At 37.1% G+C, this 60,571-nt stretch overlaps 1 protein-coding gene across 2 annotated transcripts; it reads left to right on the plus strand.

Moving 5' to 3' along the window:
• The first annotated feature begins 16,860 nt into the window (after positions 1-16,860).
• Positions 16,861-33,460, plus strand: Gabra6 (gamma-aminobutyric acid type A receptor alpha6 subunit). Of its 2 annotated transcripts, none has more exons than XM_004629409.2 (9): positions 16,861-16,924; positions 17,117-17,235; positions 17,712-17,779; positions 19,495-19,715; positions 19,799-19,881; positions 20,165-20,308; positions 20,642-20,794; positions 22,085-22,344; positions 32,874-33,460. In XM_004629409.2, exons 1-9 carry the CDS (start codon positions 16,887-16,889, stop codon positions 33,147-33,149), a joined length of 1,362 nt encoding a protein of 453 aa, XP_004629466.1. In that variant the 5' UTR covers positions 16,861-16,886; the 3' UTR covers positions 33,150-33,460. The 2 variants fall into 2 exon arrangements, with proteins under 2 accessions (XP_004629466.1, XP_004629467.1); XM_004629410.2 differs by having other exon boundaries at positions 19,525-19,715; positions 32,874-33,149.
• Positions 33,461-60,571: the final 27,111 nt, after the last annotated feature.

Genomic DNA, 60,571 nt, shown 5'->3' on the forward strand with positions numbered 1-60,571 from the left:
TTTCATTCTCTTTCTCTTCTCCTTCTGGGACTTTAAATATACATATCTTAGATTTTTTTTTATTGTGACACATGTGTGTATGTGTGTCCAGATGCTGCCCAAAGCTTCCTGTTATCATAGATGGGGCTTTTTCAGAGCAATTGCTTAATCTAGAGTATATGATGTTAGGATTAAGGGTGTGTGGTGAAGAAAGCAGTTTGACACTGCCTTATCCTGATAGCCTAAATGGAGCATAAAAGGAACATAAACAAACTGTCAAAATCTCTTGCTTGTTTTGGTACCTTCTGCCCACCATGAAGTTTCTCCTTTGAGATGCATATCTGACATTCCATCCTTCCTTAAAGCCAGCTGACTATGAACTGAAACCTCTACAAACTATGAGCCAAATAAATCACTTTCCTCGTTAACTTTGGACATTGAGTATTTTTGTCTCAGAAAAGAGAAAAGGAACTATGCCACAATTTGGTACCAGGAGTATGATTGTTGCTGCGATTGTACTTGACCGTGTGGAAATGGCTTTTGGTAAGGTGAAGAGTTAGGAAGACTTGGGATTGCCATCTAGAAAGTAGAATGGAATGCCCTAGGCTATACTTGCTGAGATATTCGGGTCAGAACTCAGAGTACCAGAAAGAAAGAAATAGAAAGACAGAAATCCTGCTGGCAAATACCAAGCTTGGGAGGTTCTTCCTGGGAAGGATTGTGTTGACTGTTGGACTCCAGACAAGTATGTTATACATTAGCACAAAGGCTTTATTTTTCTTAAGTCTAGACACATTTTCTGAGACTAAGATCAAGGGCAATACAGTAATTTATCTTGCAGAAGAAAATTCAAAGCAGTGGCATGTTGAGGCAGTAGCATGGCAACTTTTGGAGGCTTTTAGCTAGATCAACGTTGAGACTCAAAAGTAAGTAGCCCAGCATAATGATTCAAAATACTGAGTTTGCCTGAAAGAAAGCTCCAGTAAAGTTGTAGCTTCAAAACTGGAATAGAATTGCTGGTCATTGAAAAGAGTAGCAAGAAAAAGTAAAGCATTTCAAAAGGATACAACAGAAAAGACGCCTTGAGAAAATTACAAGAACCAGCAAGACTCAAGTCAAAATACTTTGCTTTGAGAAGAGTACCCTAGAACACTGTGTTCCAGAATGGTGGTAGCCTAGAGATTTTTTTCTTTGGTGTTGGATTCACAGTGCTCAGGAGTACAGCCACAACCACTCTCCCACTGCAGCCAAGATTGAAGAAAGCCTGGCTACTGCTCCAGCTGAGAGCAGACTTTGGCATCATCTACATGTAGCTGGCATTAAGTCCATACAGAATGTAAGACTTGTGGCTTACATTCAGTAAGGCTTCCACCCAGATTTCAGAATGGGGCTTGGGAGGCTGTGCAGTGTGCCCCTGGAGGGTAGTGTGTGAATCTGTGAATGTGCATTGGAAACTCCAGAATTCAGGAGAAGACAAGAACATGCATATTCTAAGGAAAACTGCAAGGAAGGGGCAGAGTCAGAACAAGAGAGAAGTTATAGGAGCTACAACCACCAGAAGTACTGTAAGCATGGAGACATCCAAACACTTTGGAGTTTGCACCCTCCACAGATTGCCTTGGGTGCTATATGTGGAACTACAGGACTTAATGTTTGCCCTGCTGTATTTTGGACTCGCAGTTGGTCCCATTTCTTTGTATCTCACTGTGTGTACCTTTTGAAATGATAGTTTATCTTCTGGCATTGTACACTGGAAGTGTTTCACTTTTCATCTATACAGGGGCTCACAGCTAAGAGTTTGTCTCAAATCTCAGAGAAGACATGGGACTAGGACTTTTCAGTAATGCCAAAACTGTTAGGACTTTGGCAATTCTTAGAGATGCCTTTCATGAAAGAATTATGCAAGAGTCTTTGAGGGGGCAGGGAGGAATATTTTCACACATCTCCCCAAAGCCTCAAGTGGTCATAGGTGGGGCTTTTCAGAGAGGTAACTGAATGTAGAGTGTGATGTTGGAATTAAGGCTGTGAGATTTCTAAATAAGTCCACTAACTGGCTTGCCCCCTCCATAATCCTAATAGGCTTGATAGAGTATAGAAGGACCAAAAGAAGCTTGCTTGCTTTGTTGCCTTCTGTCCTCTATGAACTGTTTTTCCTCTACAAATCTTTTCTATTTCACTGTGCTTTGGAGCCAGACTACCATCTACCATGGACTATAAAATGTGAGCCAAATACACTTTTCTTGTCTTAATTTTGGGCTTCATGTATTTTATCTCAGGAATAAGGGAAAAAAAAATATATATCCATCCATCCTCTTTTATATGCAGTAAATTCCTTTCAAATATATTTAGGTGATTCCTACAAATCTACTTCCTAGTTCACTTATTGTCTTTTAGCACATCAAATCTATTACTAAATCTATGTTTTGAATTCTGGATTTCAATTGAAATTTTTAGTTTGGGGACACCTACTTCAATTCTGCTGCAAATTTCCAAGTTTTCCTATATTTTATGAGAGTTTTATTCATAATATAATAATAATAGTTATCATAATTCCCTCTAAAGACTGAGGTATCTAACCCCAAATGAGTCTCCTTTCATTAGATGCATTTCTCATGAATTTTGTTCATCCATTTTGCTTCCTATCCATATGGAAATATGAGGAACTCAGAATTGGTAAAACAATTATTTAAGGAGGCATGAAGGTCTTTATTTGGCAGAAATTTACAGGTAAACACACATAAAGAATTAAAGTTTGAGCCTTCAAAAATGAAATACATGCTTGTCTCCAGTTTGGAGCTGGGGATGTTTATGGTTTACTGTGGAAAATTGTGGAATTTGTGAATGTACAAATCCTGATGTTTTAGTCACTTTTCTATCATTGCTGCAACAAAACATTCAATACCAACATGATAAGAAAGAGAAGGCTTATTTGGCTCATAGTTTGTGAAAGTTATAGTCCATAGTCAGCTTGCTGCAAAGCACAGTTGTACGGCAGAGGGACATTGCAAAGGAGAAACAGCCCATGTCTGGCAGAAGACAGTAAGTAGCAAGGGAAAAACCACTAGTGAGTGGCAGCAAGACGTTTCTATGCCTTATGTTGTCTCCAGACTACCCATATTTAGGGGAACTAGCCTTCATGCCTTGATCCTGGCACCCTTGATCCTAGCACTTCATCTGAACCAATCACACAGTCAATCCAGCCACTTCTGAATAATCCCTAGCTGTGAACAAATGAGGCTTTGAGAGGACACGTAAACACCAAACATAACACCTAACTCGGGCTTAGTGTACAGCAAAGGATGGCACACCCACAGACAGGCCCACTTTGCAGGTGAAAGACTTGAGCCCCACCCATTATTTTAGGTAGGTTTTCTAAGACGTTTGTAGAAAAGGATTCTTTGAATACGCAATGTGTTCCTTCATTTTAAAATCAGGTTTCTGTCCTTTATTTAATCAAAGAAGTTAGTTTATGGCTTAAAATAGCTTGCAGTAATTTTTTGGTAGGATGGGCCAAGAGGGAAAGAAGCAAACCAAGGGAACACTGACATGAATAACTTTGTAGGGGGGGGGACAAAGACAGTGAGAGAGCAAGAGCAAGAGCGAGAGCAAGAGAGAGACAAAGTGAGAGAGAGAAAACTGAAAATTCAAATAAAATGAGTAATGAAAAAGCAGGCCAGATATGACTGCACATGCTTATGATCTCAGCATTTTGGAGGCTGAGGCAGGAGGATCCCAGTGAGTTCAAAGCCAGCCTGTGCTGCAGAGTAAAACTCTGTCTCTAAGCAAAGAAAGAATAAAAATGTACAAAGTACAATTAATTATACTGAAACACAATGTGGAGTATCACCTGAGCAGCTCTCTTTAAAAGAGGAGTGATCATCTCCATTTTGGCTGAGCCTGACCCTATTTCCTTGTATTGATATGTACAGAGCTGGCTAGGATTTTTCCTTTTCCCTTCAATTGGCTTTAAGCAATACATAGTGGTCTAGCCGAGGTGCAGGTGTTAGTCTTTGAGGATGACATGTATGTTTCCCTGATAACCCACACCTGCTGCTCTTTAATATGAGCCATGTTGACACAGGATGAAGAGCCAATGTTCCATGCTGTCAGATGGGATTGAGCCTCCAGACAGAAGCTATGACTTCCTAGTGCTTGAAAGATTACACATCATAGCTGAAGCACTGGACCCCAAACACATTAGATACTATCTCAATAGTATAATGCAAATTACTTTTTCTGCATATCCTTCTCTCTGGCATATGACAGAGGCAAATGCAGGCCTCCTACCTAGCTCAGCTCACAGTGCTCACCTACTTCCCATAATTCCTAGTCATTCATCCTCTTGCCACTCCTCCTTCATGACTGAATACAACCTGGATGTGGCCCTGGCTTGGCCTCTTTGTTCCAGAAAGACTTCTTCGTGGCTGGACTTAGGGCCCCTTGGCTCCCCATAATTGTATATATGCTTTAGTGTCTTTATTTTTCTGTGGGTTGCACTGGGAATGGTAGATTGGAATTAACTTGGTGGGATTCCAAAAATGTATTTTGGGGATTACAAATATAGACTTCTTGGACCAAGATGAGGAGCAGGAGAGTGTTCTACAACACAAATGTGAATGCTTCTAAAACAATACGCTAACATTTTTCAAAATTTCTAAGAAGTCAACACATTTCTGGATATATATGACTACCAAAATTTTACTTAGAGAATATGAAAAGCCTGAGCAGATTAATAACATGTGAGGAAATTGGATCATTTATTAAAAAGTCTTCTAAGAAGGAAGAGACCAAGACTGGATGGTTAAAATGCTGAAGTTTGGGCCAACAAGATAGATCAGCAGACTTAAGTGCCTACTTCAGCAAGCTCAGGGACAGAAATTTGATCCCCAGACCTGCATGCTGGCAACCAAGGCTGGGCGTGGTGGCGCACGCCTGTAATCTCAGTGCTGGGAAGACTGAAAAGAGGAGGATCATCACAACTCCACACTGCATAGTGAGACCCTGTACCAAATACATAAATGGAAATAAATAAATAAGTGAATGCTGAATTTTACCAAAGTATTAAACAAATTGATGTCAATATTTTGTCAAACTATTCTATAGAATACAAAACATTTGATAACATCAATATAATAAATGTCCTTCAGTATACAATAGGAACCAATTTGATATTGAAGAATCACACTTCAACATAATAAAGGGTACATATGGCCAACTCACAGCCAGTTCCATAATGAACTGTGAAAAAATATATAAGCATTTCCTCTAGCTGGGTGTATTTACATGCCTGTAACAGCAGCACTCTGGGAAGCTGACACAGGAGGTTTCCAAGTTGGATTTCAAGTCAGTGATTTTACAACATAGTGAAACCCTGTTTCACAATAGAAGAACAGTCAAAGGCGGGTAGGAATATAGCTTAGTGAGAAGGCATTGGGCTTAAACCACTGTTTGAAAAAAAAAAAGACAAAGGATTTTCTTTAAGATTGAGAACAAAACAATGTGACAATTCTCATTGTTCTTTTCATTATAATAGTAGTAATCTTGCCAGAATAATCAGGCAAAAGAAAGAAACCAAAAACCATATAAATAAGAAGTCCAAATATCCTCTTTTGATTATAAATATGAAAAATCTAAAGATTTTATTAAACTATTATTAAAAGTGATAAATCTTTAGAATAACAGGGCACAACTTTATGATACATAAATAAGTAGTTTTCTGTTCACCAATAAAATATTATTTTGAAAAAATCAAGAAAGTTATCACATTCACATTAGCCACACTAAAAATGCTTTAATAAATTTAACCAAGATAACAAAAGATTTCTATAGCTGAAGTTTTCTTTTAAAAATCAATGAACAGAAACAAAGTTGAACAAAACAGAAAATATTATGTAATGGAAGGACCTCCCATGTTTATGGATTGACAGTGTTACTACTTCTAAAATGTGTGATTACCCAAATGCGTTGTACAGATTCAATGCAATCTCTATCAAGAAAACAATGACACTTTTGGCAACATGAAAGACCCCCAAATAGTGAAAACAAACCTAATGGTTAAATTTCAATGAAATATTTAATAATTATGAATAGATATTCTAGTGGAGTCAAAAGTTGTGCATCATGTTTTGAAGCGAGTTAAGACCAAGTTGCGGGCCAGTAAGATAGCTCAGCGGTTCGATCTCCAGCATCATATGCCTGTAATACCAGCACTGGGGAGGCTGAAAGCAGGAGGATCACCACAAGTCTGAGCTGTGTGGTGAGACCCTGCAACAACCAAATACATAAAAAGCAAAATAAAATTTTTAAAAAAGACCAAGTCACTTGAAAGTAGTGGGCTGATATTTGAACATAGTTATTCTGCTTACAATATCAGACACATGAAAAGGTGTTTTACGAGTGCTCTTTTTATTTGTCAACCTGTCTGGAGCATAATGTGGCAAGTTATTTGGTTTCCAATGTTGCTGGGGTGTGTATGGGATAGTGTTTTCAGACATGATTAGCATGGGAATGTATACTCGAATTACAGTAGACTGCCTTCCACACCCTGGGGTATTATCCATGCACATCCTTAATAAAATAAAATGGTGGCGTAAAGAAAAATTCATGGTTTGCCTATCATCGTTCACATGGGACGTCAGTGTTCTCCTGCCTGATGGATGGAATTTATGTCACTGCTTCCTCCTGTCCTCAGGCGTTTGGACTTGGACTGCAACTGCACCTCTGCTTCTCTTTGGACTGCACTGTCTGTGATTTCTCAGCGTCCATAGCCATGAAAGCCAATTCCTTATAATTGTGTCCCCCTCCTCCTTTTCCCCACTCTTGCCCCTTCCCCCCTCTTTCTCTCTCCCTAGTTTCATTTCTTTGTATAACTCTGACTAATACATTAAGGTAACAATTTGTGCAAGACTTTTTGTACTTTTACTCCTCTTATATCTATTGTCATGGATTTTCCAATGCTGTCATCATATTTTCTATTGAGTTTCTGATGTATCTATTAGTGGATGTGTTGCTTCATATGTCTAATTCATTTACAAGTTTACTAAATAATAAGAATTTGCCCTAAACAAAATAAGCAAACATTTCTGACCATATATTTTTACATTGGTTGAGAAAATATAAGTGTCCTCAAGTGGAGAACACTACAAATAGGCATACATTCGTGTTAGTCTTTGCTCTCTGGAAAACTAACACTGCACATTAGTAAAATACATAGCTTCTTTTCTTTACTAATATCCATGGATACTTATAATTGTTTATGCATTTATACTTATTAGTATGTTTAACTTAAATTATTTGTTACAAATAAACATCTTATAGTTCATTAAATAAATTAAATACTCAAAATAAGCACTGAGTTGTGCTATTTTAGGGCCAGCCAGATAGCTCAATGGATTAAAGCTCCTGCATAGGCAGATGCAGTGACTGGAGTTTGATTCCTAGCCTGCAGTGCTGGCCCCGGCCCCAGAGCACGCTGAGACAGCAATGGAGACTGGGCACGGTGGTGCACACCTGTAATCCCAGTACTTGGGATGCTAAAAACAGGAGGATCATCTGAATCTTTGTAGTGAGACCCTGTAGACCATGTACTAAATACTTAAAAATAAATAAATAAATAAATAAACAATTGTGCTATTTTACTGATTAAAGCAATAAATAACAGTTTGAAAAATGAGTATGATATTGTGAGACATGATCCTTGACTTTTAAAAGTTGTTTCCTAATCTTTCGCATCAGAAATAATTTTATAACAGGAACAATTAAGTTATCTTAATATTTATTTATGTGATAGCATTTTACTTAGTATATATTTATGGCATTTCTGATCCGAATCATATTATCCAGACATGACTTGCCTTTTAGTGGGTTTCACCTCTGTGATATTTTTCCTTTATTTTATTTTTTTTTCTCCAATGATTAAAATGAAGGCACTAGTGCTGAATGATAAGACACTCCACCTGAAAGTGTAATAAACTTTATCTTTCACAAATCCTATAGCTTCTGTATTTTTTAATATCTTAAACTATTATATGGATAAACTACAAATATTTTCAATGGGCTGGTTTGAACTTTTTGAAAATTTCTTTTTTCATTTGTTATGTTTCTTTTCCTTTGCAGACTGTAATTTCTGACATTCAGATTCTGCTATTCAATACTCTGGGGTGTTGGATGTATATAATTATTTCATTGGAATTTTTTGCATAAAAAACTAATCCAAAGCCCCATAAATTGCCTTCAGATGTGAAAATACACGAAGGTCATTTTAGGAGAGAAGTACACTGACTTACAACCTAACAACCTTGTAATACTCTTCACACCACGGCATTATCCTATACCTTCAGGAGATGTTATTTCATAGCTAAAATGCAGCAGGGGCCAGAAAGCGTTTCTGAGAAGGAAACTGGTTCATTGTTGCTATTGCTTTGCCCCAGCTATTGTTTCTTCCAGTTTATTTTTCCTGTTTTGACCTTAAACAGAATCTTAAAGGAGAATTGTGAAACAGTGAAAAGAGTAGTTAACGAAAGGCAAACCAGCGCCAAAGAATGAAATATCATGCACTGGCTGTAGACATAAATCTCAGCTGACAAAATCTGGCGTGTAAGAAATGAATCTCCTTCCTTGCTCATGTTTAAGCAATAGGGTGCTAAGCTACGCCAAGACATGTGAGGACAGCACATCTGCTGTTCGGCACCAGCTCACCAAGGGACAGTGAAGTATCACTGTCTCTGATTGCATGGCTTGTGAGATCAAGCAATTCTACACGGCTTCTGAGGTCTTCCGGGGGGCACACACCTGTCTGTCTGACCCACCACTGCTCCCTTTTCATCTGGGTGTGTGTGTCCATATGTGCTGGCTTGCAAGCATGGTGCAGCTTTCTGGTGATTTCCACACCTGCATGCATGTAGTTGATGCTGCGTAGTCCCTTAGAGGCCTGAAAGGGTTTGTGCAGTCTTACAGTGCTTACTCTACTCCACGGAGGTATAATATTCATTAAGTTACAGCCTCATTGAAAATAGCCACTCAGCTTGATACTTTCTGGATGCCCAGGAAGCAAGCCCCGTGTGCCATTTTACCTAGGTTTGCTTTCTCTTCAGTGGGGCGCACAGCCCATGCAAGAACCCCATTGTGACATCACCATCACAAATGTGGCTTTCACGTTTGGTGTAGAGTCTTCTGAGTTGGAGCTTGTTTTAGAAACTAGTGGCAGAAATCGGCTTATGTTACCCTGAGGATGAGAGAGAGAGAGAGAGAGAGAGAGAGAGAGAGAGAGAGAGAGAGAGAAGAATTTATCAAAAGAATACAGTGCTTTCTTGGGAATTCCAAAAGAAATGACACCTAGATTAGGAAAGAGTTAATCAGGGAGGCTGTCAGAAATTTGGCCAGATCTTCACTCCAGTCTTGGAGTTGCACTGACGTGTCTCTACTTTTCTCCACTCCTGTATTTATGCTTCTCTGGCCCTTCCTGTCTCTATCAACATTTCTCTGCTTTTGTACGAGCTCAATCAGACTTGTCCTCCTCCAGTACTAATGGCTTAGTAAATGACAGGGATCATGGTCTAATTCCTTAGCCACATTTCTGAATGCTGGGGGAGAAAAGTATTTAATTTCCCCAGGACTTTTAATGGAAATGCTAATCACAATGGTGATGGTGTTGCTGCTGAGAGATGTTTATATTTCTTGATTGCCACAGGTATGCCCCATGATAGCACTTTCATGCAGCTTCATTTTCTCCTAGAATCCCATTCTATAGATGGTGAAGATGATGTCTAGAGATGATATATAATGTTTTTTCTATAATTTGCCTTCAGGTAACTCAAGTCACCTAGCTGCAAAGTGGTTTAGTCAAGTGAAGGTCAACACAAAATCAAATGATAAAAATATCTACAAGACCCTGTTCTATGCCTCACTTTGGCTTTTTTCCCTGAGTTCATTTTGAGAGCAGCTCAAAGAGAAAGCAGATGCGTTGTTTCAAGAACCCCACTGAGATTGTCCACAGATGCACATGTCTTTTCCCAAACTGCCCCCCAGTGCAGAGCATGTCCCAGCAAGAGGCTGAGACTCCTCACGCAGGTATTGCCTTCTCTTTACTTTCCGCTGCCGATTTCTCAGCTTATCTGTTCTTCACAGGCATGGTTTCAACAGGCATGGTCTCATTTCTGAGCTCGTCATAAAGCCTAGAAAGACTTTTGCCAATCTAATAGATCAATTTGATCTCTGAATTTCAATCCAAGTGTAATCGCTACCATGGAATAGTGACTCGTGCCCCATCCTCCCACAGTTGCCTCCACAGCCTTGTGCCTTCATTGTGTGTGGTTAGTAAGTAGGCCCTAGCACCCAGTGTTTTAGCTGTTCTGGGAGGCTGATTGTCGATACATGTATAACCATCGTATCTTTTTAAAATCAGTTGTATGTTTGCTCTTTGTTTGAATTTGGATTTCATTTACTTTTTTTCATTTCATTTTTTAAAAAGAATAAGAAATAGTAAAATAAAACATTAGAAACAATATACAATTTCACTAAACAAAATGATAGAAATTCAAGAATGGTTGCTATATGACTTGTTATTATCTTTAAATTAGTTTTTCAGATTATCATAGATAAGCATGCAAAATTGGTCCAAAGAAAGAAGAATAAAGAGGAAAAAAATAAGCATTAACTATTCCTTACAACAGACCAGTAGAAATCAGCAGTACATTTATCCAAACTATTTGTGTACATACATATATTTTTCCCTTTCTTTTTTCTTTCTTTTTTCCCTTCTCTCATCCCAGATGTTCCTACAGTTTCTTTCCCTTTCACAGTATCTATTGCAGCTTTTGGATTATTTACTCATTAAGGTTCTTGCACTAGGGAGATAATACAGTGTTTTCATGCACAGGTCTGACTTATCTTACTGATGAGTATGGTCTCCAGTAACATATATTTACCTCTAAACCTGGAGTTTTTCTTTATAGTTGAGTAACACTCCATTGTACAAAGACACTGCATATTTTGTATCCATGTATCTTTTTAGTATTTCTGTATTTTTAGCACATGAGGGAAACACTGTAAATAAAAGTTAAATTGTAATGATACTGCTCAAATAAAAATAAATTGTAAATTCATACTATTTCAGAGTAGCATTTGTAGGTAGTAGGTTTGAAATGACTATTGTTTGCCTGTTCTTTTGGGGGGCATCTGGGTGCCCTAAAATGTGCTCCATAATCTACTCCTAGGCACGCCAGACAATATAAAGCTGCAACGCAGAGGGATGTCCCTTTATTGTCCTTTGTTCCCAGAGCAATTTTGGCCTTATTGCATTGCATGTCCAGTAGGAGTCACACAGGGATTTTCTAGAGTGTCCACTGAGATAGTGGGCTTCTCTGAACAGCAACACAAATGATACTGTTGGTCCAGAGCACTTAAGTGCTGCGTCTTTAGAAAGAGGAGTGAGCTCCGACATACATAAAGGCCAACCTATAAAAGTCTATACTTTGCTGAGATAATTGGGGCTTGTAGGTTAGTAACATACCTTTTGCAAGTCTTATTTTCACCTTTGTTAGAGTGATATAAAATAGTTACCTTGTAGGAAATTTGCATAGAATAAAGGTAATATCAACATATATGATTGAAACAGAAGTATATTCCATTCAATAGATATTCGTTATTATATTCATTATTGTGTAATCCACCACTTTGGCTCCTTGCTTTAGTTCAGCTTAGTAGGATATCCCCTTTTTTCTCCTGCAGAGTTAATTTTACCACCAGGAATCTCTTTAATTCTTTTTATATCACTCTAAAGAAACTTTATAACAGATTCTTTCAATCCAAATATGTACTTGCACTGTTAAGTGGTTCTTTAGAATACCTCCCAATAGCCTCCGTGACCTGCTGAATGTTCTAGGAATAGCATTATTTCCACCGGAAGCATGCATCCCCACCGAGGCGTGAGCGGGAAACTCGCTTCCTCCCATGGAAGCCTATTCCATGTTTGAGTACGTAATGACAGCGACGAATTTTCTCTGGAATGGAACTGAAACTCCTCACATTTTGCTGACTCCTGTTCACTAACCTTACCTTCTACCTAAAACATTCTGTTTTTGCATCCTGATTATTCTAGATTAGCTGGGTGCAACTGAGCAAGTTACATACACTGTTGTTACTGTCCCCGGATGAGAAGGAAGAAACCTTGATGTTTATGTTCATGTACGCTCCTATTCATCGGAGGAATGGTGCCCGGCCTCCTCACGTTCTCTGGTGCCTCCGTATGAGCCTTTCATTTCTTTCGCAGTGAATGCACTAGCAAGAAAGGTCTTATCAGTTAGTTCTTCCAGACATGCTTAGTATTGGGGGGAGAACGGCTTATCGTCTCCCTTATTTGTTAGAAAGGACACTACTTTTTCCTTCCTAATGATGGTAATAGGAAGCCTTTCTCTAAATCTCTGCTTTTTCCAAAGACATATATCTCCACTCTACCGTCCAGGTATACAAAGTTTTGCACTACTTAACATTTTGAGTAGCAACAGATCATACATACAAATACACACGCCACGTGGCCGATGTAGCTTAGATGTGCAGTGGACTGTTCTATCTGGGTTTGTGTAAACTGTATTCTATGATTTTTTTGTTCAAAGAGAGACATCACCAATGGATGCATTCGATGCATTTCTTCATACACGTGCCCATTATTGCGTGATGAAGGACTCTACGTATTTATGATGGAGATGGATTGAAGGGATGACTTTTGCCAATCTACTGCAAGCTAATTTTGAACTCGTAGAGTCAGAAATGTATCTAGCTCAAATATCAGGACTTTCTTTGAATTTAACTCATGGGATTTTAGCATATTTTTAACTGTGAACTCCAATCTAAATCAAGAATCATACACTCAGGGCTGGCCAAATAGCTCAGCGTATTAAAGCACCTGCAAGCAAGGGCAAGGGCATGGGGTTCGATCCCCGGGTCTCCAGTGCTGGCCCCGACCCAGGGGCATGCTGCGACAGCCATTGAGACTGGGCTTGGTGGCTCGTGCCTGTAATCCCAGCTCTTGGGAGGCTGTAAACAGGCAGATCAGTGTGAGTCTGATCTAGTAATGAGACCCTGAACACCCTGTAGACCATTCCCTAAAATCCTAAAAAAGAAAAGAATCATATACTCATAGCTAATTTCAATTGGAAGCCACACTTTGCCTTTCAAAAGCATTTTGCAATGTTAGGGTCATATTTGGTTATTATTATGCAGACAACTCTTGTGGTATTCAGTGGGTAACTTTCAGAAATTTTTAAATAAATTGAAATATGTAGCACAGTTTCATCTAATGACAAATTATCCTTCTCCAAGTAGCATACTCCACTAAACATGAACCTGTTAGAATTTCTAATGATTTATAACCATGAAATGAATTTACATAGTTTTTGTTTAATTTGCATTTTACTAATTTCATTTGATTATAGCCATCTTTCATGTTCCTTGACCATTTTTACTGGGGCCTATAAATATATCATATACTCATAAAACAGTTATTATTCCTTATCTCTGTAATTTATTGCATACTTAACAAAACAATTGCTTTATAATTTACAAGTATACTCTTTGAACTTGTTTGTTTTAATTTCCTTCAAAATTCACTTATATTGCATCATTTGTTTCAGAAACATAGGTATATTTGTATGTTTGTATAAACAGCTGTCTTCAATATATTAAAAGAAAGATAATCAAAGATTTTTTGAGGTACACCTATCCAGTAAGGATCATTAGATATAGTTCTGTTTGAGAAATCAAATCATCCAGTTGAGGAATACTTTATAAAATTTGAATAGTATTCTGAAATAATGTTTCTCTACTTTGAAATCATTAATATTTTGGGCCACATAGTTATGTTTTGCGGAGATAACCCTATGTTTTATAAAATATTTAACAACATTTCTGGTCTCTATGCACTGGATACCAGTGTTTATCCTCCCCTACTTGTGAGAAGAACATGATTTCTATAGATAACACAGTGCCAAAATTGTGCTTTTATTTTTCTTCTAATTTCTGGAAAATACCATTGAAGATTTGCAGTAATATGGTAGAAATATGTGATCCCTAGCAGACAATTCTCTACATACCTTGATTATGTTAATTTTTATTTATTCATATAAAGAAAAATGGTTCTTCCATTTCATGGGAAATAACTTTTTTTCTCTGTTGGTGCGGAGTTTACATTTCCTGTGTAGTAATTTCTCTAATTATCTCTTAATCTGTGATAAAGGACTTTCCTTACATAAATCTATGCCTATGTTAGTTGTACAAAGATTTAAAATACAAAGTCCAGGACGCTAATAGCAGTCTTGTTGAGAAGGACGGTGGCTCTAGATTGCTCCTTGAAAATGAACAACAGTGCAAACATGTTGCTTACCAAGGTGATTCCAACAGAGAATCTACTTTGGAGAAACCACTGTAATGTGGAAAGATATGGAGAAAATATTCTCAAGCAGTTCAGAGAAATGCATGCATCTATCTAAATGAGGAAGTTCTGGAAATTGATATGCAGGTGAATCAGCTACATAAATGATCATGTATGTCCCCAAAACGTAGTCATTGTCATGTTAAACATTCATTCCCTGGTATTTCATAAGAAAATAAAAAAACATAATTTTCCTAGTGGCTCTGCTGCTAAGTCTGGACTGCCTAAGTGTTGACAGAAACGTGTGAACAGCTTGAATCCTTTGAATTATAGAATTTAAATAGTTTAAAATTTAAGGTAAAGTCCACAGAAGAGAAATACATAAGATCATGCAGTTTATTATCTCTTCTAGTTCTAGGATAGGTTTTATTCCTATTTGGAGTAATAAAAGTCTTCTTTCTCCCTTATGAATGGATTAAAACTTACCAAACACAGAAATGACTTTTTGTTTAGCCCTTATGTAACAAATATCAGTTTCTTGTTGAATAAATGATTTTTATTTAGAAAAGGCATGCACACGCACGAGGAATATATGGAAGACTTCCACTCTCACCCATGATCATTTTTTTTCCCATGTGAAGAATTAGTCAGTCTTAGAGATCTCACTAAATTTTCTCTTTACCCACATGAATCAGACAGAGACAGATGATGAACATTTTGACAGGAATGATAGAAATTGAACAAGGTAACAGAGTTCACATGGGTGGAAGAGAGAAGTAACACAGAGCAAATATGCACGGAGTTATTCAATAGCATCCCTGCATACCAAGCATTTAGGGATTTAAGCAGAAGCATAATACATTGGAGTGAAAGATCTGCTGTGATCACCAGTGACCATGCTTTAAAGGAGAATGAAACGAATGGCATGCGATGTGGAAACCAGATTCTACAATGAACAGGAAACAGAGGCTCATTTCCCTTACATGCCTGTGTAACCATTTCCTGTAGAAACGAAGTAAGGATCTTTCTCTAGAGGAATGTCACATGGTCTTTCTCCGAGAAATTATTTCATATGAATTCAAGGGTGAGGGGTAGGATGAGGGAGCAGCTTTGTTTGTAGTACAAGTGAAGCCATCGAAGAAAGCAGCTTCTTAAAACCACTTGCAAGGAAATTTGGAATCCAGCCTTTTGGTAGGTAAAAAGAAAAGTCTTTGTGATCATGAGTTTCAGCAGTCTTAAAAATGACATTCTTCTTGTTTCACCTTATTTCTTTTGGGCTACAGCTAATTTACCAAAATGTTTCCCAGATTTATAATACATCCTTATATGTGTCTCTAAAAACCATATATATATATATATATGTTTGCCATGGCTATTGTAGAATTTAAATTCTGAAAATATGGATTATGAACTGCATGAATAAATGGAACTGGCAAGAAGTGGTGAATCGAGATAGTTGATCATTTAATGTTGTGGAATTTTCACAATTCTTTATTTAATATATTTTTAAATTACACTAAATTTATTATTATTAACATTTTTTACTACTTTCAATCAACGATTAAAATTTTAAGGTGAAAGTGGACTCTTTTTTACTACAACTTCTTCCTACCAAAACCAGTGCATAAGTCTATTTCTTAAACACAGTTTGATTTTGACCTGTGGCTATCCTCGTAAAACAGCACAAGCAGTATCACCCATCATCAGCTATATGAATATTTTATTTTTATAACATTTCTGCATGGGAAACCCCAACCGGCCACTTCTCAGCAATTGTCTCCAATGGGCAACATTCATGAAACTAACCAAGTTTCTGCTGATAGCAGCAAAATCCATATCTTTACCTGAGAAGCCATGGGCAGGACAGGAAGGATTACAAATTACTTTTAAAAATAATGAACAGTGAGGCAGCCAGCAGCTTCTCTGGGGTGTTAGAAATGCTGGTAAATAAATAGTAAGCAGTAATTTTTAAATACAAAGGATGTGTCTACAACCAACAAGGCTGATGAAAATCAGAAAGAATCTAGGAACATCCTGATATTGTTTGCCTTTTAACCAGTAAGAGCCATGTAGGAATCCTTCTGTGAACCACAGAAATAATAAATGCTGAGCCCATTGGAACATAATCTCAATCAGCAAGATACCACTGCTTTCCAGATTTCCTCACAGGTCCACTAACTCCATGCCAAAACTAGCAGTGGATTTCTTCCCCCTAATCTCCCTTAATGCCCTATTCGATTACTGTCACTGATCTCCTGTCACACACTGCCCCTTCGGACTCGGCATCTCTCAAGTGACTCTGCCAGAGGCAGCTGCGTATGTGCAAGGCATAGTCTAGGACCACAAAGTACCTTGTTCCAGGTGAAAAGAAAGAAAAGCAAAACAGGAGCAGCAGGAACCCTCAAAGATTCTCTAGCTCCCCCTTCACCTACTGGGTTACTGACTGGAAGCAAGCAAGGAAGGAGGACATGAGGGATTCGGATGATTTCTCTAGCTAATTGTCACAGGAGAGCAGACCAGGAGTGTTCCAGTAAACCACAGGATGGTGTCACTTCTGCCTTGGCTTTACATTATTCTATGGTAAGGATTTTTTTTTCTTTTAACTCAGAGGAGTAAAAAAGCATATTTCCATGGAATAACTTCTATATCAAATTGTATTTGGAGCCAGAGGTAGTAGAGGATGTACTTACGTTGCGGTGGGCTGTGGTCCACTAGACAACATACCTTCTCTGAGGCCAGAGTGGAAATCATAGGTTGACTCTCTCCCTTCAGGCTAGAAAATGCCCAGGCAACTCTAGAAGATGAAGGCAATTTCTACTCGGAAAATGTCAGTCGAATCTTGGACAACTTGCTTGAAGGCTATGACAATCGACTGCGGCCAGGGTTTGGAGGTAAGAAGCTGTATTGTTGCTAGACCCAGTGTCTGTAGGCTTCTTCATCATTCGTTGGCCTTCCAAGATCCAGAAGCTTCAAAAAGGTGGTAGTTTATCAGAATGACAAGATGTAAAGTTACCGGAGAGTAACTGTACCTACATCCTATCCAGTTTTTGTCCTTTTCTCAGTTTGGAACTGTTTGCATATTTTTGAATTCTCTAAGCCTCAGTAAATTTGCTGTGTAGCATATGAATGTATTTGTCTCATAAGTTTGGGGAAAAATATATATATATATATTCTTAATATTCTCCCAATTTTACTAAAATGTACAATAGACAGACAGCAATATGACTTTTCAGAGTGGAATGACTCAAAGTCTCCTTGTCTGGAGCACATTGCTCTGGTCTGGCTCTATGAAGGGGCTTTGTGGAGACTTTCAGGTACCCTTAATATCACTGATGATAATCACCCCAACTCTTTGGGCTAATTTCAGGTGCTGTGACTGAAGTCAAAACAGATATTTATGTGACCAGTTTTGGGCCTGTGTCAGATGTGGAGATGGTGAGTAGCCCCTGAATGAGATGGATAATTTTATTTAAGAGAGGAGAGCTAGGTCTCAGAATTATTAAAAATGAGTATTGCCACCAGCTTGGCTTCAGATTCATGGTGCAATATGTGCATTCATGCTGGGAGGTCATGGCCATTAGAGCAGATTACTACTGGCTTAATGTCTTTCATATTTCATGAAGGGTTCTGCTTGAACATTTTAAGCTGAGGGACTTTTTAAGATTACAACCTCTTCATTTATATATCACATAGGGATTCCTACAAAGGTAAGCAATTCCCCTTCGTGAAGTCTTAAGAAATTTGTAGAAATCGGAAAAAAGATGGTTCTATGCCATACTGTATCTATGAACTTTAAAACATATCTATCCTTTGTAAAACATTATTATCATTATATTTTATTGAAGCAGTGAAGGAGTACTTGGAAAGGTTCTTGCATTCCACCTTTTATGTTGCGGATAGACCAGTGGGTGTTCTAAGCACTCTGTTCCAGGTACAGATGGCTGTAGGATTCGTCAGAGGGTATTTATAGTAAGTGGCAATGAAAACCTGAACTAGTCTTCTAGAGCGACGTGTATCCCGATATACTTTCCACAGTTGTCAGGTAATAATATTTCCCCCTGAAACAAAAGTATCAATACAAATGTGAGAATACATAAAATAATCTTCAAAGAATTATGTCATTAATTTTTATTTAGGTGAATGAAATTCAAGATAAACAACTATTAGAGATTTTTGCACTGTTTTCTTTTGAGTTGATAAGACAAGAAGACAAGGCAGGAAAGAATAAAAAGAAAGAAACAAGATAGGGAGAAGGAGCAAAGAAAGTAAAAAATGAAAGTGGGGATAGGAAGGAAGGGCTTTATTACTAGACAAATATCTAAAACTTGAGGAGAAAGCATAATTCAAAATCTCAATAATTTTAACATCCAACTTTTCACTGAAATGCTGATTTACCCTGAGTATAATAAAACATAAACATTTTCTACTATGTTATTTATCTCCAGATGTATTTGGGGTTTTGTTCATGCTTTTAGTTCTTTTTAGCTTGCTTATAAGATAAAGCCCTAATTTAATTTAGATCATTATTCTATAGGTATATTCCCTAATAAATTGTGTTTAAAATATAATCAGAACTTATATTAATAAATACTGAGAGGGAATTTATGAAGTAAGCTAGACAATAATTGTCAATGCTTTAATATAGTAAGTTGTAATTCATTATTGATTTCTGGTATAGCCCTCTTAATATTTTAATATTGTTTCATATAATCAAAAATTAAAAATCATAATTTTGACAGGCATAATTAGGTAACATTTATAATGATCATAGCCATATTTTCTTTTTCATTGTCTGATAATAATATAAAGCAATTGTGACACATGGCCATATTGTGATAATTACAAGAATTTATCCATCCATAATTCATCTTAGAGCAGATAAACTTTACTGAAATTAATTTTAATGAATAGTACCATAATGCTCTGAGAACCAATGAGGACTATTCATTGAGTATAATTATCAATCATTTGTTGAGGAAAAAGTATTACCCAATTTATTATTAAATTATTATTTAGGTTTACTGGAGAAGTCACAGTCATAAAAGGCTGATTGTTGCTTATGCTTTGGGTTGGGAATGTTTGCTAGTGAATGGACTTATTTTCACCAAACAGTGCTCCAGCCTGTGAGAATGTTGGAATTTTTTCCTTAGGAGTATACGATGGATGTTTTCTTCCGTCAGACTTGGACTGATGAAAGATTGAAGTTTGTGGGGCCAACTGAGATCCTGAGTTTAAATAACCTGATGGTCAGTAAAATCTGGACACCTGACACTTTTTTCAGAAATGGGAAAAAGTCAATTGCTCACAACATGACAACTCCTAATAAACTCTTCAGGATAATGCAGAATGGAACAATTCTGTACACCATGAGGTGAGGTTTTTCAACTCTGCTTCTTTTGCCCAAACAATTTTACTCCCATGCTGACTCATAATCCTTCGTTTTGATGTCCCTAGGCTTACCATCAATGCTGACTGTCCCATGAGACTGGTCAACTTTCCTATGGATGGACATGCTTGTCCACTCAAGTTTGGGAGTTGTAAGTGACAAAAATGTCTCTGAGAGCCAGATAATGCATTCAAAGCATGTCATTATTTGGTTTTACAGGCTGAAAAACAAAAGATAAATACTATTATGACACATTCATTCTGATTCCAGGAATATACTTACTTTCAGTGTCATAGAGGTTTTGGTCAATGAGATTAAGGACAATCCTAAAGAGAATTTGTGTTACAAATTTTTTCTCTATAAAGAACACTTGATGCTTTTATGATAAAAGAGAATTAACCACATTCATGGGTATATTTGTTTCAAAACTTCAGATGCTTACCCTAAAAGTGAAATCATATATACGTGGAAAAAAGGACCACTTTACTCAGTAGAGGTCCCCGAAGAATCTTCCAGCCTCCTCCAGTATGATCTGATTGGCCAGACAGTATCTAGTGAGACAATTAAATCTAACACAGGTAAGGATATAACCAGTTCCTACAGGGGGACTCCAATGCACATTTTCAAAATATCTATTTGTTTCTCCTCCACATTAGCTAACTCATAACTGCTTTTTGCAATTAGGTGCATATAAAGATGTGTGTAGCCCTGGACTAAGTTTTACACAAAGAATCCAACTGCAAATAGCCTTCTTGTTTTACCACCTGCTTGTTAAATATCTTTCTCATACATTGAAAAATGCCTCTGTATCTTCCTGTCCATACTCACTTAAAACCTTGCATGCTTTATGTTTTCCTGCTTGCTTTTTGCAGACTGTCAAAAGCATTATTGACATATGTGTCTTCCAACAGGTGAATACGTGATAATGACAGTTCACTTCCACTTGCAGAGGAAGATGGGCTACTTCATGATCCAGATATACACCCCTTGCATCATGACAGTCATTCTTTCTCAGGTGTCCTTCTGGATTAATAAGGAGTCAGTCCCAGCAAGAACTGTCTTTGGTATGCCTCTCATATTGGTGTCTCCTTCTGCTCATCTCCTCCTTGCTTATGTGTGTGTGTGTGTGTGTGTGTGTGTGTGTGTGTGTGTTAATATTAACCCTAGTGCATTTTTCAACCCACAAAGGAAGCAGACTCCAGTGCATTCAGAAATGCTGATTGTGTAAAATCACTCTCGTTTCATTGCAAGTTGTATGGCAAATAACAAACAAAAAAAATCTCAACAATAATTCTGACCAGTATCCTAAAGCTTCCCCTGCCTAGTTAGTAATATTTTGTATTGATTTGTGTTGTTAGTCATGACAGAAACGCAGAAAGGTAAGAATTGATGTACTGATTGAGTAAATCAAAAGGCCAAATGTTTGATCCATACATATGTAAATTATACCTCTCTCTTATTAGGTTGAATCACATAAAATTTTCATTTTCATAAGTCTAAAAGTAGTTAAGTAGCACTATTTTCCCATAGTTAAACTTAAAAATTTTAGGACTATTAATGTCACATAAAATATTTTGATGAAGCAATGTAAATTTATACAAAGCTGTAACTGACAATATTATTGGAAACAATATTTTTGGGGATTTTCATAACTATAAGTAGTGTATAGGAAAGATCTGAGTTGAACTGAAATCTCAGATGAATCCTGATTTTGTAAATTTGCTATGTTACAATGTGCCTACTGCTGCAAATTTAAAAGAATACCTGTATAATGATGCTGACCATCAATGATATTCAACTCCTAAATGTTCAAATTCCCCTAGTCTATTGTGAAACAGGAATACTGCCTGCAGATGAGTGATGAAATTTATTTTCTCATGGGTAGTTAACCATAAAACTAGGCTAATTAAAAAAAGAAAACTACAGTAACCTAATTTTATATTAATATTCACACAAGATAGACTTCTCAATTATAATGAAAGATAATTTCTCACTAAAATTGATCATAAATTCTAGATGCTTTTTTTTATTTTACTGAAGTGATAACTTGTTGCAAATTATTTTTACATGGTATACAACTGTTCAGAATTTACACTTTACAAAACTTAAGCTAATTTACTTACTTCAACAAACAATTTCTTTGAGCAACACATCATAAGTCTGCATTAACTTTGATAGAAACAAAATAATACTGAAGATAATGATTATGAGTCATTCTAATGCAATGAAGTAACAAATATTGCTGTACAGTGACAGGATATTTAACCCTGTCAAGTAAAAGCTTTTTACTGGCTCCTGTTCCTGACTGGATTATCTATATTAATAGGCTATTTCTCACCCCCTTTTAATTTTAGGCATCACCACTGTTTTAACCATGACCACCTTAAGCATCAGTGCCCGGCACTCCTTGCCCAAGGTGTCCTATGCAACTGCCATGGATTGGTTCATAGCCGTGTGCTTTGCTTTCGTCTTTTCTGCTCTCATTGAGTTTGCAGCCGTCAACTACTTCACCAACCTTCAGACACAGAGAGCCAAGAGGAAGGCGCAGATTGCAGCCACATCCCCAGTGACAACAGCAAAGGCGACTGAACCCTTGGAAGCAGAGATTGTCGTGGTAATTGTTTTCTTTTCTACTCTTGTCCACCAGATAGAAAGAAGGCAGTCCAAATGGAGATGGCAAACAAATAAACAGTCCAAAGGAATATTAATGGAGCACTAGTAGTATAACTTTAGTTCTAATGGCAAGACCAGTTTTGCTCCCAACTTCACAGGAAAAGATAAAGGAAAAACCCTTCATTCACTGTCTTCTTTAAGCTTCTATCATGATTCTTTCATCATTCTTGCTTGTGCAGGCAGATTCTAGGATCTCAAAGGAGACTAGAAAATTCTGCTTAGCCGTTGGGTGTTTCCTTTGAACAGGCTCACTTATACCAATGAGAGAGAATAAAGCTTAAAACAAAATTCATAGTATGGCTTCTGGTCTGAAGGAAGAAAATAGGGACACCCATGGAATGAACAATTTTTTGTTAAAAATCTGCTTGCTGTTTTATTTCCAGAGGGCAAGGCATAAATAGTAATAGAATGTCTGAAAGTTGGGTCACAATTGAAATATGTGGCTAATATTTAAAACATTCTAACAAAGTTGTCTATTTAATAAATAAATGTATATCAGGAAGTTTATGTTCAAAGTTTTGTAATCAGGGAAAGATGCTCATAGATTTATGGTAAATTTATGAGCCTCACAATGGCCTCCCAAAGCTTTTGAACAAGAAGGAATATATACAGGGCTGTAAGTTTCATTTATGAGTGAATTCTCACAGCATTTACAATAAGCATGCTTCTTAAAACAAATTGTAAAACTAATTATAAGTATTAATATTTATTTTAATGCAATCCACTAAGAGTAACTCTTAGAAAAAGGGAGTTCTTACTCTGAAAAGTTCAATAAAAAACTCTCTAAGCTGGAAATTTTCTTTAATTGATCAATTGTAATAAACATTTACAAAACCTTAAAACCACACATATCTTAGTAATCATTGGTCTAAAATTATGTATGCTTTACTTTTCCAAATGTGAGAAATTTATTGGCTAACAGCTGGAATTGATTTGTATAAACTCAGAAGCATATATATGCTTCAGAAAATTAAAAAAAAACACCATTCCCATAATAAATGGAAACACGGTAATTTTTTTTAAATTAACCATTATTATAAGAGCAAAAAAATTGCCACCCAGTGATCCATTTTAATTATGTTCTCTAAAAAAGAGAAACATTTTCGGAAAAAAATCCTACTGGCTACATATTTGTAAAAAAAAGTAAGAATTCAATCTAGAGCTACTACATTACAGATATAGAAAGTGTGTTCATTACAGCGACTGATGGTACTCCCTCCCCAACATGTTCTCAAGGATTCATACACATCAGAGTATGTATCAATGGTAAAAAACCCCAACTTTTTAAAATTTATTTTGAAGAGTAAAAGCAGAAGCAAAAACAAATAGAAAAAAATGACAGAAACAGGGTAACGTACAATAATACATATGTTACAGATTTTCAAAACAGAAATAGCTAATTAACAATGGTTGTTATATAACTTATTTTTAATATCAAATCTGTTACTCAGATTAACAGATATAGTTATGAAAGATTTGACAAATAATTGAATATTAACGCTTGCTTTCATGAAATCTTATTTTTTCATATATATATATATATATATATATATATATATGTATTTTAGGGAAGGGTCTACACTACAGGGTGTTCAGGGTCTCACTACTAGATTATATATATATATATATATGTATTTTAGGGAAGGGTCTACACTACAGGGTGTTCAGGGTCTCACTATTAGATCAGACTCATAGTGATCCTTCAGTTTACAGCCTCCCAAGAGCTGGGATTACAGGTGTTTGCCACCACGCCCAGTCTCAATTGTCCTCTCAGCATGCCCCAGGGGGTTCGGCAGAGCAGGCATGAGGATCAGACCCCCCAGCCCAAAATTTGAGGAGGAATTTTCTTTGGCTGCTTCTGGCTGCCTTAAGGGCAGGTTTGGCCCAGCTTCTGGAGCTGTAAATCGAACCACAGTCCTATGTGCCTGACTGCATTTGCCCAAGCAATGCTTTAAATGACTGAGCTAGCCAGCAAAGCCCCTGAAAAATATTTTAAGGAGAATATAACAATTGCTAAGATATTAAAAAATACACACTGAGAAGACCAAGAGGATAGATAGTCAACCACAGGTTTTGTATTACACGTTGCAGTCCTTGACACAATTGCTCAGATCACAAATATCAACATACAGAGTTAGTTAAGGTGAAAATTCTAAACATTAACTGCTATTTTGAAAAAAAAAATACTGATGGAAATTACGAGTACAATCGTCTCAGCCATCCTGTATACATACTTGCATGATTTTCCCACCTTTGTTTTTCCCTATCTTTTCTCCTTTCTCTTATCTTTGTTGTTTAATCTTTAAGTTCAGTTTCTTTCCTTTCCACTATATCTAATATACCTTTCAAGTTTTTTTATTCTTTCAGGTTCTTAAATTATGGAGACAATCTGACATTTACACTCACTTATGAGTATAGCTTCTAGTTCCATCCACTTACCTATAAAGGCTTTGAGTTTGTCTTTATATATAGCTGAGTAGTACTTCACTGTATAAAAAAGTACATCTTTTCCATCCATTTCTCAAGTAATAGGCATTTTGGTGGTTTTCAAGGCTTGGTTATGACAAATTCTGCTTCTATAAACATGGGTGTACATAGATCAATATGGTATGATATTTTCAGTTCTTTGAGAAACCCAAAAGGGGAATTTCTGGATGGAATGGGATTTCTAGTCCGAGTTTTTTGAGGAGTCTCCACACTGATTTCCATAGTGGTTGTAGTAGTGTACATTCCAACCAGCAGTGAAGGAAGGTTCCTTTCCCCACAGCCACGCCAACATTTTTATTATTTGATTTCTTTATGATAGCCATGCTTCCTGGGGTAAGATGGTATCTCAATGTTGTTTTAATTTGAATTTCTCAAATGGACAGTACTGTGGAACATTTTTAAATGTATTTATTTGCCTCTTGTATTCCTTCCTCTGAGAAGTGTGTATTCATGTCAGATGCCCATTTTTGGATTGGGTCTTCAAATTTTGGGGGCTGAATTTTTTGTAATTCTTTTTTTTATTTTTATTTTTTTGTAATTCTTAATATTCAGAAAGAAGTCCTTTCTCTAAGTGATTGTCAGTTATGATTGTTTTTCCAATTTGTGTTTTGTCTTTTTATTCTGTTGGTGATTTCTTTTGACATGCATAAAGTTCTCAATAAGTTGAGATCCAGTTGTTGATTCTTGAGTATTTTCCATGGAGTTTGGTTTTTGTTCATCAACTGTCTGCCTATGTCTTCAAGATTTCCACCTACCTTCTTTTCCAGTAGATTTAGTGTTTCCATTTTAAAGTTTACATCTTTAATCCATGTTTACTTTACTTTAGTGCATGGTGATAGATCCGAATCTAGTTTTAGTTTCCAGCATGTGAAAGCCGGGGGAAAAATGTTTTTAACATATATGTGAATTCATCTCCTCAGTTCTCCCTTTAATGATACTTCCTATTTGTTTACGTTTTAAAAGGTCATAAAAATATGGCTTCTATGAGAAAAAATATGTGAATCTGAAGACCTAGTCTAAGTAATTTAAAAGCCACTTTTGTCAGACAAGATAAATTTTACACAGTTTTAAGCATTATTTTGTCTTTCAAAACAAGAAATTTTGCTATAAGTAATCTGTGTATAAGCATATAATTTACATATTATGAAAGGGTCACAGAGCAACCACTAGACTATTACTTCAATGGTGTAATTTATTAATAGGATGAAATTTATAATCTCAGGTCTTCATATAAGATAGTAACATATAACACATAGATCCTTAGGGTGGCTATATAAAAAAAAAACATACTGAAATCACTTGAAGAACATTTTCTTGTAAGTTATATTTTTCCTCATGAAAAAGTATATTTCAGAAACTCTCATTACTTACAATATTTTAAAGCATTAACTAGAATTTTGTTTCTGGCAATCAAAAGTACAAGAATTAGCAACAAAAACTATCCAAACAGTGGCATCATTGAAGACATCAAAAATAAAAATATTTGATTACATAGGAAATGTATATTTTATTTGTGTTGAGTCAAGGCTTGATGAGTTGCCTTATACAAAGGAGAGGAACAAACATAAATTATACACTTACAGCTTATGCTACACAAATTACAAGGTCATTTATTTCTTATAAATATCATGACATTTAAAAATTCCTATTCAGTTTAATCAGAGCATGTGAATGTGTTGGACATTGAAATAGCAAACTAAGGTGGGAAAGCTGATGTGAAATGAAGTGCCTGGGTATGTGATGTGTTTCTGCCCTGTGTAGTTTTAAATGTTCACTGCTTTTCCACAGGAAATTATTTAGAATTTATATGGATAAATGTTTCAGACTTTTACCTCTTTAATATTGACCTTGAAATTTATATAATGATGACAAATAAATTCAAGTATTTAAAATCTGTGACCCAAACTCAAAAGACACCTTCAAGCTAAACTCTCAGATGAGCTGTGTAGACCTTTCAGCTCCTAAAGCATTTGGAATTGCAAAAATAATTTTTCTTTAGACTTTGGGAAAAAATTGTCAGCATTCTCTCTCTAGCTTTTTTACTGTTTTTATTTACTTTTTTGTCATTAGAATCATTACTGTTTTATAGTTTTAGAACTTCTGATGTGCCTGTGATGCCTGGAACCAAGTTTAGCACTTCACCTTTCTTCATAGTTTATTAGCTTCCCTGGATTTTTTTTTTCTTTTTTCTTTTATTTTCTTTTATTTGTCTTTTTGAAATATCGTCCCATTATGCAGTTCAGGCTGGCCTGGAACTCACTTTGTAGCCCAGGCTTGCCTTAAACTCACAGCGATCATCCTGCCTCAGCCTCTCAAGTGCTGGAATTACAGGCATGCCACCATGCCCAGCCTCCGTGGATATTAAAAAGTTAAGCTCTGATTGCTGTATTCCTATTGTGAATCCTGCATACCTCATCCATACTTCCCTTTTGTACCATCCCTACTCCTAATAAGGCATGTCATCTTCATAAGGAGTGACTCTTGAAAAATTACTTACATGCAAATTTGTCCAAAATTTCATTATTCAGGCTGATTGCCCTTTTACTCATTTTCTTTCCACTTTTTTTTTTTTTTTTAAGTCTGGCCCTCATTTGTATTTACATATTTATTGACATTTTCATGCCATAAGTATTTGTTTAGTGATGTATCAGGCCAGCAGAATACTAAGGCCCATAAATGATGGAGCTTCTTGTCTACCAGGAAGAAACTCAATCAGGAGAGACAAAATTCAGAGACTTGATAGTACAGGCTGAGGCCAGAGAGGTAGGGCAGGATGAAGAAGAGCCATTTAACAGAGAGGGGCTCCATATGAAAGATTTTGAAGGCATTACCATTTCTGCAGAAACAATGTTTAAACTGAGATCAGAAAGAGAACCCTGATCCTGAACTGAGAGACAGTTGCTAGAAACTTAAATGCAGAGAGAAAAATAAGACAATGTCCTTCCTGCTCTTCCCTTCATGGCGAGGTTTTGTACCAGACTAATTCTGAGCTCCATTCACCTCCACAGTGATGTGATGGTTAAACTATTGAAAGCTTAAGTTTTTTGTTCCAAGTTTTGTGAAGATTTCCTTTGACTACTCCCATCGTTTACTGAAATTAAATGTTAAGTTGAACATATCAGCCTCTAAGGACCAGAAAAACATGATGCCCTCTTCCATGACTGTGCCTTTGTGGGATTGATGAAAACAATGAAGTGACTTAGATGAAGAGCGTAGCTGGGCAGCTCTTTCTCTGTACATTTAATTAAATCTCCACCTGGTGCTCTATTCTGCACCTTTCAAACACTAGTGTAGTTTCCTGTAGTACTGCAGAAGCATCAGACCGATGCCAAGAAGCTGTTCCTCTGTAGAAATTCTGAGGTTGTCTCTGTTCTCAATTCTTATTAGCGGTAATATGAATACAAAAAAAGTACAATAGAGTTCTGATTTTCCCTGTAATGCTTACTGTGACGCTGCTGATCTTAGTAACATATCAAATTTTGAATATTGTAAAAAGAATCACTATCTTTCAGTTTTGGAGCTGCTAATTCCGGTATTATAAACAATTGCTTTGTCCATGCAATAACCCAGCTCTGGCTAAAATATTTCAGTGAAGAGTCACCAATTACTCTATACTCTTAAAAAATGTTAGACTGAAAAGTACTCTAAATGTTTCTCTAATGACTTATCTCTACATCAAATAATTGATTGTCATATAGCTCACTTTGATTCAAAGTACCTTTGCAATATGACATTACTTAAAACAAAGAGGTGCTCTAAAAATACCCAAGACAGGATGGCACTCAGCAGCAGGGGAGCTGTGGAAAAATTCAGAACCACAGGCGTTCCACTCAAAACAGTGACAGCCCCAAGCTGAGCCCTCATCTGGACTCTGACAAAAGCCTATTTTACCATCAACTGAAGCTGCCCGGCTTACAATAGAGCAGGCGGGTCTAATGTAGACCTGTAGCTTACATAGCTTATAAAATTGGCTTTCTCTTAATTTTAGAAATTCAACGTATTCCTTCTAAATTGGTATCCAGGCTTTTCAAACTGCCAATTCTCAGTTATCCAGCAGCTGATTATCCAATGTAAACAGTGGCCAGGACTCTTGTATTTTGTTTAGCATATCCTATTTGTTGCTGCCTAAAAATCCCCTAAAACAACTAGCAGGCAGTGGAACAACTGTACCTGTAAAAGACAATCATAGTAGGCTGCTATTTTTTACTTAAAGGAGATTGGACAAGGTCTCGAAATACATCTGGCTGTTACAACTTGGAGTGTAAGATGCTTCTGGTATCTTGTGGGAAGAGGTTGGATTGTTCAGCATCCCTGGATACACCCAGAAGGCTTCCACAATAAAGCAGGAGCCAAGTCCAAGTGTCAGTAACCCTGAGTTTGATAGAACAAGCCCTAAGATAATGGGAAGAATAGGATGAGCGTTGCTAAGAGCATGGTCTTTGGCATCCTAGAACATTTATCTCTTGCTACCTCTATGAACTTCCTACTTTAGTTTGCATTTGTTCTCTTTTAAAACGAATGTGACTTTATGAATGACTTCAAATAATAAGTGAAAATATGCATACAAATTCTTTGTATGACTTACCAACACAGAAAGTATACCTAGGAGATAATATAATGCTATCGCAAAATATAATGCCAAATGATATCTTAAAATATAATAATATGAAATGACAAAATGTAATTATGCATATATATAAATATGAATGATATAATGTAATACTAAATGATATATTAAAATATAATGCAATATTATTGAATCTTTTTACCCCCCTCCCATTCTGTCTTCCTCCAAAAAATCCTAGAAGTATTTAGATTTTCATTGACATGTTGACCAACCCTACTTATTAAGAATAAACTATGTTCAGTGAACTGACTAGGCAGCATGGAATACTCAAAGTGAAAGTCATATTCCCTCTATCAAAAAGCAGATTTCACATTAGGAAAGGAGATAAAGCACAACAGACATAATTATACCTGGGAAAGTGTTATAATAGCCACATCAGCTATCCTAGCAAGTTTGCATAAAAGCGCATACAGACAGACAAAATTGTTGCTATCAGGTGGCATATAAGTTTGCTATCAAGAGAAATGAAGATAAAGAAAGATGGAGCATCTTTTACACGAGTGAAACTTGTGTAGTGAGAGTGCAAAGAATGCATACATTGCAGAAAACAAGAGATTAGTTGAAAACATGAGGAAAAAATTTATGGGGAAAATATTAATTATCCATAATTTTAAAGATAAAAATCTTGATGTTTCTGGAGAATAAGAATTTCTACTATCTTTCATGTCTAAATCACACCACAGGATGTAGCAGACATGGAACTGTACGTTGGGGATTTCTGTCTCTCCTCTTCTGTTCTCTTAAAGTCTGGGCAATGGAGCCTGGGGCACTAAGTGAGGAAAGGAGTAACCCAGTTGGAATGCCTTTAACTCCAACCTAGTGCCTTTTTATTTAAATATTTCATGGCACTTCTTCTCAATGATGACTCTTATCTGTAGACCAGGGTTATTTAGTGGTCCTCATTAAGTTCTTTCTGACGATGCCAAGATTCAGAAGCAGTTCCTCTGCCCTGTCTCTCTTTGAGGCAGAAAGACATGCTCTATATTCATGTATTGCTTAGTTTTACAGTTACTGCCTCATCCCAGTAAACCAGGCAAGGGTGCCTAACATGAAAAAGAAATGCAGTTTTTACCCAGGTAGCACATATGAATAAAGGGCCAGGCGGGCCTGGAGAGGGAGCATTTGCTGAAGGCTCGTCCATTTCCCATTCCGTCAGGATCTTTAGGTATGTTGAGCGGAAAGAATTTTAATGATCCAAAGGATGAGTGTTGTTTAGAGGATCGAGGAGTGACACATCCTGGCCTTTTAGGTAGAGAATATTTTACTAACATATGTAGTGGATAAAAAAAAATCAAATTAGAGTTAAGAAACATGATACAAAGGAAGACAGTAGTAAGCTTATTCCCTCAAAGCGGCAGCATGAAGTGAGACCAACATCATTATTCTAGTTCAACCTGCGCAGGTAAGCCCAGGGATTTAGTCCTCAGCTGTCACATATTTTTAATAGAGTCACTTATCTTCTGTCCAGGGTGAACAGACATGACCTTCTATTATTTTAAATTCTCTTCTAACTGTCAAAGCTACGTATTTAATTCTGCTCAGAGTACCTTCCAAATTACTAAGGTAATAGGTAAGATTTTCCTGGCATGAAATTCTCCATGCTTATGTCACAGCAGGCTTGATCCACAAATCCACTTCCACTTTGGATGCAGAGACAGAATTTACTATGGTGTCTCAAAATGCACCAAGATTGAGTCTGTATGATGCCTTTTATTATTTAGATACTCAGACACTTCCAGGGCAACTTAAACAGCAAAATTCAGAAGGGAAAACCGGAAGAACAATTGTTGGGGTTGTTCCTGCAGCCCAAATGTCACCACATCAGCAGGTCATTCTGGTCCCGCAGCTCAGCCTGTGCAGGGGAGGTGGGCTGTCTCATCTTGTTGCAGCAGGGTTGCTGGCTAATGCCTTGGGAGAATACCCACATGAGGAGCATGCCCTGCCAGGAAGCAAAGTAGTGATTCTCCTTCCAGGGAGGAAATAAGGTCATTTTTACAAGATCAGGGGTAATTTACAGCAAGTGTTGGAAAGTGGTGACCCAGCAAGACAACTTGACCTGGAGGAGAGAGAGACTGTGGTAGGTTTTAGACAAGAAAAGAGAAAAATCAGAGAGGGCTGTAGACCCCAGGAGCATGAAAGGAACCAAAATCGGATAGAATGCATTTCTGAACGAGGCTCAGCATGTTACAGATGACAGCATGTTGGGATGAATCAGCATGGACTCCTGGACCTTACAGGAAGCAGAGTGACCAGAAGCAAGGCATTTTCCTTCTCTGAAACCTAGCCATCTCACTGGTCAATTGATGTGTCAAAACATATCTTTCAAGAGTTAACCAGATTATTTTATGACGTCAGTAAGCAGCAAATCTAATGCCAAAAATTCTGTGCAACAATTCTATGGTTAGGGAAGAGATCACTTAAGGGTCGCAAGACAGAGAACAGGTTAGCGGAGAAGTTCTGAATGGGAAGTAGAAGGCTTTCAAAGCAACACTTCAGGGAGAAGAGGCAGATGTGTCTCAAGGCCTGCGCAGCCGTCTCACTCAATTTAAGGCTTTCTTTTATGCTTGGCCTCTGGTGCCTATAATATACATTAGTTCATTTTCATAAATTTTAACTTCTTTAAATTGAAGAATGTATGAAAATAAAGAAAGAAGCTAGCAATGTTTCTAGAAAAATAGTATCAATGAGCTGAACTTTTTTGTGCTAACTGTTCACAAATGCCAAATTGGAATTGATTCCCTCCCAACACATCATTTCCCATAGCTCTTTCCCAGAGCTTATTCATACCCATAGGATAGCTCTACCTTTGCATCATGCCCTGACATTGTCCATGCTGAGTATCAATTAAGGATGTTTAGGGACATAAGCATGTTTCAGGATGTAACACAGAAGCAAATCATCTTTATTTACTTATTTATGTATTTTTTTAGGGAAGAGTCTACAGGGTGTTCAGCATCTTACTACTAGGTCAGACTCATAGTGATCCTTTTGTTTATAGCCTCTCAAGAACTAGGATTACAGGCCTGCACTGCCACACCCAGTCTCAATCACTGTCTCAGTGTGCCCCGGGGGAGGGGCCAGCATGGCAGGCTCAGGGATTGAACCCCCTTCTCCTGCGCCTGCTTGTAGGTACTTTAGTCCACTGAGCTATTTGGCCGGCTGCAAACCATCTTTAAAAACATGTTTTAATCCTCTTTAGGAAAAGTAGTACCATCAAATGCTATTAAAAGATATTTGATGTTTTACTTCACACAGTAAATGGCCAATAAATAGTTGGCACTGGTGAAAAAGGCAGTGACTAACTAGTGATCTCCATTCTTTTACTTTCACTGAACATCTGTATCTCTTTTCCACAGCGTTCTGATTCCAAGTACCACCTGAAGAAAAGGATCACCTCCTTGACCCTGCCAATCATCCCAGCCCCTGAGACCAGCAAAGTTCTCCCAGCAGCACCCAACCTACAGTCAACACCTGTCACACCCCCACCACTCTTGCCAGCCTTTGGGGGCACCAGTAAAATAGACCAGTATTCTCGAATCCTCTTCCCAGTTGCATTTGCAGGATTCAACCTTGTGTACTGGGTAGTTTATCTTTCCAAAGACACGATGGATGTGAGTAGCAGTGTGGAATAGCCTGCAGCAGGACGACCTACGCTCTCCACGTTCTCATTTTCTGAATTAAAAAATAGCATTGAGACTAGTGTAGCTATAAAATCAAAATTGAAGCTCTGTAACGCATAGCTTTGAGTAAGCATGTATGAAACAAAAGGCAGTAAGGCCACTCTTCAAAACTGAGAGAAAAATTTGCTGAACAATATCTGATTTTTCTGTACATTAGAGACAATGTTATAAGAGGATAAGATGGTTTCAAGAGAAATTTGCCAATCTTGGCCCAACACAGTTCAATATTTTAAACTGTCACTGTGAATAACATTTAGAAGGCAGATAAAGTAAGATAAGCTAACACTTCCAAATGTTGCCTTAAGTGTTTATTTTGGCTTAGTTTCCAGAGAGAAAACTATAAATACAGGCTAAATACTTATCAGTAGGTTTATATCAGCATGTTGGAGACCTTTATGCTAGCAAATGGCTTTAAGTAGTATCATAAAGCTTATATTAAATTTAGACATTTGCTTTAAACTTTGCTGTGCTCTTACCTCAATGAAGTATGGTGTTGTATACATATAAATTATACATAGATCATACATTATATATGCATATGTACATAGCTTCACTTACACTGCAATTTGAAGTTTTTTTCCCCTGTAAATTCTCTTTTTTAAAGTAATATGCTTACTATAATCCCATGTGGTTGTAGAAACACTTACTAATTTTAAGGAAGATTTGTATATTATAATTGTGGTTATCGCTCATGTATTCCGCTGGCCTAACTATAACACTAAATAAAACAATAAGTGTGTTTCTCTGGATCTGCTCTAAAATGCCAGGAAAAAAGAGCATTCTTTGGTGCTCAGAGCTAAGCTTTATGTCTAGCCCAGAGTTAGCAGCCCTTGTGATCCTGTGAGACAGACAATATGAGACAACCAGGTCCAGGGATTCCTCATGGGAAAGACTTGCTCCATGCTGAAAAACATCAATTTTTTCCTTTCCTCTACTCAATCTGTCATGAAAAAAGGATGCGACTTCTGTTCTCCTTTTCTACTGTGCTACTTTTGAAGTATCCTTGAAGTGTTTCTCTCACACAAATTCTCACTGGGAAACTGGTGATAGAAAGAAGAGCTGTGGTATGGTCCATCCAGGTGGAAAAACCCTTCATAAGTGCACTTGGGAGTCCAACATTGTGGCGATCACCCTGTAAGCTCAGGGTTCAGAAGGGAGTGTTCTGGTACTGCTATTCAGGTGGCGTGTTCCTGTAATCCCAGCACTTGGGAGGCTGTAAACAGGAGAATCACTATGAGTCTGATCTAGTAGTGAGAACCTGAAAACCCTGTAGACCCTTCCCTAAAATACAGGGAAAAAAATACACAAATGAAAAAGTAAATAGATAAGTAAATAAATAATATAAATGAAAAAAAAACAGATGAAAATATTGGATTCAAATCCTATAGCACTGAAGTACTACAGCTGAGCATCTTATACAGGCAGTGTGAATTCCTAACTCCCTTGCGAACCTTACCCATGTGTGTTCCCATGCAACACACAGTGACTGCAGGCTCTTGCCCTCTCTAATATTCTCTTCCCCTTTAGTCCATTTCTTACAACTGCCCTGGTGTTCTAACATTTGCCATGTCCCTCCTACCACTTATTCTGTGTTGATCTACCTACTTTCTCAGTACTCAAGAAGGGATGAAACAGATAAAGAAAACTAATTAAAATAATTATTGCCATCCCCAACATCCCCAATGAAGTGATCTTTAAAAAGTCATGAGATTTTAAAGCATCTGACTTTTTCAGAATTCTAGAGAGTGCCATTTTATTAGAGTGTATCAGGAGACAGGAGCAGAGGCTTGCAAAATAATGGTCTCCCTCATGGAACAGTTTGCAGGGAGATGTTAGGTCAAGGAGGTTTCTTTCCTGCCAGGCTTCCAATTGCCTTCATTATGCTTACATATACTGAATCTTTAATAGTTTGCTAGATTGCTACAGTGTTTCTACATCCATATGACTAGTTCACTTTGCACAAGGAAATCTTAGCAGTAGCATCCCCAAGAAAATAATTGGGAAACACCAATTTAGGTTCTGTTTATACTATTACTCTCTATTGCACTCTAGTTTAAAAGAGTTTCTTAAGTGGGACATCACTTACTCCGGTCCTCAGAGCTATTAGATACCAAATTATGACTTTAAAATAGAAACTATGCTAGATATTACAGTTAGAGGGAATTTAAACCAGAAAGGACTGCTAAGCTAATCACATAAATAAGGTAACTTTAAGAAGCAGACACCAGTGGGGAGATAAGTTTCATACAATCTAGGCATTTGGACAGAAAGATTTGGCTCTGACTCTGTCATTTGAAGAAAAGACACCACCTGGACAATGACAGTAGCTCAGCTTTCCTGACCAGGAAATTCCCAGAGCTGGAAATCACACCTTAAATGACAAGGGGGCTCCTGGCTGACTGTGGTAGCTCAGCTCATGGGAGAATATGCTATCCAGGGCTGAGGCTCAGACACAAGACTACTGCATTCTCAGGAGCCCCAAAGAAGACTCCTGCGTATGTGGGAGCAGACTCCTGAAGTGGGCTGTTTGGCTAAAACTGAGAGCTTTGGCTGGGGAGAACCAGGCTGGCTTTGAGAAGGTGAAAACCTGCAGGCTGAAGCCAACTGTGCCCAAGGATGGAACTGTCACTGAGCAGCATAAGAGGGCAATGGAATGAACCAAATGCCTGCCCTTCCTCCTCATCTGCCACTCAAGAGTTTTCTGTTGGGAGAAAAGAAGTCTCCTGGCAGAGGAAAAATAAATATCAGAATTTCAGCTCAGCATCACAACATAGAATATAGAAGGCTGGATATGGAGCTGACAGATAATTGCTTACTGGCATGATTTATCCCTATGGTTATTTATTAACACACACATGCACACACGTACACACACAAATGTATACTTCAGTATACATTTATACTGTTTCACAATAAGTTATGATTAATTTTCATATGAACCAAATTAACCATATCATTTTTCCAGAGGAGACATGCATGAACTTCTCAAAGTCATTGTGTGTCTCTCTAGACAGCAATCGCATTTCTAAGCGACGCTATTTGTCTTGGTACAATCATGGTCTCATCTTGACACTCTGTTTCCTCAAGATTCAGTAGTGAGGATGGCCAGTATTTTAAAGAATAATTATTATAAAAGAATTTAGGGAGGGATAGCAGGGAGGAAAAAGGTATGCGATGTACCTATAACAATTCACGGCTCAACCATTATGTATTGACACGTGCTAATAAAAATTTTAAAAATTGAAAGAAAGGGCAGGGCAATATAGCTCAGTGGGTTAAAGCGCCTACTTAGGCAGATGCAGGGGCCAGGAGTTTGATCCCCAGACCTGCCCTGCCAACCCTGTCCCTGCAGCATGCTGAGAGGGTGAGTGAGACTGGGCGTGGTGACACATGCCTGTAATACCACCTCTTGGAAGGCTATAAATGGGAGGATCACTAAAAGTCCGATCTATGCAATGAGACCATGTAGACCCTGTCCTGAAATTTTAAAAAAATTAAATAAAAGAATTAAGGGGACAGAGAAGAGAGTCAAAGAGCAGTAACGTAAAATAAATAAACATCAATAAACACATATATATATGTGTATCTGTATAAAAATATAACTATTTCTCTATCTATGGATATGTTGATCTGCAAAAAATATGCATAGCTATTACAGCCCCCATTTCTGCAATTAGTTACATGGGTGTAGTTTGTATTTATAACTTTCTTCTTTTATTATCATTTCTCTCAGTCAGCATCTTGGTTTTTGCTTTTTTTTTAGGGGTCTTTCTCCAGTAACTGCTGGAGAATCTTAATCCAGAAATGGAAGGAAGAATTTTGTCACATTCAGGAAACTGTTTCTACTCACAGGAAATTCTTAGAAAACCTTGTGGTTCTAAGATTCCTGATCCAATCTGAGTCAACTCAGATTTCATCACACCAATTTGAGCTTCACTCTTTTCTCTTTAAACACAATTTGTGTCCTGACTCTCTCCTTGGTGATGCTGCAAGTGTAAGACTTCAATTCATCTTGCAGTTGTCAATCAGCATAAAATATGTGTCTGCTTTTTGAGAGAAGCAACCCTGCAACAACCAAAAATAAGATATGTTGATCATACAGTTGTAGATCTTGTTTTCTCTAATTTGTATTGAGAATGAAAACACCTGAATGTATTATTTTCTACTAGAAGATTTTCTAGTCAAAAGAGACTTCCCTACCACAGTTGCAATTGTAACTTCTATAGTGAAGTGTACAAGATACTTGGTTCACAAAGAACTATAGTATCCTCAAATAAAAAAGATCATTTTCATTAAATGTGAGATGATTGAATGTCATGAAGTACTAGTGATTTACTTTCCTCTTGGAAGAACATCATTACTAGGTGTGATCAAAAACTTGTTGCATAGGTCTTGCTTTATCTTGGTCTTAACTATCCAGCAGAAAAGCATAAAAATGAAGTATAAGAAGTAAAGTCATGCTGTTATGTGGAGCTGTAGGGGACTCAGGTCAACAATTTCTGACATTGCCAGTCAAGCAGAAGACTCAATACTATTATGGACTACTGGACTATTTTGGAATATTTTGCTGAGTTCACACACCTATAATATTCAAATGATGGAACTAAACAAAAAGGGGATACAGATGAATGACCATTTTGAATCTGTGTATTCAAAATGATCATTTTGAATCTGTGTATTCAAAATGGTTAGGACAGATTTATAGCTACATTTTCTTAATTCAATGAATAGAGGGATTTGTTCTAATAGTGTCTGTAAATTGGATACCATGTCTGCATCTTGTACAACAAATAAATACTGGGAAGACAATATGCAATGTGTTAATTATTGGAACTGTCCTACCAATTTGATTTGAAATTATCTAATTGATATTTATTTTTCAATAAAACTATGAAAAAAATAACCAGTACAAAAAAACTACATTGAATGTTTACATTTTTAAAAGGTATTACAGTCAGAGATACATTGCCATTAATACCCCTCAAAAATCTGCCCCTTGTTTTCTGTATACACACCTCGTCAATCTTGCCACTCTCTGAAGAAGTTCAAAAGTCTCTGTAGTTGCATTCTGCTGTTCCCTGGACAGCCTGACAGGGCCGTAGTCAAGGTACTTGGCTGTTGAGGATACAGCGTAGTATTTTATAAGCTCACTTTTGGTTGAATGTAACTCCACAGTTGCTTTCACTGTGGTTTTATCGCAACCCATAAAGATAGTTACAAAAGAAGACATTGAGAACTACTTCAGCAGAACAGGACATACTCGGGGAGCATTGGTGGCATTGTGTCTTTTACTGCACCATCCTTAGTAATTTAAACTTTCACCTTAGAGTATGATTGCACCTATATTGTGATAGAAATCATGAACATGATCAAATAAATCAGTCTTCTGGTATCAAGTGCAGCCCACCAAGAAAATAATAATTCTTAAGTTCAGGGGATCAGAGAGAAGGGTCCAGGATTATTTTCTAGAGGAAAGATGTCAAAAGAGTATGCAGAAAATGGCACAGCTTGGGTCATGATAAGGCACTATTGAGACAATAATGAGATCTTCCAGCAGAACCAACTGCTGCTGCCAGCTTGCAGGGACGTAACCTGGACAGACTTCACGCAGAAACAGCCTTGAGGTGGACCGAGGAAGTCTCTTGTTCATTCTTCTTTTGTCTTTTTATTTCCCTATTGTGTCTCTACTTTCAGAATTGAGACAAAGCATTTGAAAAAGAAAAAAGAAAACTGCAGTACGGTGCCCATAATACAAAGTAAAGGGACAGAAGGGCAAATTTCTGGGCGAGAGACAAGACCACACACACTGGGACCTCAACTATTCTGGAGTCCAATGTAGACCCCAAAGCACTTTGTGATGCTGGAATTTTAGGAGCCATAATGAGCTGTTAAGGGAGCCAAACTGAGGAGTATTTTTTGACATAAAATACATAGTAATAAACCTTTATTTCTGCATATTACAGCAGATGAATATATATACTTAGAATGCATCTCTCTCTCTCTCACACACACACACACATGCACACATATACACTACCAGAAAGGATCTCAATTTGTTTCTTTTATGATGTTAATACTTTCAGTACTTCCATGCCTTCCAGAAAAAGTACCCTTCCCTCCACCTCCACTTCTTACTTGAAAAAAAAAAAGTGGGCTATCCAAAGAAGTCTTTTTTCTTTGCCCACCCTCAGATTCTGACCTCCAAGGCTACGTTTGTGCATTACTAACTTTGTTTCTACTTTTTCTTCACCCTTCCCATGTTGCCTCTTGCTGGGGCAGATCACATACCAGAAAGGATCAAGCAGCCCTTGGAGGAGTGGAGGGAATCAGCTTTATTATGCTGCTGGGTGCCGTGGAGTTTGGTGCCCCAGAGTCTGAGCCCCGAGTGTCTCTGTTCATCTCCTTGTACAGTGATCCTGGCTGGGGTGCACAAGCAGTATTCCATGACTTGTTCAGTGGTAGGGACCACGTATCCTGCCAGGCATTTGCCATCTTGGAGGAAGCTGCTGCTATCCATGAGCAGGGTGGCTTCTGGTCTGGGTTCTGGAGTATCACTGTGGTCAGGCTAACTAGAGACCAGTTCATCAGTGACTTCCTCACAGCCACAGTCTGGAGGTCTCTCCTTAGTCAGCAGAAAGCCCCCTATTTAGGGTCTGAATGGTTTCTAAGGTCTTGCTGGAGTTCTTGTAGAGAAGCCCTTCATACTAAGTCAATCTCGTATTCAAGAGCCACTTATGTCTCTAGTGTAGCAGCAGATGACAGCGAGCGAAGATAAGCTCCCATGAAATGGATGAGTGCAGAGGAACAAGAAAGCTTTTATTGTGAGCTCATGACCCACCAATGCTCTGACTTTTGGGTCAAGACTCCCAAAATGTTGGTACCCTGCTGAACTTTTCTTGCAGGTTATACACTTTTCAGATTTCCATAGTCACTATATTACTTCATTTTCAGGACTTTTACAACAATGTCACATAAGTGCCATGAGGTTTATATTTCTCAGACACTGTGATCTTCTGTCATGGGGCAGTGTGGTTTAATGTTTGCCATATTCCTCAAATTGCCCTAATTATTGGTTCCTATTTCATGACCCTAGCTTTCTCTAAGTGGCTTTATGGTTAGCTACATGGGAGGGAATGAAGGAGTGAGTTTAGCTTGGGTGATCCTCCCTTAAGATGGAATTTCTTTTGCTCCCTCAGTAGTTGGTCCTCAGAGTCAGACAGAATGAGGGACCCAGGACAGAATGACTTGTCACTTTCTTTGATAAGGATGACTATGGCTGCTGCAGGATGGAGACAAGGGGGCCATCCCTAGGTGGAGGCATGTAGCTGCTTAAGTTGACCTCCTAGAAGGCTTTCCCTTGCTGGTCCCCCCAAGGGGTGTTTCTTCTGGCCTCTTCAGTGCTTAGTACAGTGACTTGATATTTCTAGAGAATCATGGTATCCATATATGGCAGAACTTGGATGCCCTCTGGAATTACGAGGGTTTTCTCTTGTTGTCAGGCCTTGGAATAGAGTAGATGGCCTGCTTTCTTCCTGGCCTCAGAGAGAAGGGGGTGCCTTATAATGTATCCCAGACATCAGATGGAGGGGTGGCATATTTGCTTTTTCCTAGGACACCTTGTATCCCATGTGTCCAAAGGCAATTGTAAAAGGACTCCTGCCCCCTCCCAGCCAGCAGTCTTGTCTATTTTCACTCACTAGTAGGAGCTCAATTACATATTAAAGCAGAACATAGTTTAGCTTGCTTCTGAGGAAGGTGGCTAGATCAGTAGCTAGAACTTTCCCTTATAGGGTATTGGAATTGTTGAAGCTCTGGGGAGCCTTGCTCAAGTCAACTGAGTTTTTCAACTTGTTTTGGGATCTTCCTATTCAAAGGTGAAGAGGGGCTAATTTTGTGGGACAAACAAAAGAAAGTATTTTTGAGACATCTAGGCAGGTGAATCAGGTTCACTCAGGCTTATCAGCATGTGTGGTTCAGAATGACAGAGTCTAAGGTAATGGTGGCAATCCGATCACTATCACTCTGAAGTCCTATACTGGCTGGTGACCATTACTACTGAACTTCTTCACTGGCAGCAGAGCAGTATTTCAAGGGGACCATCACCCTATTGAGATCCCTGCCTCTTTTTGTTGGTTGATACGTTCGTGGATTCTGATCTGTGCTCCCTGGGGTGTGGCTTACTGCCTCAGTCCGATAGCAATTGTCCCTGGTTTGACCTCCATTAAAACTGGGACCTGGTATTTAGCCAGTCTGGTTGGTGACTTCTCAGCCCATATGCCTGGGTGTGTTTCCAACAAAAGGCGTTGGGGTAGCATCTTTGTCTGTGGTGTATAATTTCCATTCTTCCCTAGGCACAACCACAAACAAGTTTAAGCTTTCCTGGGTGTCTAGAGTCAGGCTGGTGGGTCCCCCAAGTATTCACATTATCTGGGCCCCACATTTAGTTAGTAAGTCTCTTCCCAGAAGGGGAATGGGGCACTCAGGCAGATACAGGAATCCATGGATCACTTCAACTTCCCCCAGCCAGAAGGTTCATGATTGAAAGGATGGGTGTGCTGCCTGAGTCCCCATGGCCCCTACAATTGTACTCCCATTCTGGTTTGTTGTTGGAGGCTGCTTTCTTTGCCCAACCTTCAGGATCTAGTACCATGGATGGGGCTTGGTCATGGAGCTATTTTCTTGCCTCTGTGTGAATTTTGTGCCATGCCTCAGTACTGAAGAGTGTGAGTTGTTGGTATGTTGATGGGTGTGAAAAGTAGACTCCATTGGGTCAAAGAGGGATGGGGTCACTACTTCTCTGAACAGGTCCAGGTATGGCGATTCCATTCTATGAGGTCTGTGGTGCTGAAGAGTTGATGAAACAGCATGATCCAGGCAGGGTGCTCAGCTTCATCGCCCTCCCCCAGGCAGGTTCCCAAACCTCATGAAGGGGCACTTAGAGACTGGGCAGCTGTATTGAGCGTAGTTTGGGCCTCATTCTGAAGTCTGGCTTTTCAGCATAGCCATGTTGGCATCAGAGAGCTCTGGACAAGGTGGAACATCCGACTGAGGAGGCCTGACTGGGAGGGTCAGTGGTGGAGGCAAGAGAGGACGTGCAGGAAAACATGATGGGAACTTCTTCTGGCCTTTCACGGTTTGATCTGAGCACTGGACAGCAAAACCCCTTCTCTGCCTCTTTCTGGTCACACAGAATTGATCCAGGATGATTTTAACATTAATCCAAATGTTGATGTAACAATACATCACTTTTTCAGTCCTCTAGAAATCTTAGTTTTTGAGAAATCATTAATGTAATGCTGAGCCCAGAATCCCCCCATCCTGAAATCTCACTATCATCTTCAACTATACAACATACAAAAAGTGAATAAACTGACATAAAGGCTTTGAAAGACAAGTATTTTACTTATAATACTCACTACATCCTCTTCGCAAACATATTCACTCATATTTTAAATGTACTTTAGCATAGCTCTTTGTTCCCTAGCTCAAAGTGGATAAGAATAAAATACAAAGACGTCAGATGGAGCAGAAGTGGAAATGACAGCATATCTGAAATAGTGAATAAAACAAATGATTATACAAAGCAGTTTCAGAATTACGGACTCATTGTGTTTTGGGGATGTAGCTCCTTATTATAAAAGTGAAGATATAATTGAAAGTATTATTGTCTGAGGAATCAAACTCAGAACCCCATGCTTCCCAGACAGGCACTGCATCACTCAGCTAAATCCTCAGTCCTAAACAGTACAATTTTAATGACTTCATGATTTTAGTGCACAGTAATGTTCCAGATCAGAAGTCCAAAGGAAATCACTTCTCTGGGCTCCCGTCTCTACGCCTTTATACTCTTTATACATGATTGTATCTTTATACATGATTTCTAAGATCCTTTAACAATCTAATATTCTTTAGTTTTAAAATAATTTTATAATGCATTTTCAGTGGTCTCCATTTCAAGCATGAAAAGTGTGCAGCATTTTAAGAAGTATCTCTAATAAAAAAGAGTTGTATTGAAAAGTGGTTAATGCAAATAAAAGTGATTTGGTTTTAATGTTTCTTTCTTTTGTTTTTTGTGGTGCTGGGGGTTGAACTCAGGACCTTGTGCATGCCAGGCAAGTACTTATGCTACTGAGCCATCTCCTTGGTGGTTTTATTGTTAGCAATTGTAATTTAGCATGCATTCTTTGCCCACTTTCTGTTACTATAACACAATGCATAAGAGTAAGTAATATATAAAGAAAAAATAAATTTAAGTCAGGGATTGGAGAATGGAAGCCCACACCACACAATAGCATGTATGAGGAATTCTTGCTACATTACAATACAGAGGAAAAAGAGAATAGCAGACAAACACACATGAAAGAGAAGCATTGTCCCTGACCCAGTTGGATGTAGCACTGGCTTGAAAGAATATTCAAGGAATTAAATATGATTCCTATTGTTTATGACTACATTGCTTCAATACCCACTCATTACTGAGGGCATGCTAATACAAAGAAAGTTGTTTTCTGTATTTTCCCTGTTTTTGTCTTTGTATTTATGTCTCTATATCTATTTATTTAAAAATTCTATTTCTATTCAACTGTAGCAAAGAAATGTTCACAAATATCCTTCGAGATGGCTTGACCAAAGGTTACATCCTTTCTCAAAGCAACTATTAAAGAAGGAAGCTAAGGCAGGAAGAAGTATGGACTAGAGGCAAGTTTTAAGAGCTAAAGGCATTTTATGTATCCCATGCTAGGAAAGTTATTTGAACCTTGGTTATCTTTTCTATAACCAAGAAATAATAATGCTTTGTTCATAGAATTAGTCATTAAAATATGTCTAAATACATAACAAATATGTGAAAGAGCTTTTGATGTGTAATATATGAAAAAATATTTGGACTAGATACCTCAGAACTGTCCTTTATGGCCTACTGACCATTAGAGTCAATTTAAGGCCATGTGCAGGAATTTTTGTCTATTTCCTTAATGCCTGGTGTTGTATCTGATACTTTATAAATGTTTCATAAATTCTAGTGAAAAAAAAGTCACTTTCTTCTTCAACCCCCTCCATCTCTACTGGCCATACAATATCAGCTTTATATATCTGAGAAGAATACTTCAGCTCATATAATATACTAAACAGTTCACTATCAAACTATTTTAAGAAACCTATGGTTAGAATGTTTTTTTCTACTGTTTAAGGATAACAAAATGCCATCCTGTATCTTGTGCACAGTTACTGAGAAAGACATTTTTAGAGTTTGAGTCTACATCTACTCTGTGTCTGAACGAGTGTTGTGATTTCATTTTGGCTAACCTACGCATCTCAAGCTAGTACTCAGGACGAGCTCATGCCACGTTAGGTATTTATATATGTTAGTGGCTTCATCACCGATTCCGTTCAGTAAATTGCACTCTGCTTTCCCCTCTGTCGATGTCTATCCTAGATACTTAGAAGCCTGATATATGTAAAGAACAGCCAAGGGTGGAGTGATTTCTCCAAGGACCCACAGGTACTATCCAGTAGATGCCTCATTCATACCCTTTCATGTTTCTTGTAATTGTCCAACACTGGCTCTTTCTTCATTGTTATTAGCAGAAACAGATTTAGTTCAAGTCATTATAAAATTCATTAGCGGGTATCTGAAAGTCACTAGGAAATAGAGAGAAACACCAATAATCTATGAAGTTAGTATTATCACTTTTTCCCAACCTATACTTTAAAACAGTCATTTGTAAAATGAGGATTCCAAAATGGCTTTATTATAATTCTCAGTTTTAAGCTTTACATAGAGATTTTTTTAAATGTGAGATATATCACATATTTGTAGAGGAATAATCTGTTGTTGCAAGAAATAGGAATAGCAATTAAACTTATAGTTTGAGTTTTTAAAAAATATCTATAGAATAATAAAAGACTTGGCATATTCTTTTATTTTGAAAATGTTTAAATGCATACAAAACATGGTTATCAAGTTTACAAGAGAGCCTACCCACTCTTGATTATGCTAAACATGCCAAAGTATCAATTATGTTGATCATAAATTTATATATATATATCTTCTGCATATGTTCATTTTCAATTCAGTACATACAGTAGTAGAGCTTTCTGTCTTTGCAGTTTCCAAGAACTTTTCCCTATTATTAACTTGAACAATAGACTTCAATTATATTGACTCATATGCATAGGTATAATAATAGAGACTGGGTGACTTTTACAATCAACTTATTTATCACAGTTCTCAAGCCTGGTAGGGTCTAAGACAAGGCCAGGTATATGTGGAGTGTGATGAAGACCTGATATTTAATGTGCAGACAATTTGTTTTGTCTTTGCTTGCCTAAGCCAGAGAGATTAATCAAGCTTTTTGGCCTTTCCCTGTAAAGCACTAATCCAATCACAAAGTATTCCGTTTCATGACTTAATTACCTAAAAATGACCCAGCCCCAAACACAACACTGGAGAATAAGCTTCAGCAGGTACATTCTGGGGAAAAACAAGGATTCAGCCCATATCACCTTATGTGTTAAATATCAAAATTCTTCATAATTGACATTGTTGTTTGTTATTTTAGCATAAGTTCTAAACTCTTATAAAATATTGTATTTGATTGATTTCTCTTTAAAATCAATCAAGTATCAATTCATGAAATCAATTACTGAGTATATAAATATAGAAAATTGAAATAATTTTAAGATTTTTTTAAAGTAATATTTAAAATGAATGAACAAAAAATCTACATAATGCTCTACAGAACACTGTTTTGAAAGGATTATCATCTTTTATTTACCTAATTAATGTAACTTGTCTTCAAGTTTACAGCCTCCCAAGTGCTGGGATTACAGGTGTGCACCACTATACCCAGTCTTGATCGCTGTCTCAGCGCGCCCCGGGGAGCAGGGCCGGCACCGCAGGCCAGGGGATTGAACCCTTGACCCCTGTGCCTGCTTGCAGGCACTTTAATCCCCTGAGCTATTTGGCCGGCCTTCTCCCTCTTATTAATCAGTGAAATTCTTAGATTGTTTGCAAGAAGCTTGAAAATACAAAATCAACAATTTGTGACAGTGAAGTACTTACTGATTTCTGCATGGTACAGTACATGTAGGATGTCTCTTAGTGTGTGTAGGTGTCTCTATGCCAGGTTATTCAAACAAACTTAAATGCCTCCTTTCAGTACAAAGCTCCATGGGTACAAACAAATAAATTTACTGAATTGCAGAAAAATAAATTTTATCTCTGAGTTTAGCTACAAGCACAAAATAATGTAGATTTCTATTTGTGGGTTTATTCGTTCTGTATAATTTTACTAATAACAGGAAATGTTGCACTTCTTTTTGTGTGTTTTTTGTCCATCCTGTATGCTCTCAGGAGGAACATCTACCTGCATAATTTTCTAATCTTTCAATGAGGTTCTGTGTCTTGTTTTGCTGGTAGGAGTGCTTCATACAGCATTCACCCATATGTACATGAATGCATACATGATTTTCTTTTTCTTTTTCTTTTTCTTTTTCTTTTTCTTTTTCTTTTTTTTTTTCTCTGAATGCCTTCAGGGCAGGTTTGGTTGGCTTGAGTTATGGGGATCGAACCACAGCAACTGGAGCCTGACTGCTTTGTTGAAGCAGCCACTTAAAGAACTGAGCTAAGGGGCAGGCCCCGCACACATGATTTTCAAGCACCTTCTTCTTAATTCCCTTCATCTCCTTCCCTCCACCTTCTGATCACCTTCCTTTAGGCAGAATATTTATCTTCCTATTTCCTATTATTTTCCTCTATATTTTAGTTCTATTTTAAATTTTTTATATATGAGAAATCATGTAATACCTTAGCTCATATGTCTGATTTATACCAGTCAACATTATGGTCTGAAGGTACATCTATTTTTCTACCAATAAATCACATGTACTCTTTGTTATGGCAGTAGTGTTTCCTCGTGTACAAGTATGGTTTTTTTTTATTCACTCATCTGTTTATAGACACATAGGCCACTTGCAAGGCTTAGCCGTTGTAAGTAGTGTTGCTGTGAAAACAGGTATACATGTATCACAGTGATATGATATTTTTAGCTCTTTGGGAAAGATAAGTAGTGGAATACCTGGGTCAAAATGAATTCCTATTTTTAGTGTTTGAGGAATCTCCCTACTGATTTCAATGGTGGTTGGTTTTTTTCACATTAATTTTTTCCTTTTTGTTTCACTGATTTTGTTTCATATGTTGAACTGTTTGTGTATTACAGTGTTGAATTTTACTTCCTTAAGATTCTTTGAAAACGCTGCTGAATTCCTAGTATGTTGTTGCAAATTAGTGCTGTTGCATGGCTTGGTATCAGGACAACGGTGGTCCAATATAACAAATTAGGAAGTGGTGCCTTCTCTTTAAAATTTTTGAATTAGTTGTACTAACCCTTCTTGGAATATCTGGTGAAATTCATTGGTCCCAGACATGTTCTCTGTTGAGTTTTTGATTACTAATCATATCACCTTAATAGTTACAGATCAACTCAGATATTCTTTTTCTTTTTGATTCAATCTCTTTTCATGTGGGGGTTCTAGGAAGTTATCTTACTTGTGGCTGTGTAACTTTTCATTTGCTTATAATCCTCAATAATTGATAGCATTGTCCCCATTTTCATTTCTGATTTTAATAATTTTGGTCTTTTAAAAAGCTATCAACAATTTATGAACTTACTCATGACATATCCTGGAAAATGTCCCATGTATACTTAAAAATAATTTGTAGCTTGTCTGTATTAGGTGGCGTGTCCTATTTCTATTATTTAATTGGTTTATTTGCTTTTTAGATCCTCTATTTTCTCATTTCTCTGCCAGGTTTTTTTTTTCTTTCTTTCTTTCTTTCTTTCTTTCTTTCTTTCTTTCTTTCTTTCTTTCTTTCTTTCTTTCTTTCTTTCTATCTTTTTTTCCAGAACTGGGGATTGAACTCAGTCCCTTGCACTTGCCAGGAAAGCACTTATTCTAGTGAGCCACCTCTCTGGCCCTGTATTTTCATTATTAAGAATGGGGTATGGAGGTCTCTAAATACCATTGTAAATGCATATTGATTTCTGCCATAAGTCCTGTCAGGTCCTTTCCATATATTTTGACCTTACTGAATGGAACCTTTTCAAATGTATCATGTCCTTCCTACTCCTTTATAGATATTTTAATCTAAAGCATACTTTGTCTGATATTTGCATAGCTGCTTTTGCTCTGTTTTTTTCAAAGTTTTATTGATAAACAGATAGCAATGAGACAGTTTCAAATCAAATCGGAAGTACAGTTTCAACAAATAATACACTACATATATTCTTCTTAGTGGTTAATTGCTGTACAAGATGCGGACTTGTGATCCTATTTACAAACACCATTAGAACAAATCATTCCAGTCATTAAGACAATGCAACTATATATCTATCCTAACCACTTTGAATACACAGATACAAAATGGACATTCATCGGTATACCCCAATTTTTCTAAGTTCCGTTATTGAATATTATAGGTCTGTAAACTCAGCAAAATATTCTAAAAGAGTCCAGTAGCCCATAATAGCATTGGGTCTTCTGTTTAACTGGCAATGTCAGAAATTATTGACCTGAGTCCCCCACAGCTCAACATAACAGCATGGGTTTATTTCCTATATTTTGTCTTCATACTTTTCTACTGGATGGTTAAGAACAAGGTAAAGCAGGACCTGTGCAACAAGAGTTGTAGCTTTTTGGTCTGAGAAGGTCAGTGAAATGCCCTCAGGATTTATCCTGAGATCCTGTACTTCAGATTGTAGAACCTTTGTCAGTGCAGCCATGTGGATGAGTCACAGCCATTTCTTGGCCATTGTGCTCTCTGTGAAAGCCTGAGAGAGTGTCTTCTTCCCATGTGACTCTCCTTAGGCACACTCTACGTCATTGATCACTTTCCTCTTTGGCCCCATAATCTTCTCGATCAGAAAATTTGGGACACTACCGAGGTACATGACGTTACAGTACAAGTTCTTATATGACCTGAGTCTTAATTGACCTTAGAAGGCTAGGGCCAAAATGTTGGCTTTCCTTGTAGCCCTCCTTTTTCTCTAATTTTGGTCTGCAAACTTAGGTTGTTAACCATCCAGAAGACAAGCTTATTGTTATTATCAAACGATTTAGGCTATCAAGCTTAACCTCACTATCTCACTGCATTTCAAACATCTTAGACATAATAAGGAACAGGTATTTTTCATCAAGTATTGATATGTTGAACTTTATGTTTTCTATTTATAAAGATATTTCTTTGTTCCTTCATTTTCAGTCTAATTGTCATTGTATGTGAAATAAGTGTTCCTGTGTCTCTCTTATCTATTTTATGAAAATCTCTTTTTCATTGGAAATTTACTCCATTTACATGCAATCCCTGAGAGAGGGTCTTGATGTTTTGCTGTTTTGTTTTCTATATAAGTAATTGAGCTTTTGTTTTACTTTCTTTTCTCTTTTTCTTTTGTTTTTAATATTTTGAGAAAAACTTAAATTTCTTTCTCATTTGGATTCATGCTATTTTATTGATAATTATAAAGTTATTTTGGAGATACTACAGTTATAATATTGTAACTTGAATTGATGCTAGCTTAAATTCAAAGAGAGTATTTTTTTAAGGTCAAATTGGGGATCTTGTCTGAAATCTGATTTCTCTTCCTGAGTAGAAAGAAAATCTTCACTGTTCTAGTTTTTTTTAATGACAACATAAAACATAGTGAAAATGCAAAAGCTTCAGAGATTTCTCTTCAGAGCTTTTTTAGCAATTGAACATTGAGACTACTTCAGAGTTGTTCAAAGTCTCTTTGAGGAAAGAAAAGGAAACAGACAATCTTTGCTAATTTCTTTACATTTTAAAAACTTTTTGTAGTATTTCCTCAAATCTAGTGTAGTTGGTTTCTAATGTATTCTATCGCTGTTAAGAATAGCAATAATTGTCTATGAAGCTCCATTTGTAGTGTTACGACTTGAAATAAAATTGCTCAAACTATTCCTGGTGTGATTGTTGAACTACTATGGAAAATTAAGGATGAAGAAAGTCACCCAAATGTTTTATGTTTTACATATTTTTGACATATGGTATGAAATTAGAGAAAAGTCTTAAAATTGCAGCAAGAACTCTAGGAAATTCTGAAACATCTTAATGGTAAAAAACAGATAATTGAGAAAAATGCATTAGACTGTATATAATGCTTCAACATTCCTTTTCTATTTGTCTGGCAGACATATAAAAAATTCTTATTTTTTTGCCATGGGGTCCAAGGATTTCCATTATTTGGTACGGCTTCATTCACAAAGACTTTAAAGAACCATTCTCTTTATATAGTGTTGCTAGAAAAAAATTCCCCAAGTGCTATCAATTTTTTAATGATGGCATGTTACCCCACTTAGAGCCTTATAAAGGAAATTACTGATTTTGTTTTGTTTTTAAACCTAGTTTAGTATTGAGTGATTGAAAATTTTTTCTATTAACTAAAATTCATGAACAAATACAATGAAGTGATAAAAGCATATTAAGAACTTTTATCACTGCATACTTCCTAAAGGCTCTTATGTGATAATATATGTGTGATGGCACTCTGATAAGATTATGAATACGCTTTCCTTGACGGTTCATGAAGCTAATCAAAATGAAATGTTTATCATCATCAATATATTACTTTCAAAGTGGTGCACTTTCATTTATATCTGAAATGCTAATTTTACTTTCTTTGTATCCTTAGACTCCATTATTTTCTTCTTTTTTTAATATTCTAGAACAAAAAATGTTTAATTTGTAGCTACACACAAGTACAGTGATACCAGTAATATCTAATAGCTTCCTTTATGCATATATATATATATATATATATATATATATATTTCTGTATATATTATGGGAATACATATTGGAGTATGTTGTAAGTACTCTTAAAGTTTAAACAAATCTGATTTTGCATCCCTCTTAACTTTACTGAAATTTAGACTCTGCATATTTTATGAATAATTATATTAAATAGAAGATTGGCTTTATGTTAGAAAATTAGTATTTTTACTTCATAATGTATCCATATAAATGAAGGAATATGAATATTTTGATTTCTTTTATTAACAGATTTATTTATGTGGAAATATAAAGCAAACAGGGAAGTAGGCATTGATACAAACATCATAGCCTACAAAGATTATTTTCAACCAAATGACTAGTGTTTTTATAAGAATGTGATGCATATTATGTGATGAGTTATAATGTAAGAATTATTTCTTTTGCAGGTAAAATTTATTTTGCCCTAAAAGAAATTACAGATAGTCTTTCAAAAGTATCAAATTTTTCAAGGCAGTCTCTTTAATCATGTATTTTAACTTTTTCTCATTTTCCTGATATATTACACAAATATTATACATTTAACTATTAAAATATTAGAATGCATGCAATAGAGAACACAGTATATGGGATTTTCTCTAAAGCTAAGATTCAAAGTCACAATTGAATGAAATAAAAATAGGCTTTAGGAACGAGGTTATAGCTTAGCAGCAGAAGCACCTGCCTAGCAAGTGCAAGGTCCTGAGTTTGATTCCCAGTACAAAAAAAGTCTTTAACTTTTTAAATGCCTACAGGGGAGTACAACCTCCTCAGGCTCCCCCTTCTTTCCCTCTCTTGGACAGAAACTTTCTTTCCCTCAATAAATATATTCTGCTCTAAACCTTTGCTTGTTCCTAAAATTCATTCTTCAGTTTTAGAGAACATGAACTCATCCCAAGTATTTTTCAGGTTGGAAATTTCATTTTTTCGCTATGTCATTTAGAGGTCATCCACCGAGATCATGGGAAAGAGGTATGAGTTTGCTTTCCTTTCATAGATTCTAGACTGGAACTTGCTTAGGCAACAGAATTTTAAGATTCAAATGTCGATATGTCTTTGCTATTGCTCATTGCTCACGGCTGTTTATGCTTTGCCTCATACAGTTTTGTGTCATGTAGTTCTGTTAAAATTGCTGATGCTTTGGCTCATATGGTTTTGTTAAAATGTTGGTCAAAGTCTTGTTGGTAAATCTAAGTAAAAACATGGAAATGTTATAAAGTGATAATATTTCTCTAATAGGACATTTTATGACAGTTTTGTACTTGCATATGTTGCTTTGAACTAAATGCTAAATGCACTGGTATTACTTGCTTGTCAATAACTTGACAATAACACTAGAGAGAATATTGTAAGAAAGCCTCCTAGTGGACTTTATATAAACTTCTGAAAAATGGGACTGTTTGAATCTAGCTCAGACTTAGAAAATCTACATGCCTGTATATGAAACATGGGACTCCTTTTGCCAACTAACTGACATCAGGTAACCATTCTTACAGACTTGGAGGACAGGTTTCACTGGGACAGACTGGTTCTGATCACCCTCTACATGCTAGAGGAAATGTCAGGCCTACTCTGTTTCAGTTTCCTTTCTTTGACCTTATTCCTAATTTTCCTACCGCTTTGTACTTTCCTTTTTAAAAGCATGTAAAATTAGGAAAACTCTAGACTATTTCAAATAAGAGAAGCCCTTAGAAAATGAGCGTTTGTTAATACCGAAGACAGGGAAATCATTTTTTAAAAAGGACATATACCCTGTCTCTTGGTCAGATGAGATGAAGAGGAACTATGCCCATCCATGAAGACACATAAAAGCCATGTCCTGGGTTAATGATCTGGGCAATTCTCCTTTGGGAGGTTAAACCACAGGCATAGTGGAGAAAACCGACTTCTGGGAGCACCAGAAGGACCTATCTCCAAAAGCAGCACACTTATGGGACCAAAATACATTTAGTGTGAGGGAGGATCTCAACTTTTTCTCCTAGGTCTAATTATTTAGGTGTGTAAGAGCTAAGTTTTGGACTTTAAAACCTTTACTGTAAAATGCTAGGTAATCTTGTTCAGGCTTTTAACTATCCCTTATAGAACTTAGACAAACAGTGGTTACTCTGCCTGGTAGTAAATGCTCCTAGAGCAGCTGTCACTCTTTGAAGCAGAGGACAGGTTTCCCCATCTGTTCATTGGTGAATCCCCATTAAACCCTATAGCTGATGAAATGTTGAACAGAGACACAGCTGGACTTCTTTCTGGAGACTGATCTCTGGTTGGGTGAGCCAATATTCTGATCAAGGAGATTATGGAGCCACAGAGAAAAGTGATCAATGATGTAGAGTGTGCCTAAGGAGAGTCACATGGAGAGAAAACATTCTCTCAGGCTTTCACAGAGAACAAAGTGGTCAAGCAATGACTGTGACTCATCCACATGGCTGACACTGACAAAGGATCCAAACTGTGGTACAGGGTTTCAGGAAAAATCCTGAGGGGATTTGACTGAACTTGACAGATACAAAAGTTACATTTCTTGTCATATAGGTCCTGCTTTATCTTGGTTTTAACCATCTAGTGAAAAACTATAAAAACTAAAGCCATATTAATAGGCTGGACTGTAAAATGCTCAAGTCAACAACTCCTGACATTGCCCATCCTACCAAAAACCCCCTACTACTACGAGCTACTGAACTGTATTGGAATATTTTGCTGAATTCATGCACCTACAACATTTAAATGACAATGGAATACCCTTCTCTGACAAAACTAAAAAAAAGGGGGGGATGCAAGTGAAAGACCATTTTATATCTGCATATTCAAAATAGGATGGATATACAGCTGCATTCTCTTAATGGAATGAATTGAGAGATTCGTTTTACAGTGTTTGTGGACAGGATATCATGTCTGCATCTTGTACAATGAATAACCACTAGGACAACAATATGCAATGTATTAATTATTGAAACTGTTCTACTGATTGATTTTGAAACTGTCTCATTGCTATTTGTTTCTCAATAAAATTATTTAAAAGAGAAAAAGAAAAAGAAACAGAACCCCTGAGATGTCATGACTATACCTAAAGTTTTCCTGGTGGAAACTGGCTCCTGATGACTAAAATATCTCCATTTACTTATTGTACTTTTTTCTCACTCTGCTAGTAAACTAGAAGCTCTCCCTAAATTTTTCAGTAGAAACACTTAATTCACAAATTAGACTGAAGCAGCATGCAATAGTTTACATTCTACAGCACCTATCAAGGGAATGATTTACACCTGTGCCTTCCAAGTTACGCATAAGAAAGAGATTTTCCTGGCCATATTGTGCTTTTACCAACATGTAAAATGTGATTGCTAGATGATAAATATAAGTTTAACCTGTGATTTTCAAATTTAAATCTTATCCACTTGCTATAAATGTTTACCTAGGCTATTAGATGGAAAATACAAATGTCTGGAGACTTGCCTCAGTGCACAGGGCCAAATCCCTCAAGTCAGGGGTTCTGTCTATCTCTAGAAGATAGCTCTGCAGCCTGAAAAGTGTTCACTTCCAATTGATCTTTTTATGCAATAGTTATACTTCCTTCTGTAGACATTCCTGTCACTGGACCAATTGTAACACACACTTACAAATATTCAATAACAGTAAGTGAAGGGTTTGTGGAATGTTTCAGGAGATAGGAGTCATGCACAAGTTTGAGGCTGGATAGGCTGGTGGGATCTTGTCTCTCTTCTCTCTAAGAGGAGAATCCACCTGCTCTAGAGAGGGCTACTCAAGGGATACCTTGGTGGGGAAATCAATTAGAAAGAAGGTGGGGATGCCCAAAAAAGTAATTTCTATTGAATTCAAGGTTATCTCACTGTCAAAGTTTCTTACTCCTTTACAGTGCTTCATTGGGTACCAGAAGATTTTTGATCTTTACATGCTGAAAAAGAGCTGTTTAATCCAAATGGAATGCAGATAGAAGGATCAATTATGATACTTTCTTACAAATAAAAAGATACTCCATAAAGAAAAATGGTAAAAAAAATGTTCCAAGTTCAGATTTTGTTTTCATTAAGAAGATTATTGCTATTCAAGTTTTGAAATGTAGATGTGAGCTACAGGACAACCAGGTAGTTCAGCTGTCTAAGGCATTCACTATCCTGGAGCATAAGGCTGCTCCTCCCTAAACTTTGGAGCCTATGGACCAGACAGCATTAATCACAGCCTCACCCACCATTACTGAAATTAAGGTTTGCCCTACTTGCCTTTCTAGTCTAGAGAATAAGGCTTCTAGACCAACTCTAGTCCAGTCCTCCACAGGGCTACATCCATCCTCTGCTGAGTTTATGCAAGTTCCCCAAGGACAATATCCTTTAAAGAAGTGAATAGACAATTTAGAACTTTCAGAGTCCATGTTCCTTTTTCTCTGCGACTAAAAAAATAAGGCAGAACTTGGAAAATTTTTAGATGACCCTGACAAATACATTGATGTCTTTAGAGGATTTACTTAGACCTATGAACTAGATTGGAAAGATGTAATGTTAATATTAACACAAACTTTGACTTCTAAAGAAAGACAGGCATCATTACAAGCTGTTATTGCATTTTGAGATAAATATCATACTGTTAATTTTAAATAGCCAAGAGATAGACAGCTGGTGGAACTACCTATTCCCACTTGAGCCCAAATAGTCAAACCTCTGCTGGCTTAATATCCAGAGAGGAGATTGGATAAAAAACATTTTCTTTCAAGTATGTATTTTTGAAGGTCTAAGTAGAACTAGAACCAAGCCTTCTAGTTATTTTAAATTTTAGCTACTTACCAGGAATAAGGTAAACACCCCTCTGATTTCTTAGAATGTTTAATAGGGGCACTGTAAGACGTACTTTCTGAGATTCTAATTCAACAGAGGGACAGATTACTCTTATAGATAAATTCATTTTTCAGTCAAACACAGATATTAAAAAAGAATTGCAAAAGATGGATTTTAATTTATATAACTCAATTCTTTAGTAAGAAAACCTGCTTCTTTAGTGTTTTATAATTAGGATGGGGAGAAAACCAGGGAGAGAAAGCAAAGAGATCAAAAGACAGCTGACTTTATTGCAGCCTCAAAACAGACCCTAAGTCTGATTCTCTGGGCTCCAAGAAAAGCTCAATGACAATGAAGTTCATCTGTTGATGAGGTTCATCTGCTACTGCTCTCAAAAGCCAAGCCAACATAAGAGGGACTGCATTAAAAGGCCCACAAGCCATGCCCTGACTGCCAAGGCAGCCACTAGAAGCGAGACTGCACTATGAGACAGAGGCCCCAGAGCTCAGACTGAGCTTTGCAGATGGTCCATTGGGACTGAAGAGTCCTGGGCGTGCCTCCTCTCTCTGGCTAGACTTTTATCTCTACCTGTAATCTGCACAGAGGAGCCCGAGTAATCATGGCTATAAAGGAAAATCCAGCCTATTTCTGGATATTGGCACAGGTCTCTTTGTCCTTCTCCAATCCTGACCTTCCTGCCAGTCATATACCTCAGTAGAAACAGACTTTAGAAGACATCTGCTTTAGCTATAACTGAAATACTGCAATATATATTCAGGTTGCTTTGTAATCAAAATGATGCTGAGACTGATTTTTTACGAATGTGATATATATTTTTCATGTATAAGACTTTAAAAGGTATTTCACTAGTTAAAACAGATCCCCAAGGACAGATAAAATCCTGTCAGCATAAGTGTTCTAAAAAGACTGGCTACATAGTGTCCAATGCCTTTGGGCCTATAGATGGAGTCAGGCATCATATTTGTGACATAAAACTCAGAACCACTGTGTTAAAAGGAGAAATCCTTCAGCAGTGCTCCTTGCTTACCGTGGGGGTGATATCCAAAACACTTAGTGAGATGTTGGTTTAATGTGCCTGAATGTTGTGTATGTCATGATAATTGTATAAGTTTATCTGGTTGATTTCTGATGTAACTCAGGTACTTCATGCTGATAGTAAATACAGGTGTGACCTTTCAGATTATAATTCTCAAAAGTAACATTGCCTAATGCTTTATAATATATTGTGTGTGTTGTTCTAATTGGTAAAAATTATTAGACATTTTAAAAGAAAATGTTACGATTTCAGTCAATATTTATGGGTGTTTTTCATTTAAAATGCAAAATATTTCCCTAGTCTCTCACTACAGGTAAGTTTTTGAGTTCAAAAACATACAAGTAAAAATAACTTGCTGATGTCACTGTTTTCTCGCAAGGTATAACTAGGAAAATATGCTGTACTATACGCAAATTACTTAAAAGCATTGACAGTAAAAATAAGCTACTAATTTGGTTTTCATAAGTTCTCAAAATTTAGAGATATTTATAACTAAAGCTAGAGGAACCTATAGAAAACTGTCAGACTCCATAAATAAAGGGATCTAAGAGTTAGTGAGTTACAATTGCTATTCCTTTAAAAAAGTTTATAAATTTACCTGTTAGCTCAAATGCTCTTGCTTTGATTATACATGCTCTAATTTCTCAAAAAATTTGTTCTTTCCTAGAAGATACCAAAACCTAGGTAATCATGCAGGTAAAAATCTATAACTAATATGCTAGATTAAGATTCCTTTTTTGGGGACCCATCAGATTTTTGTCTACAGAGACACATATTAAGGCCTTAAGTAACTGTCCACCTCGTACAGCCCAGGTGAGCTGAGCCTTCTCGAGGTTTCCTGCCTTATTACAAGGGAAGTTGTCCTCACATTCCTCAGTCAGGGCTGCCTGCAAGAAGCCTTAAAACTAAAATGTTATATCTTGCTCAGTGGGCTCCAGCTATCTGACACAGGCTGCAGAAGTTAGAAGGGTTTATAGGAATAAATTTGTCTGAGTTGAGATGTTTCACAGTAGAAGGATTTTTTTTTTTTTTGGCTGGCTCAGGATGCCTTAAGGGCAGGTCTGATAAGGCATGAGGATCTGAGGATCGAACCACAGAATCCTGAGGCTGATTCTTTACATAATCATGCACTTAAACAACCGAGCTAATGGGCAGGCCCCCCATAGATGTTTCTTAGTAGAAAGGATACAGAATGGCAGTAGAGACAAACAATAAGGATAGTGATACTAACAGCCTACAGGAATAATCAGTTAGAAAACAGAGAAAAAGTTATGCTTTCTTAGATATGGACAGAGAGAAGGGACATTTCAAGCAAAAAGTGTCCAAAGCTGCTAGACAGTGAAAAAAGGAAGTGTTCATGATGGAATCAGAAAAAGTTTCAGATTGAGGTGGTCATGGGTCTTCCCCTCTCAGCCTGAGGGAACACATGTTAACTGCCAATATAAGGAGAAAGTCTGTTAAACTTCTAATAGATGCTCATGCAGATTTCTCAGTAGTTACCCAAACAGTGGACCCACTTGCCAACAGGACAGTACTCAGTGTTTTCCCTAGGTCTGGCAATTCATGTGCCCCCAGTAACAGTAGAGTTGGTGAGACATAAAAGGCCCATTTATTTGAGATAATACCCAGTGGCCATTGAACATAAAAAAGGATTAAACCACACATTTAAGAGATCTCTGCTAATGGACCTACAAAAATTTCTGAGTAGTCTTTATAATTACAAACTTAAAAAATGTTATTCCATTCCAGATTGCTCTAATAATGTCTCAATAGGTGTTCAAATATTAGATATCAAATAAATGGCACGTAAAATACCTAAGTACCCTGAACCCTATGTATATAATTTTTATAGGAAGTCATTACTGTCTACTTGGTAAAAATCATTTTTGACTGTATTCACAATTATCCTGTTGATGCTATTAGTTGGCCCGTGCATGTTTAGTAATTTCTTTGGGTTTGTCTCCTCCAGATTTAAAGCTATCCCACCTACCCAAGATAAAAATGCCTGGTGTCTGTTGAGGGCCTTTAGACGAAACCTCTGTGGAGTGTGTCTCTGACTGCTGGTTCACAACTATGACCCCTTTCAGCCTGAAGAAGCCAGAGTGATCATTGCCCATGGTTCCCTCATGGCAGTTTGGATTACTTCTTCTGGGGTAAGGGAGGGAGGAATGTTGTAGGCAGCTGAATTAGGTAGAAATATTATAGGCAGTCAGACAGGGCCTGGCCCTCAAGGACAATATGGAAGACAAGGTGTCTTTGCAACTTTGGAAGAGGTAGACACTCCTGTTTTGGGCCAGACCTCAAGAAAAAAAAGAATAAACAAATGCAGCTACATACTTCCCTAAGGATGTAATTCAGGGATTAGTACTGTAAATAAGTATCAATCACCTTGAAAGCTCAAATGAGTCACTAGTTCAGCCTCCAACAGGAAGAGCCCTGTCCTGTATTCATGTCCGCTTGCTATGTGACTTGCTTCCTCATTTGGTACTGGACTTAATAAAATTTACCTAAGCAATGGTGCTTGTAATGTCATTGGTTGACCATCGCTTTTTCCCACCTTATGCCCACCTAAGCAAGTTCCCATGTTCTGCACCACCTTAGACCCACCTCACCACCTAGTTTTACTCTGTAAAAGTCCCTTGAAGAGACAGCTTCCCAGGGACAACCCACTTGGGCCACCCATCTGTCCCACTTTTGGACAGAAGCACCTTTATCTCAATAAATATATTCTGCTCTAAAAAAGGATGGTAAAGAATTTTCAGCAGTTTAATTTTGCATTAAATCTTAGGGTCCATCAATATCTTGGCAGAAGAGTTACTTAAGAATTGTTTTAACTTTCTACCAGATGCATACCAGCATTATGGCAACTGAAATCAGAAGAGGGTTACCTAGGAATAAAAGTCAAGAAAATATAGTATAAGTACGTTAATTCCTTAATTTTAGTGAATTCTTAGAATGATTAAATCATAGAATTTATTGAAACACAATTATAGTACTGAATATAATGAAATTAATGGTATTGGTTGTGAAACAAATTGCAATTACCAGAATAATTGGGCATATTGAAGTTTAGTTTTTAGTTCTCAAATGTTTTTTGCTTATAGGGAACACACTTATAAATGGCAGAATTTTAGGACATATATGAAAAGGGACATGATGTACTGAATTTTACCACCCAGTTCATATATTGAGATATTAATCTCCATGTGAATTCATTGTTTAGAAAGCAGGAGGTTAAAGGAGGCCTTAGGGGCAGGGTTTTACTCTACAACATTGGTGGACTTATAAGGAGAGAGAGAAAGAGATCAATCCTCTCTGCTCACTTGGTAATTGGCCAATTTTCTTCACAAGGAGTTGATTTAATTCCTTAAATACTAACATCTGTCAAATGTATGATTTGCCAATATTACCACTAATTTACAGACTGCCTCAGCACAGTCAATCCCCTTCTTTGATGTGTGAAAGCTTGTAATTTGATGCATTCCTATTTATTTATTTGTGCTTTTGTTTTCTTACTTTTAAAGTCAAACCTATAAAAGGTATTGCCCAGACTAATGAGAGGAGAATTTGCTCTTTGTTTTCCATCTTCAAGTCATTACTTCATTTTGAACTTTTTTTGTATATAATGAGGGATAAAGGTTTAATGTCATTCTTCAGCATATTACCGTCCAATATTTTCAAAATTATTTTTTAAAGAAAGCGCCCTGATTCC

The sequence above is a fragment of the Octodon degus genome, unplaced genomic scaffold (genome assembly GCF_000260255.1).
Source record: "Octodon degus isolate 3935 unplaced genomic scaffold, OctDeg1.0 scaffold00029, whole genome shotgun sequence".
In the NCBI taxonomy this organism is placed as follows: domain Eukaryota; kingdom Metazoa; phylum Chordata; class Mammalia; order Rodentia; family Octodontidae; genus Octodon; species Octodon degus.

Coding starts and splice junctions, on each gene's coding strand:
- Gabra6 (XM_004629409.2), top strand. CDS start 16,887: ATGGTGTCACTTCTGCCTTGGCTTTACATTATTCTATG. Junction 19,716..19,798: donor ACAATTCTGTACACCATGAG/GTGAGGTTTTTC, acceptor TGATGTCCCTAG/GCTTACCATCAATGCTGACT. Junction 20,309..20,641: donor GACAATTAAATCTAACACAG/GTAAGGATATAA, acceptor GTCTTCCAACAG/GTGAATACGTGATAATGACA.